Source organism: Onychostoma macrolepis, chromosome 03 (genome assembly GCF_012432095.1).
Source record: "Onychostoma macrolepis isolate SWU-2019 chromosome 03, ASM1243209v1, whole genome shotgun sequence".
Taxonomy (NCBI): Eukaryota; Metazoa; Chordata; class Actinopteri; order Cypriniformes; family Cyprinidae; genus Onychostoma; species Onychostoma macrolepis.
In genome coordinates this window covers 11,344,350-11,416,438 of record NC_081157.1, presented here as the reverse complement: position 1 = coordinate 11,416,438, position 72,089 = coordinate 11,344,350, and the positions used below count along the sequence as shown (strand labels likewise).

The following is a 72,089-nucleotide window of genomic DNA, read 5'->3' as shown; positions in this document are numbered from 1 at the left end:
CACCAATAGATTGATTCCTAAAGTTTTGGCCTGTGACTGCCATAAAAATTCCTTAGGACCTCTGGATGCAGCAGCAGTGGATGAAACAAAGAGAGATCACAGAGTTCCATCCAAATCCATTCATAACTATGTTCTCAAACCTTAAACTGATGCAAACTACAACACACACATCTCATACTTATTCAGAGAAATAAGTATTCTTAGTGACAGCGACGTGTAGTGCAACATCTTACATAAACTCAGCTGTTAATGGACAAATGAATGCATGCATGACAGTTCAATCTTCTTCCATCATGTTTGGACTTAATGTGTTCATAACATTGCCAAAGGTATTCTGGTTGTGGTTTGGTAAGTGAATGATGCATTGGTAAAACTTTTGTGACACTTTTCTAGCTTTGTGTTTGGACTATGCAAATAAGTTCCACAGGAGGAAAGAAGGGTGGGCCACACCGTGTCTCCTCACTCTGATGGAAACAGCCAATCACAGCATGGAAATGGAGAAGCGCCAGATTGCAATCTCCTCCTCATCGAAAAGAGATAAAGGTACCTTCCCAAAAGACACTCCTAGTTTCTGAGTCTTCGTTTTTCTGAGTCTTCAGCCTGTTACAACCAATTCTGAGTCTTCGTTTTCGTTTTCGTCTGAGTCCTGTTACCAGGAAGACAGTAACAGATCAACCAGTTCTGAGTCTTCGGCCTGTTACAGGGAAGACAGCAACAGATCAATCAGATCTGAGTCTCCGGCCTGCAAGGGTGAGACACTAACATCTGTACATCTGTAACAAGGTTAAGCTCCAGCGAGCCAACCTTCACTCCAAGGTACCTTGGCTTGCGTGTGCCAGATTCTAGGACCCTTTGGTGCTCCAGGAGATCAGCATCCTCCAGCGCTTCGTGTTCAAGGTTGACGAAACTGATTCCTGTTCCTTTCCCCTCTGCATTGTTACCAGCACAACCAGTGGATGAAGTCACCGCCACCGGACTGCTCACTCGACCACAGAGAACGTAACTATCACTTATCCAAACCTCTTCCAGAGACCTTGGCATTGTTGTATATTATCACTATATGACTTTTCTAATTTACATTAGATATTATATAGCCGATTGCAGTTTATAGCAAATCTTTCATGTATTTGTTTGATGCATAATAAGGTTCTTCACCTTATTTCTTTCAGAGTAGCAACAGTTTATCTTTCCAGATAACGTAGCTCTGACATTGCAACACCCAACATAATCACTTGCATTTTATGCATCTTATGCACTTTATTCCTATTTCATTTATGGTATTCGTTTAGTAGTTGTTGATTAATAAATTCTATTTTATTACACTTGTGTCTTCCTTATGTTGATGATACAGAAAGAGGTTCTACAAGTTAGAGATCCCACCAATCTTTCTTATGTGATGTACTCATAACCACACCTTAAGTGACACGTGATCCAAATATCATAACGTCATTGGTGACGCGAGTACCCATCACTACACCATTTTGCCTCCCTAGGTTGGCGAAAGCAAAAATCACTACACACACGTGGTCAGAATTGTTGGTACCCATGGAAAAAAAAATCACAAAAATCTAATGTCCAACATGTATTTGAGAAAAACATTTATTTCATAATAAGATTTTCCCACATTTTAAATTGTTTTAGTTCAATGAATGGTTAGACTTGTGTGAATTTATTTAAATAAAAGATCAAAAGGATTAATGCAGATTTATTGATCATATTTACCATGGGTACCAACAATTCTGACCACGTGTGAAGAGTTCAGATGCAAAAGCCTCCAAGAAAATTTACCTTGATCTGATGTTGATCTGCTACAGAAACCATGCAATGAAGCGAGATGTAGTTTAATCCAGTTCGTCAACAAGTTCAGATTTTTTGTCAAGGAGTAACATGATTCTACAGAAAAGAAGAAAAAAATATGACAGAATTTCTATAGGTTTGCTGAAAACATGATACAAAGCTAACATTGTACAATTATTGATACGGTGTTGTAATTAGGGCTGGGTATTAGAAACAATTTTTTGATTAGACTTCAATTCATTGGGTTCCATTTGATTCCAAACTAAATTAAAATTTAGTATAGATTCATTTCGATATATCAGGTACAGTATACATTTTTCAAGGGAAAAAAAATATCTTAATGCTGTAAAACTATTCTTTGAATCCTTTCAGCTGGAACATTATTTTAATTGTCAAGTAAACAATTAACTGGTTTGTAAACATTTACATGTAATGGATTTTTTTATAGTAAAAATAAGAGTTAAAATATAATTAATATGTAATATAGTTTAAATCCTCCTTTTTCATTAACTGTGAATGTTTTCCTCTATGCTGCTCCAAGAATGTTTTTTCAAAGTTTTTTCCAAATTAATTTTATTTTCATATGCATTACATACCATTATCATAAGAATGCTAGGTTACACTTTATATTAGGTGGCCTTAACTACTGTGTACTTACATCAAAAAATAAGTACAATGTACTTTTTGTGTTCATACTGTATTGCAAAACACTACTGCTGCTATTGAGGTGGAATACGGTTAAGGTTAGGGACAGGTTTGGTGGTATGGGTAGGTTTAAGGGTGGGTTAAGGTGTGAGGGATGGGTTGACAGTGTAATTATAAATGTAATTACAGAAATTAATTACAGATGTAAGTACGTATAGGTATTTTTAAAAATATAAGTACAATATAAAAACATGTATGTACACAATAAGTGCATTTTATCAAATGATTAATATGTAAGTACATAGGCCACCTAATATAAAGTGGGACCGAATGCTAAACTTTATATTCATAAGAATGCTAAAGTTTATATATAGATTACTGAACATAAATGTAGGAGCCTGATGTTAGGTGGCACTAAGAGGCTTTTGCATCTGCATCTGAAGTCTTTACACACACACAAAGCTGTGCGCACGTGCGTGCAACATACACTTATACATACACTATTTATTTATTTATTTTTTTTAACACTTGCTTATAACACAGTCTATACTTTTCTTCATTTCCAGCTCTGTGTTTGTACCACTTCGGTTCCAGCAGTTCAGCTGCATTTGTTCTTCACTTTTGACAATAGTAAGTACATCTTGCATTTTAAAAATCACACTAAATTCAAGTCAATTATGTACAGTAGTTAACCCCCATTCTGTAGAAAGGCTCACAATTCATTTACTGTATTGTGCCTATTCAGAAAACATATTTATTCAAAGAAATACCTGTAACACTAATCCTAGCCCTAAATGAATATCAGAAAATATCTAGTGAAATTAGGCAATGAATCTTGTTCTCTCTCTGATTTAAGCCATGGACAGGAAGAGTAAGAAGAGAGAGTATGACAGGGAGTGGGTTTCTTTGAAAAGACTAAGTAAACTACAGAGAAAAAGAGAGAATGCAGAAACTTTAATGGCAGCCAAACAAGTTGAAACTGCAGACACAAATATGGAAATCATGGAAAAACACGAGAAACATGGAATAATGGAGACTGATGAAAATGTAAAACTGAATTTGGAAACAGAAAACATCTCTGAATATTCAGATGTTTCTGAACAATTTTCAGATAAAGACTCTCTGGAGATGGGTGATTCAAATTCAAATATAGCAAGGGAATTGTCCATAATGCTATAGATGGTCTTCTGAAATTGTTAAAGAAACATGGAACAAAAGACCTTCCATCATGTTCAAGAACTTTGCTTGACACTCCAAAATCTGTAAATATTCAACAGAAGTCAGGAATGGAGTATTTCTACTTTGGAGTAGAAAAAAATGTTAAAAAAAATAAATAAATAAATAAAAAACATTCACATGCAGAAATACTCTGTCGAAACAACTGCGAGGATGGATATCTTGGAGTTGAGATTTAATATCGATGGCCTCCCACTGTTTAAAAGTTCAAAAACTTGTCTTTAGCCAATTCTTTGCAGCACCAACCTAAAACCAACAGATGTATTTCCTGTGGCCATCACATGCGGAAATTCAAAGCCCTGTGATTTGGAATGTTTATGCGACACAGTCGAGGAAATTCTGAAATTGGAGAAAGACGGTCTGTGGTACCAAGGAAAACACAATTTGAAAAAGAGAAGACAGTTGCAATTGTGTGTCGAACTTGGATTGTGGCAAATGGAAATGTACGCAAGTATTGCTAATGCTTATGGTTTGTTAAAAAAAAAAAAAAAAAAAGACTTTTCAGTTTCTGACTGGTTTGTGATTAGGTATTTGTCTAAATGAACAAACAGGTTTTGAGCTGCTACTGGCCTCCATCTGAGCCAACAAAGAAGGCAAAAATGGAGAACTGCCAGATAAGAAGACATGGAAACTTTTCAAGATAAGAATTATAGAAAAATCCTTTACGTGTAAAAGAAAATTATGAAATTGTAATTACAATGAACACCTGCTAAAAAACATATTTCTGAAATGAAATTATGACAGTACACTTAGGCTGATGATACACGAGGCAACATTTTGAGCATTTTGCGAGGCAATTTTTTTTTTGGAGCAATGTTGCTTGGGCACTTCCCCATTAAGAATGGGTAACAAATTTCTATCTGGATACTTTAGATTGGTTGTGAGAAACGTGTCTCACCTGGTTGCCCGTTGATGGTAACATTACTCGAAAGGTTGCCCAATGTATCCTCAGCCTAAAGCCCCGTTCACACTACAAGCGACATGCAGCGACAAAGCGACGCGATCCCATTCATTTCAATGGAGAGCTGGCGATTTCCGGCGACACGAGCGACAGCGACCGGATGGGGCATGTCCAGCGACGCGACAAAGTTCAGAATCCTTCAACTTTATGCAAATGAAGAGCGACTTTCGGGAGCGACAGCCAGTAGCAAAGAAGACGGTAGCGCTCATGTGATCATTCTCCTTTCAGCTCCAGCAGTGACGGAAAGATGGAGGAGAAGTTGATTCTTTCCGTTAGCAATTGTCCTGTTTTATACGACATGTCCCTGCCCACATACAGGGACATAAATGTAAAAAATCAGGCGTGGAAAGGGGTGTCTGAGATCATGGGGATTCCAAGTAGGTTTTTAATCAACAAAAACTAAATGTGTTAAATGTATGACAACAGACAAAATCATAAATGATCAGATAGCAAATAAACATACCATATTAAAAAAAGAAAAAGTGGTTCAGCTGCTGATCCAATAAAACCTTGGAGGTACAGTGCCATCATGGGCTTCCTCAACCCCTTTATGGAGTACAGAAGCATGAGTGGAAACATGTCCCAAAGGGTTGGGGAGCCCACTGTGGCAACTGAACTCCAAAGCCAGGCAGTGCCAGTCAGACAGCCAGCCGATCAGGAAGAACCAGCCAGCCAGCCACAGTCACCAGACAGCCAGATCCCACAAGCAGCCAGCCGAGTGAAACCAGCAGCCAGCTAGATCCAGGCAGACAGGGAAAGCAATTAAGACAGGAGGAAGAAAAGTCTCCCCAGGGCATCTCAAAAAGGCACCTTTAACTTTTTTTGAGAAGCGTCTTCTCTCTGCTCTAAATAGGGCAGAGGCATCACCATCTCATCCCCAATCTCATCTCCCATCAGCATCTGATGATCCAGATGGACATTTCCTCCGGAGCCTGTTGCCACAAATTTAAAAATCTTAATTCGAGAAGGAGGGAAAAGGTTAAATTTGAAATGCACAGAATCATCTTTGAGGCGCAGTGCAGCCAGGACCAGGAGCAGAGCATGGTACAGCTGACACAGCCATGAGGGATACCTTTGTAGTCCTGTACCCTGCAGCTAGAGTTATATTATGTGTTTAGTGTTCATATTCTTGGTGTTTTTTGCGGTTTATGAGAGCGAGGTACAGCTGACAAGGTCTAACTTTCTATGTTTACTATTACTGTTTACCCTCATGCAGTCTCATGCCGTTCTGAAAAAAAAATGATATATAAATTAACATGTTAACTTTAAGGCATTTTTTAAAATAAATTAGTTTCAGCCTTTTCAATGTTTCTTTTTGAGATTATAGTTAAGGGGTCTTTAGTGTCACATGATCCTTCAGAAATCATTCTTATGTGCTAATTTGCTGCTCAAGAAACATTTATGATTATTAGCAATGTTGAAAACAGTTGTATACCATTTTTAGGATTCTTTCATTAATCCAACGTTCAAAAGAACAACAATTATCTGAAATAGAAAGCTTTTGTAACATTAAAAAATGTCTTTCCTGTCAATTTAATGCATCCTTGCATCCTTTTTTAAAAATCTTACTGACGTCAAACTTTTGAACAGTAACGTAAAATGTTGCAAAAGCCTTCTATTATGTATATATTTGGGGAAGGTGAGGTATATCTAATAGCATAGCCAGGATATAATTATTTCAAGAAATGATGGAAACACATGGAAACATTGCAATCGGGAGGTTTAGTTTGGATTCAAGGATTAATGTTTCCTCGATCAGGCCGTTCCACCATCGGATCAGGAGACAGTGAGGAAAAGATGACACAATAAAAAAAAACAGGCAATGCACGAACATGTGGCACAATCCAGGAGCTCAGAACAGCCCCACATTACAGCCTGTGGACAGGAAGAACAAAAACAACTTATCAGAACATCAAGCATGTCGTAATGCTCACAAGGGGAGGGGAGATATGACAGAACCGAACTCATCCGCTCCGACCGTCTCTGCAGAGCCCTGCTGCGTTTCTGCATCACCTTTTGCTTTTTTTGTAATTGCTGGGATGTTCTTTTTATTTGTTTCCAAAAAAAATTATATTGCCTTTAGGCACGTTAAATATCCAGTAAATATGCTAAAAGCCTAGCCAACGTCCAGAAAGTATCACATATGACGTGATATTTACGTTTTTAGAAGGTGCCTAGTAACGTTAAAACAATGTAAAAAAAAAACAAAAAGTTTTCGCAACATTGTGAAATTACGTACTTAAAACGTAAAAAAATCCCGACATTTGTCGTATTAAATATGTCGGGGAAAAAAACGTTATCACAACCTTTTCACAACGTAAAAAAAACGTTGATTACTGAGATGGCGCATTCGGACGGGACTAAAATAACTCAGGAGCTCTGGTAATAATTACTTTACCCCACCTCTCCATGTAAAACTAATCCCGTCCGAATAGGGCTTTAAGGGCTAATGGCTACCACAAAAAATAACTGATAACAAATTATTCTTACACAATACTGCATCCATTTCTTCAAAATATGGGGACTTCCTCGGATCTCTGCCAGTCCGTTTGTTGTGCTTAATGCAGTATACTTTCTTTTCAGGTAGTCGATTCTCTCTTTCATTTTTCCCCAGCAGGGGCGGATCTACCGGGGTGGCAAATGCCACCCTAAGAAAAAGCTGTGCCACCCCAGAATTATCACAGAATAAAATATAAATGTAAGCAGTGCTTCATGTGCTACTCGTCAGCCGCGGTGATGACACACACACACGCAGCGCGTCCAGTGGAGTCGGCTTTAACAAATGACTCTTATGAACCGGTTCTTTTTGAGTCGAAAACACAAAGCGCAGCCCATTCACTATAACGAATTGTTTGTACATTTGTTCGTGAATCTGCTTCTCGGTTTATTCAGAAGTCCTCTGATAAATCTAATCCCGTCTATATATATATATATATATCTGAGATTCATCCCGTGATTGTTTGGTGATGGATTCTCCGACCGCTCGCGCCACTCTCATCAGATATAGAGTCCTTTCTGCCACATCGGACAAAACAATAACATGAAATCGATAAGAAGATGCTGATCACGAAAACTAACAGCAGAGTTAGGTAAGAATCTTGTATTGCAGTTTTCTGGATTGTTAACATGATATAACTGATTTTAGTTGGCCCATTTTCCCAAATCATTAATTCAGTTCTCAAAACACAGACTCGTTTCTCAAAAAGTTGAACAATGAGTAAGTTAAACATTAGGCTGCAAAACTGATGACATCGATCAGAATCTGCATCCTAACAACAGAGAGAGGAAGAGAGCATTCAGTATAATTACAGTACAGTACCAGTACATTAGATGATGGGAATTTCACTCTTCTATATGTACAGTAAACTGTAGCACATGTTGTACAACATGTGACTGTCAAATTTCATTTGTAACCATTTTTTATGTGTACTGCATGTTTGCAGATCTGAGAAATGACTTGAGATAGAGCTAGTCTTGTGTCAGGAGACCAGGAAACTGCTAAAGTACTGTATACTGTAATGAAATTTGACCAAATGTGCAGAGGATGCTGATTTAATTATTATTACTTATTTTGTACTGTACTATATTGTGGTGCATATCCAAGTTCATATACAATTATTTGGTATTTGAACTTTTCTAGTGTTTTTCATATACTGCGAGATTATACTGTTGCTAGACTATTGATATTAGTGCTCTGGGTGATTACAGACATCCCCACCTCTGGTAATAACAGAAAATCAAACATTGTTTTGAAAACTGATCCAGCTTCAATGCTTTGATATTATTGTATTTCTTTCTAATGTTAGGAAATTAAAAAGTGTTACTCTTAAACTTGCACTAAAACGTGATTTATACCATCTAAGTAGCCTATGTAATATTAATAGAGTCGCATGTCTTCTTCAGTGATACAAGCTCAGAAACATTTACAACCTCTTAAAGTTTTTTATATTGTGTATTGACTTGGTGCCATGATGGATATTGAAATGTTATTTATTTTTCATTTTAAACAGTATAGATGATTACTTAATGGTAATGCAATATTTGTGAACACAACTGTGCTCGTCAGACAATAAATCCCCCAAAAATATGCATGGGGGCTTGCTTTGGAGTTGCCACCCCTCATAGACCCCATGCCACCCCTTTGCCACCCTAAAAATTATTTTCTAGATCCGCCCCTGTTCCCCAGTCCCCAAAATCTTCCTCGACTTTTGGAGATTTACTTACAACAATTCGATAAATCTGTTCCCAAATGGTGTGGTTATGCAACGTGGTCTCAAATTGTTTTTGAAAGCGATGCTCTGCCCAAACCGAAATTAAACTCAGCGTTTCCTCCCTGGTCCAATTTCGCGTTTTCTTTGTTGGTGCCATGTTGCGCGTTTGAACGTGATGTTCAGGAAGTAACGTAAATCGAGTTACCCCTCCCACTTCTTATAGTTTTACTGAGATTTCTAATCCCGTGTCAAGTATATTAATATTACAGACGTCCTGTGGTAAAATTACATTACCCCATCTACCCCTGTAAAACTAATCCAGTCCGAATAGGGCTTTTGTTCCATGTCAGTAGTTCCTGTTTTCACCTCACGTATTATGCTGATGTTTTCAGATTTCCTGTAAATTGCCACTTAAAGCTCATTTAATGGGTATCAACAGACGGAGAGTATTTGTTACTAATCTGTACATTTCTGTTTTATGCTTTCAGCTGTTTTTCTTACCATTATTTATACTTGGTAGAATTCACATCACATTATTTTCTTTTCCAAATTTCTAGATATCTGCAATTAGTATAAAAACAAACCCAGTAACTGATACATTTTTTTTGGTTTTGGCAGATCAGCTCTTCCCACAACAATCATGTCATTAGTCAAGCTTCTACTCTGTATATTATTTTGCCAACATGCATGCGCATATTCGTTTAAATAACTTTTTAGTTGCAATGAATGAAACTGTTCTCTCTCTCTCTATAAAGTGTTACAAGAAATATGGTCAAGAAAAAAAGGTGGGACACTCTGCAGTAAAATTGGCCCATATAAATTATTTACATGGGATATTGAACGCCTTAGACCTGGGGAATTGCTCGAAAGTGAGGTAGGTGATGCAACTTATTCATATTTTTAAATTTGCAAATTGTGTTACTGCTTTTGTAAAAAAAAAAAAAAGTCTTCTAGGCATAAACCCATACTCCGTAAGGGTATGCTTTGTGTAAATTTTGTTTTATTTGTTTTAGGTTATCAATGCATAATTGTCCTACCTCATAAAATATTATGCTGGCAAGGCATATGTGCTTGATTCCTTTCAAGCAACAAGTATTTGGCAAGGCAATCCCAGTTTAATGAAAACGGTAAAAATATATATATTTTTGCTGTGAGAGAACTGGTGAACTGAACTGTTGTTACAATGTTCCATTGCATCTCTAGATGAATCCAGGGGCGTATGATGTTCTTATTGGGACAGTTAATGAGAACAATCACTGGACGCTCCTGGTCTGTTTCTTTCCATTCTTGTCCTTCACTGTAAATTAAAATTGTTTAAATTCAGAGCAAGATTCATGCATAATTATTTTTGCAGGTGATATATCCTAAAAAACTGAGAATACTGTACCTAAATTCGCTCGGTGAAAACCAAAGTAAACTGGAACACTGTAAAAAGGCTGTAAGGTCAGTACAAATATATGCCCTTCTTATACATTTTAATTGTTAGTCTGATTATTACTTTTTATTAACATTTTAAATATTTCTAATTCAAACAAAGCAAATTTATGGCCACAAAAGGAAATCTTGGGGAAAAGTGGGAATGTACCACACTGCTTACAGAAAGATGACCATTCATGTGGGGTATTTGTATGCAAAGTACGTATATATTTAATGAATATTTTTCATTATATCATTTTGTAGTTTGCAGAAGCTATTTTAAAAGGAGGTAATTTGGAGTTTGAAAGCACAGTGGCCAACATAAATGTCATTCGCCAAGACATAGGCCTTTGCTTTCTACAAGAAACAGGTATATATAATGTAAATATATATAATATAAAATGGACCATAAAGTACAACTGACACATTCTTTCACCAATATTATGTGCATCACTTTGCTTAATTTATTTCCACAGAGGACCTCTCTGAACTATGCTTGGCCTGTGGAGACAAATATCCATACACAGAAGACACTGAGGACTCTTGGGTCTGCAAATTAGCAAACTGTTCTTCGTTTCACCCTGCTTCAAAACAAGTTATAACGTCAGTGTCTCTTTCAGATTCAGTGTGACAGCTGCAATGGATGGTTTCACTGGGAATGTGTAAACCGACCCAATATAAAAGATTGTTTTGTTTGTCACGGATGCCAAGGCCCTGCTTAACAATGCATTTCACTCTGTTTGCTTCATCAGAATGCATATTATCTGAAGATGTGCATTCTGATGAAGCAAACAGAGTGAAATGCATTGTTTTGAGTAATTATCCAATAAATAAGAGGGAAAAAAGTTGACCCGTCTCCTCTTTTATGAAAGTGTAAATAGAAGCCTATTTAAAATCACAATCATAATGCTCAAAGTAGGCTAAGTGTATTGTGTCAATATGATCCAAGTGTAATTGTGGTTAAAAACGGGCAAGAAATAACACAAAACAACACCAGAGAACATTTAAAAATGTTTATTTAAACATGCTTGTTAGCTAGGCTACATTTGTGTTTTAGTCATTCTTGCTAAAGTTGCGTTTCTGCATCACCTTTGCTTTCTCTGTGCATAGTATAGTCTAAAGTTATTTTTATGTGATTGCTGGGATGTTCTTTTTATTCGTTTCCAAAAAAAATTTTCATTTTATCAAAGTGACTTGGCTCAATAGCTGCAGCTGTTAGATGGGGAGCTAATTTTAATGCCATTTCTTCCTGAAAGGCCATTAAATCCTTAATAGGGACCACTGAAACCTCATTGGACGGGAGATTCTCTCTCTTCACAACATCTTCAGGAATTTTAAACACCTGTCCACGGAGGAGGGCACTTTTAAGATTTTTCACCACATTTGAGACATCAGGCATGAAATAAAGACGCCTGTCTGGTGTTGCTGGATGTGGCACAGATGTTTTTGATGTGGTCAACCCCAAAGGATTTCCACATCAGAATCAGAATCAGAATCAGAATTAGCTTTATTCGCCAGGTGTGCGCAAACACACGAGGAATTTGTTGTGGTTTTAAGGTGCTCCTGGTACATACATACATACATACACATCTGACATGAGAACAGAAGAACATTTAAATAGTAAGACTTAACAATGGATAATAATCATAATAATAATAATAATAATAATAATAATAAGTATGAATCTGGAACAGTAGATTTATGTACAGATTTGTGCATTATTTACTCTATATACAGCTGTATAAATAAACAGATATGTATGTGTATTTACATAATACTTGAGAGGGAGGCAATAATTAAAGATGGAGAATGAATTACAGAATGAATTACAGAACACCGGTAATGATTCATGTGTTAGCTGTTTAAGCTGGAGATGGCATGGGGGAAAAAACTGTTTTTATGCCTAGATGTTCTAGTGCACAGAGATCTGTAGCGTCTGGCTGAAGGGAGAAGTGCAAACAAGTTGTGTCCGGGGTGAGAGGGGTCTTTGATGATGTTACCTGCCCGTTTCTTCACTCTGGAGTTGTACAAGTCTTGAAGGCTGGGCAGGTGCACACCAATGATCTTTTCTGCTGTCCTAACAGTCCGTTGAAGTCTTCTTAAATCTGATTTGTTGGCTGACCCAAACCAGACAGTTATGGAGGAGCACAGAATCGACTCAATAACAGCTGAATAAAACTGTTTCAGCAGCTCCTGTGGCAGGTTGAACTTTTTCAGCTGACGAAGGAAGTACAACCTCTGCTGGGCCTTTTTCACGATGGAGTCAATGTGATTGTCCCACTTCAGGTCCTGAGAGATGGTTGTGCCCAGGAACCTGAATGACTCCACTGCAGCCACAGTGCTGTTCATGATGGTGAGTGGGGGGAGTGCAGGGGGGTTTCTCCTGAAGTCCACTATCATCTCCACAGTTTTGAGCGTGTTCAGCTCCAGGTTGTTGTGACTGCACCAGACAGCCAGCTGCTCAACCTCTTGTCTGTAGGCAGACTCGTCGCCGTCCTGAATGAGGCCGATGACTGTAGTGTCATCTGCAAACTTCAGGAGTTTGACAGAGGGGTCTTTAGAGGTGCAGTCATTTGTGTAGAGGGAGAAGAGTAGTGGGAGAGAACGCAGCCCTGAGGAGCTCCAGTGCTGATGGTGCAGGTGCTGGATGTGTTTTCCCAGCCTCACTAGCTGCTGCCTGTCTGTCAGGAAGCTGGTAATCCACTGACAGATGGAGGTGGGTACAGAGAGCTGAGTCAGTTTGTTCTGAAGGGTGTCCGGGATGATGGTGTTGAAAGCAGAGCTGAAGTCCACAAACAAGATCCTTGCATAAGTCCCTGGTTTGTCCAGATGTTGCAGGATGTAGTGCAGTCCCATATTAACTGCATCATCCACAGATCTGTTTGCTCGGTAAGCAAACTGTAGGGGGTCCAGCAAGGGTCCAGTCATGTCCTTCAGGTGGGCCAACACCAGTCTCTCAAATGACTTCATGACCACAGACGTTAAAGCAACAGGTCTGTAGTCATTAAGTCCTGTGATTTTTGGTTTCTTGGGTACAGGGATGATGGTGGAACATTTGAAGCAGGAGGGACTTCACACAGCTCCAGTGATCTGTTGAAGATCAATGTGAAGATGGATGATAGCTGGACAGCACAGGCTTTGAGGCAGGCTGGAGAGACACCGTCTGGGCCTTTGGCTTTCCTTATCTTCTGCTTCCTGAAGACTTTGCATACATCATCTTCACAGATCTTGAGTACAGGCTGAGAAACAGTAGGGGGGAGGGAGGGTGAGGGTGTGAATGGCTGTGCTGTGAGACGGTCGGAGCGGGTGTGGGGTGTCAGACCAGTCTTTTCAAACCTGCAGTAAAACTCGTTCAGGTCTTCAGCCAGTTGTTGATTGGCCTCAGTGCTGGGGGATGGGGTCTTGTAGCTGGTGATGGCTTTCAGGCCTTTCCACACTGATGTAGAGTCATTGCTTGAAAGCTGGTTTTTTAGCTTTCCAGAGTAGTTTAATTTTGCCACTCTTATCTCCCTATTCAGTGTGTATTTGGCCTGTTTGTACAAGGCTTTGTCCCCACTCCTGTAGGCGTCCTCTTTGGCCTGGCGAAGCTGTTTGAGTTTTGCACTGAACCAAGGTTTGTCATTGTTAAATGTTAAATAAGTCCTGGTGGGTACACACATGTCCTCACAGAAACTGATGTAGGACGTCACGGTGTCAGTGAGCTCGTCCAGATCAGTAGCTGCAGCCTCAAAAACAGCTACTTGATTATGGCCTGATTAGGGCGACCCACACACATGGCCTGATTAGGGCGACCCATAGCAGTGGTAACATCAAGCGCATGTAGCCCTATGGATGCTGCCCTCTTTACAATTTCAGTAATTATTGGCCTGTACTCTTCTCCATTGGTAGAATTGCCACTACTTGTTTCCACCGTGTTGTGTTTCCAGCCAACATAAACACACAAGCATGTGTTGCTACCCCTGTGTGACCTGGTAAAGTCACATCACCATAGAGTTTGCCTGTCAGCATGTGCAGCGCCACACTTGGAGTGATGGCCATTTCATCCAAGGACAACACACACTCCCTTTCAAGGTTTGTCAATCCATCCACCTTCAGTTTTAGGAAATCAAAGACCTCCGTTAACACACCTGCCCCAAACGAACACATCCCATCCTCCTTTGCAGGGTTCTGATTGCTGGCAGGGGAATCTGCATTCCCTGCAGGGTCTTGCAACCTGTTGGACCAGCTGTAAAATGTATTTTTAATGCCTTCCTAATTGTTTCATTGCTCCATTTCATCCCTTTTGTGGTTATTCTGATTGGCTGGCAGGTGTTGATTAAATTCGTTGAACTGCAGGTAGTTCCAGGTCAGTTTAATCACGTTCTATATTAATGCGCTTCCTATAAACATTGGTAACCATAGTAACATACAGTGACAGTTGAATAGTAATACAGGTGCAAATAACCATCATTTTTATCGTTCCGGTCAAATATTGCAGCGCAAATATTATTAACATCTTTAATATGTGAATGCTGGCAAATGACCATGGCATAAACGGGATAATCAACGGCTAGCATCGTGACCGCATCACCACCTCAGGTGTGCATTATTTTTCTAATAATTCAACGGCCCGTCATCAATTATACATACATATTTTATGTTTACAGGCGTCTTTTGCTAAGTACTATGAATGAAGGCCAGTATCACCAATACCAATATTGCTACTGATGTCTCTTAATTTTTCTGTTTCTGGGAAATTAATTATAGCCATTCAACATTACAGTATCTTTGAAAGCCATTTTTAAAAAATATTTAATAGGCTTTAAATGAACTTAAAACAATCTGCACATACACATTATCATAAACATCAGATTTAGCTGTGCCTTTAATAGCAGCAGGGCTCAACACTAAGAGATACTAAAGAAACAAAATAATAAAATGTAAAATAACACTAAATAGTCTTCACTGTATAGCTACACTGAAATATAGCTACATATTAATTAGCAATAAAGCTACATTTTATTTATTTTATTTTTAGTTGTCTTCTGTGCAACATTGACAGACTGCAGCAGGTATATTAGTCTGCTGTCACATTTATGTTCATTTAATATATTTTATTTCAGTTAAGATTGTTCTTATGGGAATTCGCCGGATAAGACGCAAAACTAAGTCAGCAGTCAAATGGGTACTGGCGCATGTGAAGCGCATGGGGGCATACAAATTGCAAACGTGAAGAATTTTATTTTCATTTCATTTCACTTGTTTGGGATGGCTTTTCCTAAGATAATACAGCATCATCATGCTGCTGCTGTGCCGTGCGCTGACAATCACCTGTCACCTGTCGCTCTCCTGTCTTTTCTGAAAGACATAAAGATGAAATTAGTCACTAATATTTCACTTTGGCCCTCAGTTACCATTAAATTACTTAAACCGCAATAGACATGACTCAATTAACATACAAGTGTAAGAAAATAAAAGGTGGGTAACGGTAGTTATTAATTAATCTTAAAATATTAGCAGGTTTTTCTATTTAAAAAACGACAATGTTGTAACTACATACATATAATACACCCAACATGTGTATGTACTAGTATGTAAAAATTGTAAATCAAATCATGTATTGAGTACTAATTACCAAAAATCGCAGATCTGTCTCTAGTACTATTTGAATTGCCTGCAAGCACTTCCTGAAACTATTTAGAGTATATGTGAATCACGTGACGATCAAGCATTTTGGACTTCCGTTGTCGCAAGTCTGTCTCTCTATGGCTCTGGAGGTGACGTCAAAATAATTGTTGATACATTTTGGCGGAAGTGACGAACTGCAAGCTTTGAATGCTTATATCTTCTAAATGCAAATTTTGTCACTGTTTTGGAGCACACTGCCTTATAGATAACCTTAAGACTAACATATTGATTAACATAACACCTAAAAAAACTTTAATCTTGATTTTCATGGGGCCATTCACAAAAACAGTCATTTGCTTCATTCCTGAATGAATCCGGTATTTTGAATGAATCGGTTTGAAATATTCAGTGTCTCAGTCATTAACACTTGCTAAATGATGACAGAATTTTCATTTTTGCGTGAACTGTCCCTTTAAGTGCAGTGCACTTTAAAATTATTTTTCAAGCGATAGCGTTGCATTCTTTGGATAAATTCAGTTACACGTTATTAACGAAACTGTTATATCAAAGTATATGACGAATTTAGTCCTCCAACAACGCTTTAATTTACATTTGTTAAGAATGCCCTCATAATATAACAGCACCACCTATTGGCCAAAATTGATGAGACATTAAATCACATTACCAAAACTTGTATTTATGATTTTTCAGCCATTTTGCTTAAAATCATCCTAAAATGGTGTTAATTATTCATTGTTGCAGTTGGTCTGATGCTCCATGCCATCCTTAGCTCCTCATTTTGCCTTAAAGGAAAAGGAAAGGAAAGGATGTGATGTGTGGCCAAGTATGGTGAGCCATACTCTGAATTTCTGCTCTGCATTTAACCCATCCAAGTGCGCACACACACACACACACACACACACACTGTGGCGCCTGGGGAGCAGTTGGGGGTTCGGTGCCTTGCTCAAGGCTGGGGGCCCTTAAGCTAGACCTAAGGGGCCCGTAAAGGGCCACCGCAGGCTTGTTTGCAGGGACTGTAATGCCTTCCTCAACATGAAAAAGGGCTACAGAGCCTGTGCAACAATCTCTTAGCTTTGAAACAGCACCTGGAAAGGCTTTTTTAGCCAAAGCTTCTAAAGAGTTAACAGAGAGGTGGGGGAATATCAGCACTTTCTTCAAGAAGAAAGACAACACAGTTCTTCTGTCAGCAGCCCTAGATCCAAGATTTCAAAAAGAGTCCTGAAAACCTACAGAAGAAGAGCAGCATCAGGGTGTCATTGTTCCAAGGAGAGATGAAGAGTCAGTGCTAGAAAGTCGCATGAAGACCAAAAGATTCAGGTGGTGAGAAAGAAAGTACAAATGTGCTTCTCAGAATCGCAAATACCCATCTTTTTTTGCATTCCTGCCACATCCACTCAAGCAGAACGGATCTTCTCTGCTGCAGGTAACATTTGCTCACAAAAAAGAGCAAACTTGTCACATGAACATGTTAATATGCTGACCTTTATTCACTTTAATTTAGTACTTATTTGACAATACCAAAAAGGTCAGTAAATTGCAGTAAATTACTGGAACGACTTTACCAGTAAATACAAAAATGGGCTGCTTACACAGGAAATTACATTTCGTCTTTTACCGGTAAAACACCATTCAAGAATCAGTTTCAAAATACCGGTAAACTGTGACGTCATTAACCGGAAATGACCTCTAAATGGCACATCAATGACTGTCTGGACTGCTTGTAGCTACCAGTGTTGGGGAAGTTACTCAAAAAAGTAATCCGCTACAAATTACTAATTACTTCTTTAAAATTGTAATTTGATTACATTACTGATTACTGTATTTAAAAAGTAAAAAAATTACAAATTACTTTACTTTCAAGTTATTAAACCTAACTACAAAGTGAAACTCTTAATTAATTTAATAATGAAAGAAAAACTACATAAGTATTATTTGTATATGTGACAGCCAGTGTGTATATTCTACACTTTGTACAATACACACATCTTCAGAAAATTGTGTGAAACAAAGTGTGGTACAAAAGTGTGGTATATCTGTAACTTGGTGACTAACAATTGTTCATTTACAACAACAGAATCTGACCTTATAGAGTACTTTTCATATTAAACTATGTCTAGAACAATAGTCACCACTGAAAACAAATGTAATACTGCTAAAAGCAGCAATGTATAAGTGTATATTAAAACATAAAAAACTCCCTACAAAAGTGCAATATTTTTTTAGATGCATCTATATACCTGTTATAACTCAAGTTCAACCCACGATACACAGCCAGAAAATAAATATATATATATAACAAATTACACATCCTCAAAATCCAAATTGACATCATTAAAATGTCTTGTACCTCTGTGGTAAAATCATACCCTATATATAAAAGGTCTATTGTATATTGAAATATATAAAAGTCACCGTTAAACTAGGAGAAGAATAGAGTGAACTTTATAGTTTCCTACACAAAGTGTACCTATATGAATAAAACACGTCTTCAAATTTTAATTGAAAGAATTACTGTTGCTGCATTCCTTAGACACCAGTGTATTTAACAAAGTCACAAACAGTCAGAACATCATAAAATTATGTACATAATTACACAACAAAATATCTTTCTGTTTTTAACCCTAAACATGGTAATGTCAGGCTTGTGTTCTGTTTTCTGTCTCATGTGCTCTTCACGTCCTAGTTTTCCCTCGTGTATGCCCATATTTGGTCATGTTCCTGTTCCTGTCTTCATTGTATCATCATTAGTTAATTCAGTTCCACCTGTGTTTGTTTAATTATCTCATTTAATTTGAGAATTTAAGCCCTGTGTTTACCTGTCTAGCGTCCGGTATTGAACGTCGATGTTGTGTTTCCTGTGTGCCTGCCTTGTGTACCATTTTCAGCCCATGTCTCCTTGTTCTTTGTTTTGCCACAGAAGGCAACCGTGACCGGTATAATACAATATTGAAAGAACATGTATCCTTTTTTGTTCAGGCATAATTCATAACATCTTTCATCAAGTGCAATTTTAACTTTAAATGATAATTTTCAGAAGGACATTTTGAGTATGAAATATGTCTGCATGAAGTTATGTTACTAATGTTACAACTTATATATAGATATTTATTTATTTGTACTGTGCGATAGATATATCCACATTAAAGATACAATGCACTTTGTTGCTAATGTAAATTTGACCACTAAGGACTGACAGCTTATCTTGTTTGTTTAGATATCTGAAAGTAGTGTCATATTTTAAAACTCTTTTATCATCTTTGACAAAAATCCACTGAATGAAAATATGGTGTCCAAAGTGAAAATGGTGTCAAGACCCAGTGACATGACATGCATTAATTCCATTTGCAGCTCTTTCAGAAGTCTTGGAGAACCAAGAATAAAGTGTTCTGCAAGAAAAATTGTACGTTTTTCAGTCAGTTTTACATTTCCTCCTCTGCTTTCAGCCGCCTTCAACTTCATTACAGCATCTTGAATGTTCATCCTGAGTTGTTCTAAAACCATACACTTCACTTGAAACTGTGTGGTGAGCAAAGTTTTAACTTCTACTTTATGATCCTGGTTTGATAATTCTGCATATGTTATAATCTGTGCCAGATGAGACTTGTATGAGTCTATTGCCTTATCAGCCTTTTCCAGATCAGCCAATGCTTGAGTGATATAACCAGTGTCTTTCTTCTTAATGGTGGCCAGAGCACGATTATAGAGAGGAATAATCTCTCCAGATGCACCATCTTCCAAAGCTTTGGTGAACATCTCAATGCTCTTCGCAAGGTTTCCCTTCTCACGGAGATTGTTTCCAGACCTGATGTAATAGTAGACCATGGAGGATGGGGACTGTTTGCACAATAGCTTCTGCTTTGCACTCAACAAGGCCAGCTTCAGCTGTTTCTTCATCTCAATGGCCTTTTCCTCACTAAAGTGCACCAAGAGCCACAAACCCCAGCACTCATGAAGAGAGGACACGATTACATCACACTGGTTGGAAAGAAAGACATAGATGTCTTTGTAAATGTTGTCCAAAACATCAAGGAAGACAGAAAAAAGCTCTTCCTTTTTTGATTTGTTGAATGTCTTTAAGAAACCCAGAGAGTCCAATTTCAACCTCAGTGTTTCTGGCGACTTTTGCCTTTTCCAGATTACTTTCCTGAAAGGAATATGAATTCATGGTTAAGACAGCTGTTAAGGCAGAGATCATCGCCTCATGATTATGAGAGCTGTGATTTTTCAGGTAGTGATTAACTGATTCAGCAAATAGTTCTTTTGTGAAACAATGTGACATCTCCTTTATTAAACCACACAGAAGGTCAATTAAGTTAGTGGCCATCACCCTTTTCATAGAGTCAGAGAAATGTCTGGTGCACATGATGAGCTGAGCAGATCCTGGACTCCCTTGACGAGCTGTTCGTCCAAATGCTTGCTGTTCAACACGGTTATTTAGAGGCAAGAAGGTTTGTATCACAAATAGTCCTCCTGCTTCATTTACACTTTCACTGACCTTTAGGTCTGTACCTCGACCTGCTAGATTAGTTGCAATGATAACGTCCCCCGCTTGGACAGTTTATCTATTATTGTAGAGTTATTCATGTTGTTATTTACATATAGTTTTAGTTTTTCTTTTGAAATGGTATTTCCAAGGGTCTTGTGAAATATTTCTGCACGATTGATCGTCTCACAGATGATGAGAGCTGCTCGTGGACCTCGATAGACGGTGGAGGTCACTTGATGTTTAACAACATTACAGACGGTCCTGAACCACTCGTCTTCTTCAGCGATCACCAAACCCTCCAACTCATAAAGTTTCCTTCGTCTAAATAAAGGGATCTTACACGTCTCAATACCATTGTAGAGTTTCTTCAGCATGTCAAGCTCTGTTTGGTCTCCCAAAGTTCCCGTGATCCCATAGATCTGGTTTGTGTATTTCTTAAATAAGCCCAGATTAGACATGAAGTTTGTTATTAGAGTCATGTTGGACAGTTTAGTTTGGTGTTTCATCTCCAGGAACTGCTGAAGTCCTTCCCCCCATTGCATGTTGTTCTGCACGACACCAGTTGAACTGTAATCAACAGGAGCGACTCCATCTCCATGAAGGATGTATTCATCGCCGAGATTCGTTTTGTAGCTAGCAAAGCATTTTCAATCCAAGTTTGCACTTTGTCATTTATGAGATCTTGAAGGCCTGGGATACACGATCTATTTGGTTCCTTTATTGCCTCACACTGATAATGCTTTTTAATCATTTTACTCAGTGATTTAACTAGAGAGTCCTCATTGTACACTAAACTACATTTTCCATTCCCTAGAGAAGAACAGATATTTCTTGTCTTTTATTTGTACCTGTGCAACTGATCTCTTTCAGTTTCTTTAAAGTCCCATCAGGTGCTTCCTGGTACAGTTTAAAGAAATGCTCAGGAAATTTTCCCACAAACATGGTTAAAACTGCCACCATTTGCACATCACTTGTATTATCAAGCTGTTGTAGAACATTTGTCATATTTTCTTGCATTTTCTCAGAGGTTTTTATAGGCATAATTCCTGATTCCACAGCCATCTGCACAATATTGAGTTGATCAATGCTTTTATTCTCAGCTATGATTTCAGACAGAAGCTGAGAGATGAGCTGAATGGGACCTAAAATCTCTCCAGTTTTTAAACGCTTCAGCTGATTGACTTCAAACCAGATCTTTGCCAATATTCCATTGAGATATTCCATTAGCGGAACCTCAGTGCTCAAGTAGACCACTTCAAGACCTTTGTCCAGCATTAGCGAGTCCACCTCATCCACTATAACACACTGAAACTCTCTGTTAGCTCTCAAGTCTTGTATATGAACACGTTGTCTCAGCCAATCAGCTGCAAAACTGTCAGTCGTACCGTAGACCACCTGACATTTATAGCACTCCTTCAGCTTATCTTCTGATTTATTGGTGTTCACGTCAACAGTGATTTTAAGTCTCTTATAAAATGCAGACCATTGTTTAGCGTCTCTTTCAGCAAGTACAGGAGAACTGGAGATGATGTCAGGGTTTTTCCCATCATGACCTGATATGCTGCAAACATTGCAACAATACATGACTTTCCTTCTCCTGTTCCAACCTGAACCAGTCGACTTGATTTAGAAAGAACCAGAATGCACCAGCTCACCATCTGAGTCAGGCGAGGTTTATTTCTAATTGTCTTTTCTGCAGCTTTGCAGAGCTTAAACAGAATTTGCTTTATTCCTTGTAGATGTGGTGCTGAAGAAGCTGATAGACATTCATTTACAGAAGACACAATATCTTTTACCTCTGCCAGAGTTTGTTCATCAATAACTGCTTGTTCTTTAATTTCCTCCATAATCTCATCCAGTGTTTTGTCTTTAGTGTTTTTGACTGTTTCATTAATTTTGTCCTTAACATGATCCACAATCTTATCATCATTTTGCAAAGTCAAATCCGACACTTTGATTTTGTGAATCTCCACTTGATGAAGGATTCTCATCATCCATGAGTGAAAATCTTCATTCCTGCCATTAAATTCTTTCACGAGGGCTTTAAACAACTTAATAACATCATCTTTTCCCCATTGTCCGTTCTTATGCAAGGAAAGCAGTCGTGATGACAGAAGTATTCCTGATGCCTCCATTTTCAAAACTCTGGAAATTCAGTCTTGATATTTTTCTCACTGCAGCAGGTCTGTCTGTGGTTTACAAATATCACATGGAATTAAACTTCTGCTAAACTGACAAACGTAAGCAGACAAAATGATTGATAAACAAGATCATTAAGACAATTTCAACAATAGACTTTATTTTACATAAAGAAACAAATTATGTTTCTTTGTTTTATTTAGATGTTTTCTCTGAGAAAGCATTTTTTTTATAATACTTACACCATTCGAGGCCATATTATTGTGGAGTTGTTACAGCAAAGCTCTTCTAGAGTCATCTGTGAAGAGTCTCAAGGGAGTTTCATTATATCAGTATGAGAAGATGACGCTTCATGCTTTGGGTTTTCCAGTAGACATAATATCTGTTCAGTTTGTCATGTGATTTGATTTTACAGAGGTGGACAAAGTACACAACTCCATTACTTGAATGAAAGTACAGATACTTCTGGTCAAACATTACTCCATTCCAAGTAAAAGTTGTAAAGACAGATTTTTACTTAAGTAAAAGTACAGAAGTACTTGCTTTTAAAAGTACTTAAGTACCAAAAGTAAATTTCCTTTTTTTATATATATATCAATGCACTGTTTTATTATTGTTGTACGTAATACTTGCAATACCTCTAAAACAACTTCCAATACAATACACCTACTGAATACACTGAGCTTGTAGTATCTTTGGAATAAATAACTTTTAGAATGTTAAAAACCTATGGGGAAAAAAACAAACAAACAAAACATTATTTAACACCCTTACCCAAAAATTTAAAAATGTCTAATCACTCTCGCAGTACTTTGATGTCACACACAGAACGGTCTATGCAGTGCTGCTTCAAGTCCAACACCTATTGTGTTTTATTAGGAGATGCACAACAATATATACCACAATATTAACTACTTATTATTGAATTGTTGTGTTACACTTTATTTTGTGTCATAATACATAGTAATTACCTAATTAAGTACTTAGTAGTAGCCATTGTACTTGCATGAAACAAAATATACTTACCATGTAACGAAGTTATGGAACAGCCTGTAATTACAGTTTGTAATTATGCAGATGTAATAGGCAGCTACTGTTACACATATGTAACAGGCCGAGTCTGTTACACAGCTACTTGTACACTTAAGTACAATCTTGATACACTTTATTTTAAATAGCTTATGCCTGTGTAATATTCTGTAATTTTAATGTAATTAGAGAGGTATTACATGTATTTTAGCTGTGTGCTGGTGGGTTAAATCAAACTAAGGTGCAGCTGGATAAGGTGTACAGTATAGATATACATGAAGTACACTTAAGTACAATCTTGATACACTTTATTTTAAGTAGCTTGTTTGTGTAATATTATGTAATTGTAATGTAATTAGACAGGTATTTTAGCTGTGTACTGGTGGGTTAAGTCATAGATACACATGAAGTACACTTAAGTACAATCTTGATACACTTTATTTTAAGTAGCTTATGTCTGTGTACTTACAATTATAATTATGTTGTATAAAGTCTGCAACACATGTAACAATCTTTTGGTTTCATAAGTAGCTGTGTGACAGACTAGGTCTGTTACATATGTGTAACAGTAGCTGCCTATTACATCTACATAATTACAAACTGTAAGTATAGGCTGTTCCATAACTTAGTTACATGGTAAGTACATTTTGATTCATGTAAGTACAACAGCTACTACTAAGTACTTAACTATGTAATTACTCTGTATTATGGACACCTTAAAATAAAGTGATACCAATTGTTGTAAATAAATATCAGAATTGCGACTGGTCAGTGTTCAAAAAATACTGGGAAATCACTTCATGTAGCCCTACAAAAGTGATTACTGATAAACTGTCTGAAAAAAAAAGATGCTTTATGTCACGTTTTAGAGAGAAGAAAAAAAAAACACCCACTGATGTTTCAAAGCTGTAACGACTTTCTACTTTGAGGACCTTGATAGAAATGTAGTGGAGTGAAACAATATTTGTCTTTCAAATGTAGTGAAGTTAAAATAATAAGTTTCCAGAAAAAATTATACTCAAGTAAAGTACAAATGCTCAAAAAGTGTACTTAAGTACAATACTCAAGTAAATGTATTTAGTTACTGTCCACCTCTGGATTTGAAAGATCAGGAAGTGCATGCCACTATTTATTTACATAATTACAGTACCAAAATGGTGTGATACAGTCGATTAGTTGTGTATACAGTTTTCTTTGCAGTTCAGGTGTGGTGTGATGGTGTGTTTGTTCACCGACAGGTTATTTATGGAGAGCAATGACAGCTACTGCTATGCTGGTTTCTTTTCCTTCTGATTTATTTTTCTTCAATTATCAGTCTGCATTTAAAAAAAAATAAAACATACAGGAGTACAGTACTGTTAACCTTTTGTTGATATACAGGAAGACTAGTATTGTGCACTTGCTGTGTGGGTTTGTAGGACACACCATGTTGGACTCCTGCTTGACAATATTGTATTTCAATGAATAATCTCTAGCAAGGTTTTTGTTTTGGCCTTTTATGATTTTGATGTGCAACAATTAGTAATTACTATTATCTCCAGAAAGAGCAGAGAGACTGTGCCATATAATTATTTTAGGCTTATCTATGCTGTAACGGTAGTTATGATCATTTTCTGTCTTTATCACAAATATTGTTTTATTAGAAACTTCAGCCAAACTGGGTTTGATTACAACAATTACTCCCTTTGAGGATGAATAAAGACAGACTTTTAATTTTGTTGTGAATTATTTATTTAATAGGGTTGTTTATTTATTTGGAATAATTTAAAAGCCTGCTGAATAATAAAGTAGAAATCTTGTTAGAGTGCATTTAAAATGCCAATCTACTGAAACAGAGTTGAGTAAACTGGTTTATTATACTGATTAACTGAGTAAACTGATTCAGTCTTCTCCTCTGATCAGCTTTACTTTATCAAACATTAATCTGTGATCGTGCAGCATGTGTTCAGTATTTCTTTGGTTGGGCATTTTATACTGTGTTTAGTTTCACTTTCACTTTGTCACGAGATCTGCAAGAATCTGATCATAGATTTGTATTTCTAGATTATTTTTATAAAGCTGTCTTCAGATAAAATTAAAACTTCTTGAGTCACATAAGAAAAAAGATGTATTGTAATCACATTAAATAAATAAATAACATTTTTACTTGTATATTGTCTAGATGGTAAAAAAACCTTTAAGAGTCAAGAGACATTTATTTATCATTTGCATAATTATCACTGGGGAAAACTGGCATTGAAATGCTTGTGACAAGGCTCAGACATACAGTGACAAATACAGGACCATACATAAACCACACATAAATAATCAACTGGTAAACTTGAACATACACAAATATAGACATAAGTGGAGGGCACTAAGATATTAAAGTACCATGTGCTATTCCACAGACAGAACAATAAACACAGACAGAGCAATAAATACAAATAAGTGGCAGTTACAATTACAATAAGAGTAGACAGTGTTAAGATTATTAAGTAGTCCTGAGGAACTGAGATAAAAATACTGAGGTTTTACTTTCGCGATCTGCATAGAATTCCAGCGCGTTTGCCTTTCCTCCTTTTCCGACGGGATCTTAGTATGCAGGCCGGCAGCGATGGGAGCCCGTAAATGCCGCCCGGAGTTCAGAGGCTGCGTTGTTCCGAACCGAAGTTTAAGTTAGATTGAATGTCCAGAAGTGTTTGTCAGTCATACTGCATGAGTGACTGTTCTGTCTGAGCAAAAGCATTTATAAGAAATAACGTGAATAATACAAAATAACATGAAAAACAGCGAAGATTGCACAGAGCGCTCGATAGCGCATGCCAGAAGTATGTAGAAATGAATGTACAAATGAAAAGTATGTATAAATAAATACAGAAATAAATACAGAAATGTGAAAATAAATAAATGTATAAATAAATAAAAGAAAAAATATAATGTGGAAAAAATACAAATGAATAGGGAAATAAAATTATAAATAATTATTTATTCTTGTTTTTTTTTTTTTCTTTGTAGATTTATTTATATATTTATTTATAATTTTGTCAGGTTTGACATTCCATATTCTGATATACAGCATTGAAGTTCAGTGGCGTACCGTGGGGTTTCAGTCAGGGCCTTCAGTAAGCAACTGTAAACTACATGCACACATCTTACACATCTGTTACAGCTAAAGGCTAGTTCACACTACACGATTTTAAGCCCGATTTAAGCCCGATTTGCAAGTTACGAGCTCGCCGACAGGTCGGGCTGTAATCGGGGGGAAATCGGGGGGTGATCGGCGCTCTTCAGTCTTTATGTGTGAACTACTCAACGACGCATCAAAGACGCTCGCTGACTCGTCGCCGACACCTCGCCGACGACAAACAAATATCTAGCATGCCAAATATCTGGACCGGTCGGCCGACTCGACGTCATGATGTCAGGTGTCTCGAGGAGCTACAGCCAATGAGAGAGCGCTGCAAGGTCACCGGAAGCAAACCAACAAAAACAGCAGCTGTAGTAGCAACATGGCGTCAAAAAAAGTGTGGACAGAAGAAATGGAAGAACATTTAATTGAACTGTGGCAGGAGCACGAATGCCTGTATGATATTTCAACCGAGATGTACCACAACCGAGCTGAGAAGGAGAAGAGGTGGACAGAAATCGCGAATGCGCTTCAACAGCCAGGTGAGCCAACCTTAAATACAGTGTTTAAATTGGGCGGGGACGTCCTGAGGTAAAAATTCAAAATGGAAAGTTTTTATATTTAAAATACAGTTAGTTAGGTAACATCTCATAACGTTTTCACCATTTCGACTGTTTAATAGTTCTATAAACAGTTCAATAAGCAAATACAATAATATTAGGTCACTTACATTTTAGGCGGAACCACAGTTTATCTCACAGCAAACAGTCGATTCTGATTGATCCGGTGTTTTGAACGAATCGGTTGAGTCAAAGTTTCATTAGTCCATACATAAACATCTGATGAATCTGCCGTTTAAATTAATGACTGACTTATTAAACGCTCACTACTGGCACCTACTGGCGTTTTAATTTCGTTGAAAAGTATCATTTCCACCATTTCTTCTTTGTATATTCAGAAAAACAAAAAACAAATCCCGCACACTATTTTTTCAGTTTGGAAAAATTCCTGATGAAGGTCATGCGACCGATACGTCGTTAATAAATATTTTGATATAGATTTTTTGCATAAATAGTGTGCGGGATTTGTTTTTTGTTTTTCAGTTTTTGACCTGGCTGGTCTTTGTTTCCTTAATTGAATTCTTTGTATATTCAAAAATATTTAAAAGAATCTCATAATATTATTTAATGTAGTTGTATTTTTCAGTTTAAATGATTTAATTTGATAATGTATAGATAATCACATTATTATAATTAAATTTATAGATCAAATGTAAGAATTTGAAATGAAAGTATTAATGAGATTAGTGGGAACATGCTCTCTATAAAGGTAAAAATAATAATAAAAAAAAGCCCTTGGATAAAATATTTCAAATTAAATGCAGATTTATGTCACAGCTGATAGAAAACTGATGACAATATTCCTTCAGAATAAATCATATTTGCACACACACACACACACACACACACACACACACAAATATATATATCCTGACTACCAGGGGGAAAAAAAACAGTTTTGTGAATTTAGTATTTTGTCATGTCATTACCTTGTTTAAAACATAATTTACAGTTACAGTTGTAGTCAAGGTGTAGTAGAAGATAGTGTTGCTATATAATGGTATATTCCTTCCTTGTTCATATTCCTTAGCTTCTGATGGAGACGAGAAATATGCATCTAGGTTGAATAGTTATACCTGATTCATTTTGCATTCATTAATTATTTGTGTTTCCTGGAAATAGGGGCAGATAGCTGGTAGTTCCAAACAGGTTAAAAACTATTCTTGCTGGATTTTTGTGGCAACATGGTCTTCATTGTAGGGCTGCAGAACGATTTGCAATTAATCGATTCGAAATAAAAGTTTATGTTTACATTGTATATGTGTGTGTACTGTGTAGTGTGTATATTTATTAAGTATATATATAAATACACACACATACATGTATATATTAAGGAAAATACAGACATATAAAATACTGGAGTGCATAACAACTGACAACAAAGCATCTTCTTTCTTGTTTTTCTTCTTCAGTTGAGGATGTTAAGACCAGGGCAGTATCCCTGCGAACGCAGTATTGTAGGTTGCTGAAACCGAAACCAAGTGGTAGTGGCAACAAACCCATGACACCAAGGCAAAAGTGGCTCCTCAGAGTAATGGATTTTATCAAAACCTACATTGTTCACCGTCAATGTGAAACCACCGTAAGTTAGACAGTCTACACAACAGACCACAAATATGTAGTGCAGGGATAGGCAATGTTGGTCCTGGAGGGCCACTGTCCTGCAGAGTTTAGCTCTAACCCTAATCAAACACACACAAGCTAAACAAGGTCTTCAGAATTACTGGGGCTACAGGGAGGTGAGTTGTTTTTTTTCCCCACTCCAGAACAGACGTTTCCTATCCCTGATGTATTAATAACATGCACTGAATATTACAGTGCTGAAATGAGTTACACAAAATGTAAATGCAGATTAAAGTAACTCTTCCATAATCGTAACAATATCATCTTTTTTTCAGCTTGGTGCATCATTCAGCGAGCAGGGTGATACAGAGGACCAGGATCTGTCAGAATCAACACCTGACACACCATCAGCACCTGGCACATCATGTACCGGCTCCTCCCTTGAATCGTCAAATGAAGGAGAACCAACAGCTGTCGAAGAAACTGCTTCGACTGCCTCAACTGCTAGCAGTAAGGCAAAAAGGTTTTGTGCACCAGGAGGAGAAACGCAAGAGGATGTCAGAAACTGATATAGAGCTGCAGAAGCTTGAGGTTTTAAAGAAGTTGGCTGCAAAAGTGGATGCTGAACAAACTCCAGATGCATTAACCGCATTTGGGAACCAGGTGGCACTGGAAATGAGGTTGATTCAAGACCCTGGATACTTAGCCAGATTGAAAAGGAGCATAATGATTATGATTTACGACACTCAGGATGCTGAAAGGAACAGATCCTTGTCTTCAACTGCACAACCTACACCGTGTACGTTTCAACGCATCATTTCAGCTCCACCACCGGCACAGTCTCATCCTCATTACTCTTCAGCTCGGAGTCCCCATCAAACCTTTTTGCAGACATTGCAAAATCATGACAACTATGAAATCCTTTGAATAACTTGCAGTGTTACAGGATTTAGGGTTACTTATTTTTATGTAAATTAGTTTTTTTTATTTTCCTATTTCTGCACTGTTGCACGTAAACATTTGAAAATACAGTGCCAGTCAAAAGTTTGGACACATTTTCCTATTATCTTGGATGTCCAAACTTTTGACTGGTACTGTATGTAACTGTTATTAAAGACTATATTGAGGATACAGTATTAGAAACACTGGTTGGGTTTTGCACAGTATGTGCAGGGTTTTTTATTGTTAAAATACTAGTGCTGTCAAACGGTTAATCGCATTCAAAACAAAAGTTTGTTTACATAATGTGTGTGTGTGTGTGTATATATATATATATATATATAAACATACATATATATACACATACACATACAGTATATATTTTGAAAATATTGACATTTACTTCCATGTATATATTTATATTCATATGAATATAAATATATACATGGAAGTAAATGTCAATATTTTCAAAATATATACTGTATGTGTGTATATATATATATATATATATATATATATATATATATATATATATATATATATATATACACACACACACACACACATTATGTAAACAAACTTTTGTTTTGAATGCTAATAATCCTTGACAGCAATATAATATACTGTTTTTGATTATAAGTTGTTACTGTATTTGCTTAGTTTGGTATAACATTCATCTTGTTTGTTGTAATTATTTCCATTTTCCGTTGCCTTTGTCAGAACATTTCAATACATGGAACAGTTATTAAAGGTTATGTTTCAGTGTTAAGTAGAAGCACTGGTTGAACAATAAACAGTTGAAATCCAAATTACAAAAACAGTCTGTCTGTAAATTTTTGAAAGCTTGTCAATACATTCAATAGTTAGATTAGATTAGATTCAACTTTATTGTCATTACACAAGTACAGGTACAGGGCAACGAAATGCAGTTTAGGTCTAACCAGAAGTGCAATAGTAGCAAGTGCAGTATATACAATGGTTGAATAAGTGCAGGACAAGGATATGTACTGAGTATATGTATAAATATATATAGAAAGATGGTTATTAATATAAACAGAATTTACAGGTGAATATGTATAGTGAATAAATATACAGAAATTACAAGTGAATATGTATAGTGAATAAATGTACAGAATTTACAGGTGAATATGTATAGTGAATAAATATACAGAATTTACAGGTGAATGTGTATAGTGAATAAATATACAGATGGCTATTACTATAGGCAGAATTTACAGGTGATATGTACTATCAATATAATATATATACAGATGACTGTTACTATAAACAAGGTGTAAAAGTGCAGTGGAAGTGATTAACTGTACAAAATATTAATGTAAGCATTGATAATGTAACAACAGTCGGCAGTGCAAATGAGCATAGTCCAATTTAGGTATGGTAGTGCAAGATACAAAAGTAAACAGTTGTTACTGTAATAAATATTTACATTCAGTAGTGCAAATAAGGCAGATGTGAGGTAGGAGAGAAGAGTTAATAATATATGAGGAAGTGGATCAACGGGGTAGAGTTCAGTAAAGAGACAGCTCTGGGGAAGAAACTGTTCTTTAGTCTGCTGGTCCTGGTCCGGAGGCACCTGAAACGCCTGCCGGAGGGCAGGAGAGAAAACAGTCTGTGGGCTGGGTGAGAGGAGTCCTTAAGGATGCTGCGAGCTCGATGCAGACAGCGTTTCCTCTGGATGTGTTCGATGGCAGGTAGTGGAGTCCCTGTGATGCGCTGGGCAGTTTTCACCACCCGTTGCAGTGCCTTGCGCTCCGCAACAGAGCAGCTCCCATACCATACTGTGACACAGTTGGTCAGGATGCTTTCTATTGCGCAGCGATAGAAGTTCACCAGGATAGCTGAGGAGAGCTGATTCTTCCTCAGTGTCCTCAGAAAGAAGAGGCGCTGGTGAGCCTTCTTGACCAGGCTGGAGGTGTTGGTTTTCCACAACATGTCCGCCGAGATGTGGATCCCCAGGAACTTGAAACTGGAGACACGCTCAACAGCCATTCCATTGATGTGGATGGTGTCGTGTGTGCCTCTTGACTCCTTCCTGAAGTCCACGATGAGCTCCTTCGTTTTGGTGGTGTTGAGGAGCAGGTTATTTTCAGTGCACCATGTGGCCAGGTGCTGGATCTCCTCCCTATAGGCAGTCTCATCGTTGTTACTGATGAGGCCAATCACCGTGGTGTCGTCTGCAAACTTGACGATGGAATTAGATCCATACACAGGCTTGCAGTCAGAGGTGAAGAGGAGTAGAGAAACGGGCTTAGCACACAGCCCTGTGGTACACCAGTGTTAAGTGTGATGGATGTGGAGCAGGTGAATCCTGATCGAACATTCTGGGGTCTGTTGGTCAGGAAGTCCAAAATCCAGTTACACATTGAGGTATTGATGCCCAGGTCTCCAAGTTTGGCTATTAACTTGGTTGGGATGACAGTGTTGAATGCTGAGCTGAAGTCAACAAACAGCATACGTGCATAAGTGTTCTTATTGTCCAGGTGAGTGAGCACAGAGTGCAGTGCCATGGAAACTGCGTCCTCTGTGCTCCTATTGCTACGGTAGGCAAACTGGTGTGAGTCCAATGTGGATGGTAGAGAGTCTTTTAGGTGTTCCAGGACCAGCCGCTCAAAGCACTTCATGACGATGGGTGTGAGTGCTACAGGGCGGTAGTCATTAGGGCACCTCGGACTAGAGTGTTTTGGCACTGGCACAATGGAAGTGCATTTAAAGCATGTTGGTACGGCTGCTTGGGCAAGAGACAGGTTGAAAATGTCTGTAAAACCCCAGCGAGCTGCTCCGCACATGCCCTGAGAACACGACCAGGGATGTTGTCTGGTCCAGCAGCCTTGTGCGCGCTGATCCGGTTCAGTTCCTTGCAGACATCTGTGGAGGAGAGTATGATTGGTGGGTGGTCATCTGAGGGATTGAGCTTGGTGGCAGTTTCTCTGTTGTCTCTTTCAAAGCGAGCATAAAAGTAATTTAGCTCGTTCAGGAAGTTGACATCAGTGGCTGCGGGGGTGGAGTGGGTGGGTTTGTAGTCACTGATGGCCTGAATGCCCTGCCACATGCGTCAAGGGTCAGAGTTGGAAAAGTGTCCCTCTATCTTTAGCTTGTAGCAGTGCTTGGCCTTTTTGATGCCCCTCTTCAGGTTTGCTCTGGATGTGCTGTAGGCTTGTGCATCTCCTGATCTGAAGGCAGTGTTGCGTGACTTCAACAGGAGTCGCACTTCCTTGTTCATCCAAGGCTTCTGATTTGGATATGTGGTGATCTGTTTCTGGGTTGTAACACTGTCAATGGTGATATTGATATGATCCAATACAGAGGAGGTGTAAGAGTCAATGTCTGTGTGAGCGCCACTGGTGGCTTGAGAAGCAAACATACTCCAGTCTGTGTGTAGAAACCTTTCCTGGAGTGTGGAATCTGCCCCGCAGGCCACACCTTGATGGTCTTCACTGATGGCTTCACACGGTTGATGAGGGGTGCATATTTGGGGTGAGGAACAAAGAAAGGTGATCTGACTGTCCCAGGTGGGGAGGGGTGTCGCAACGTAAGCTCCATCCATGTTTGTGTAAACATGGTCTAAGGTTTTGTTTCCTCTGGTGTGACAGGAAACATGCTGGTGAAACTTGGGTAGCACTGACTTTAAGTTTGAGTGATTAAAGTCACCTGCAACAATAAAAGCCGCTTCGGGTGATCAGTCTGTTGTTTACTGATGGCTGCGTGAAGTTCTTTCATAGCAAGCTTGGCATCAGCATCCGGGGAATATAGGCTGCAGTTATAATGGTGGAAGTGAACTCCGCGGTAGATAAAACGGTCTACATTTAACCATGAGAAACTCAAGGTTAGCTGAACAATGACTCCCAACAATAGCAGAGTTTGTGCACCAAGCTTTGTTAATGTAAATGCACAATCCACCACCTCTGGTCTTACCGGAGCCATCTAATGTTCTATCCGCCCGGTGTGTGGCGTCCGCTAGCTCAATAGCGGTGTCCGGTATTCCGCTGTTTAACCAGGTTTCCGTGAAGATTAGGACGTTACAGTTCAAAAGTTTCTTGCTGTGTGTGATGCTGAGTCGAATCTCCTCCATTTTGTTCACTAGTGACCGTACATTGGCAAGGAAAATGCTGGGTAAAGAGAGCCGGTGTGGTGTTAGCCTTAGCTTAGCTCTTAGTCCTCCGCGCTTCCCCGCCTTTGTTTACGATCTCGATGCCGCCTGCGAGCACTTCCGCCCGGCCGGGTAGGGTGCATAGCCTCGGGTGTCCTAGCGATCTCAGGAAGGAGTCGAAGATTGTCCATAAAAGTGTCGGAAATTCGCAAACCGATATCCAAAAGCTCACAACGGGTGTACGATGTAAAGGCACAACTGTTCTGCACGAACAGGCCCGAGATGAGTAAGAAAAATACCGCAAAATTGCAAAATCTGGAGAGACCCAGAGCCTCACGATGTACTCGCGCCGCCATCTTGGAAATAGTTACAGTATTTCTTTACATTTTTGTGCAACAGGTAAATTATTTTTCATTCTTTCCATTCCTGCACTTTTGGCCTTGTAAACACATAAAAAAAAAAACAGGTAATGTCCAGAATATATACTTTTATTATACTTATTCAAGTGTGAAGGTGTAAAATCAATAACAGGTCAATAACGGAACCACAATAATAATGCTCTTTATTGAAATAGAACTTTTAACAAACACGCACAACAAATAGGATGTATTTACAGACAAAAACTTGGAATACATTGACATCTGTACTTTTCTAAATGTGTTGCTCCTGCCAAGAAACACTACCTGCTGGTGAGATGAAATAGTCCCATAAAAGATTTCGTTGCATTTTGCTGTTACTGCAGCATTGCGCTCTCTTCTGTGCTCCACCGGCTGAAAAGCCCCCATCCCATGATTCCTCCAGGCTCCATCAACCACGCCGTGGTCAGTGTTCTCCCAGTCTACAAAAGCTGGAGGTGTATACGCCTCAGACCTGCGCTCACAGAGGAAGTTGTGGATGCACAGGGAGGCCATTGTTATTTTTATGACCTTGTCTGGCTCCAAGCATATGGTTGACCTGAAAACTCTCAACCTGTTGGCAAGAATGCCAAAAGCATTCTCCACCACTCGTCGTGCCCTCGAGAGACGGTAGTTCAGGATTCTTTGCCCATGCTCCATCTGCCTGAATGGATATGGCTTCATGAGGTCGTTTCTTAACGGATATGCCTCATCACCAACAAACATGTAAGGCATCAGGATGTCAGAGTTTGGCAAAGGCTCAGGTGGAGGGAAGTTCAGTAGGCCCTGGTCCATTGCTTTGCGCAGGTCAGAGTGTGCAAACAGTCCAGCATCTGAAACCCTGCCTTGGGTACCCACACTTGCATAGATGAACTTGTTGTTTGCATCTACTACAGCCATCATTAGCACAGAGAACCTGCCTTTGTAATTGTGGTATAGACTGCCACTCTTTTTTGGAGGTTGTATGTGAATATGCTTTCCATCAATTGCCCCAAGGCAATGTGGAAACTGCCATTTCCTTTCGAAGTCCTGGGCTATTGCCTGCCATTCTGCCTCCGTTGATGGTGTCTACAATAATAGAAAAAGAAAAAAAAAACAGTGGCTGGGAGTTAACCTATATTTAAGATTCAGAATGCCTTTATTGTCGTAATCACATGTACAACAAAATTAGAAAGCCATCCTTTTTCAGTGCAAAGAGCATATCACTAAGAACATAAAAATAGGTATAAAGATAAAATAGCATCGCATAGAAAGATAAGTATAAGCACACAGGTAAAAAAAAAAGGATCAAGTAATATATATAAGTATGTATATACATAAGAATATAAATAAATTGGCAGAATTTAAAAACGTAATTGTTCGTAGTAAAATAATATTTCCAAGGTAATTTTACTGTTATACAGAGTGTATATGTTCTGGATGTTCATGACAAAATGCTGTTGTATAGTCGATATCTGAAATTTCATTTTTCACGGCTTTCCATAACTGCCTACAGTACCTTTAGGAAGTCTTCCTTCAAAACCTGGTACAGAGCGGCACAGGTCTCCACAACTATCTGTGAGATGGTGCTGGTCCCAACTCTGTACTGGAACCTCAGGGACTTGAATGATTCACCTGTATAAGACAAAAAGAAAAATTACAAAACATACACAGACAAACATTAAAATGAACAATAATCAAAAATACATAGATCTCATTTAACTTTGATATGCAGTCACACCAACCTGTTGCCAGGAAGCGCAAGGTCAAAGACATACGCTCTCCAGGTGGTATTGCCAGTCTCATCTTGGTGTCCTGTTTTGTTATGAGGTGTTTGACTTTACCCAGCAAAAAATCAAAATCCTCTGCAGTCATTCGCAACAGCTCCCTGAATCCAGTCTTATCATTCATCTATTTGAATGAAAAATAAAGAAACGCAGCTTTTATCACAATACACAACCCTTTTGTTTTTCAATTACAAATTATAATGATTACAATATTAATATTTTAACTACAAGAAAAATATCCTCCGTATGTAGCTTAACAAAAACACTGGCTATAAAATAACCAAGAGTTTATGAATGACACAGGATACTCACACCAGGCTAGCTTATAGTTATACATTTTATTAGGCAACAGATATATTTGTAGAGGTTTGTTGCAAGCATTGTTGTGAACACACTGCAGTAATATAGTCACCAGTAACTAGGTAGCCTAATTAAAAACTATATTAGCCTAGTTTAGCATAGGTTATTTGGTTATTGTTTTGCTATGTGCCTGTAATCAATCAGGCAAAACACAGACGATTTATCATATTTCACAAACTGCACTGTTTTGACACTGTTGCAGTTAATGCTTTAATGCTTAACATTGAAACTTCATTACCTTTTCGAAATAATCTATTAAACAAGTAGGGATTTGAGGGGCGTGCACTAATATTTTCTCAAAGACACGCCCACAATAGAGGAACTAATATTCAGGTAAATTCCACCCACTGGAACAGCGTTTCACAGGAACCCAATATTACACAACACCGGCATCTGCATGGTGTTTCTAGTCAAGTTAACATAATTTCCGAGTCGATAATAACAGATGGTGCCGCTCAACGGTTACTCAGGAAAAAAATGTGGATAAACATGTTTTACTCACCTCCAACTCTCTCTGTAGCACAGACAATCCCTGCTGCCCACGTGTACTGATCCAGTCTTTCACCCATTTTCTTTCCTTTTTGGGGGTTTTTCGGAACAGATCATCGCGCAAATAACTTTCAGCGCTAAATTCTTGCCGCCGTCCATTTTCACTTCCTGTTTCGCGCGTTGTTTCGTGTAATTTCCCGTTCCACTTCTCGCGTGTGTTTTCGTGACAAAACGTGGTTTGGGGACCTGAGAGAGTCGCTGGGCGACAGAGTTGTTGTCAGCTCGTGTAGTGTGTGACCCCCTGTTGCCGATCATTTATGTTGTGTCACGTAGTGTGAACAGTACAACGACTTAAAGACAAACAGCAAGTCATGTAGTCTGAACAGCACAGCGATCTGCCAACGTTTTAAATCGTGTAGTGTGAACTAGGCTTAACGCAGCCATAATATGCATAATACACATATTATGCCGCACACAGGCTCTCAACAACAATGACGGCTGATCAACCATTTCAACAGTAGGCTAGATTAGTGTGGGTTAAATGCAGAGTAAATTTCTCTACATGGATCAGTAAAAGTAATCCGCCAATACACGGGTCACTATGCACATTCACGTCACTCTAAAATGACGGCGCGCCCGATGCAGCAAAACTGTACAAATGCTGGACATCCACACACCGCACCACAGTATTATCAACGCACCACGTACACCTCCATAACAATGTGCATGATACAATACTCATAAAAAAAAATAAAGCACTCACCTGTCTGTCATTCCATCCCTTTACTCGTATTAAAAAGTAAACACGGCCAACAAAACAACTTGTGCTCGGTGCTAGCTGTTAGCCACTCATAGCACTCATAGTTGCAGTCTTTGAAATGGTGCATAAAAACTTTGCTGGCCTTTGTTAGCGAATTCAGTTTAGGTTTTCCTTTCTCAGTTCTCTTTTGTCTGCCAAAGAGCGCCTTGAAAAAGGCTTTTTAGCAGATCGGCAACAAGATCTGTTGTTGGAATTCCCAGGAATTATAATAATCTTTGTTTTGTCACGTGATTTGAAGGACCATGAGCTGCTGTAGTTTTATTTATTTACATTTTAGAAGACATGTTTTATGCAACTGTGCACAGATTATTTGAAATTATGACAAAAAAAAAGAAAAAAAAGAATTATACCCTAATTCAACATTAAAATTCCAGTCAAAAAGCTACTTGAATATTGTTTCACTCTTATGTTTGTTCACATACAGACACTGTATTCTTTCACTTTCATTAGTGTTGGTAAGTACAGAGAATAAAAGGTTTATTTGTTTCGGGTGTGGTGGTGTGTTCTGTCACCAGCTGGTTATTTTTGGTGTTGAATGTTTGGCATGGCTGCTATTGCTGGTTTCTTTTTCCTCATATTTTGTTTTGTTTTTCAGACATTCTTCTCTTATTGCTGTCTTATCGATGTTTTTATAAAACAATAGCAATGGAGAGACTGCTCACTGACTGGTGATCATCCAATCAGGACAGTGTGTAATGCACACTTACTGTAGGCTATATTAAAACATGATCATGAAGCTGTTTAGATGTTTCCTATCTCAAATTCACATCTGAAGTACCAGAATTTGGCGTTGTATTTAAGCCAACATTTATGTATAGAACCAGCCTAGAACCATGGAAATTTACTTCGTAATCAACAGTCAGAAACAGGGAAAAACAAGAACAAATGAAGAACAACTAGCAAATTGGCCATGTTAATAAATACTTCTTGGTATGATATATCAACCAAGAAACTTATCTTGATCGTTTTTAAAGGGATAGTGCACTCAAAAATGAAAATTCTGTCATTGTTTATTCTTTAGTTTTCTATAGAAGAAGAAAAAAACATACAGGTTTTGATTTCCTTCATTTCAACATAATTAATTACACTTAGATTAAGTATGTTCACTTAAAATGTGTATTTATTTGTCATAAATGTTATATACATACAAAAACTTTGTTTTTAATGGAATAAATCAATCTTTCTATAAATAGCTTTCTTTTTTAGCCCTAAACAAAGTACAATATGATGTTGGTGTGTGTTGTTTATGGGGAATCTCCACAGGTGTAATGGTTTTATTCTGTACAAACTGTATCCCCCCTATACCAACCCTAAACCTACTCCTCACACAAAACTTTCTGCATTTTAGATTTTCAAAATAACACCATTTAATATTATATTTTTTTTTAAAGCTATTTGTATTACAGGATCCCTCATAAACCACCTCTACGTCATACCCATGTCATTATACAAGTTTGTTGTCCTCATAAACTACATAAACCAGCTCAGACACACACACACACACACACACTGGATATGTGATGCAGTTGCGATGCTGTGATTCTAATCTTGTTTAAGATATCTGAGTAGTGTCATATTGCAAAACTATTTTAAGATCTTTGACAAAAAGCCACTAAAAGAAAATATGTTGTCCAAAGTGAAAATTGTGTCAAGACCCAATGACTTAATATGCATTAATTCCATTGACAGCTCTTTCATAAGTCTTAGAGGAGTGATGATAAAGCCTGCTGCAAGAAAAATTGTAAGTTCTTCAGTCAGGCTTACATTTCTTCCTCTGCTTTCGGCTCTCTTCAGCTTCTTCACAGCATCTTGAATGTTCATCTTCAGTAGGTCTACCGTCAAACACTTCACTTGGAACTGAGTGGTGAGTAAATCACTACCTTCTGCTGTTGGATCCTGCCTTGATAATTTAATATAAGTCAGAATCTGTGCCAGATGTGACTTGTACAAATCTATTTCCTTTTCAGCCTTTTCCAGATCAGCCAGTGCTTGAGCAATATAACCGGTGTCTTTCCTTCTGATAGTGGCCAGTGCACGGTTATAGAGAGGAATAATCTCTCCAGATGTACCATCCTCCAAAGCTTTGGTGAACATCTCAATGCTCTCAGTAAGGCATCCCTTCTTACGGAGATTGTTTCCAGATCTGATGTAATAGTAGACCATGGAAGATGGACACTGTTTAGTTAAAAGCTTCTGCTTTGCTCTCAACAAGTCATCCTTCAGCTGTTTCTCCATCATCGCAATGGGCTTTTTCTCACTGGAGTGCATCAGGAGCCACAAACCCCAGCACTCATGAAGAGAGGACACTATTACATCACGCTGGTCTGAAAAAATATCATCTTCATAAACGCCATCCAAAACATCAAGGTAGACAGAAAAAAGCTCTTCCTCATTTGTGATTTTTGGAATGTCTTTTTTAAGAAACCCAGAGAGTCTGATGTTCACCAGAATATTTCTGGCATCTTTTGCCTCTTCAAGATTGCTTTCCATAATTGGAAATGAATTCATTAGTAGATCTGTGAGAGCAGAGATCATTGCATCATGAGTTTGAGAGCTAATATTTTTCAGGTAGTGATTAACTGCATCCTCAAATAAACCCTCTGTGGATTCTCGTGGCATCAACATTCTTGTAAGACGTGACATCAGTGTAGTTGTAATACAGTTTAGTTCGCTGAGTAACCTGGGGAGAGATGTTTTTAGGCTCATCACTAGTTTAACATTGTCAGAGAAATGTCTGGTGCACATGATGAGCTGAGCGGATCCTGGACTCCCTTGACGAGCCGTCCGTCCAAATGCTTGCTGTTCAACACGGACGTTCAGAGGCAAGAAGGTTTGCATCACAAATAGTCCTCCTGCTTCATTTACACTTTCACTGACCTTTAGGTCTGTACCTCGACCTGCTAGATTAGTTGCAATGATGACGTCCCCCGCTTGGACAGTTTTATCTATTATTGTAGAGTTATTCATGTTGTTATTCACATATAGTTTTAGTTTTTCTTTTGAAATGGTATTTCCAAGGGTCTTGTGAAATATTTCTGCACGATTGATCGTCTCACAGATGATGAGAACTGCTCGTGGACCTCGATAGACGGTGGAGGTCACTTGATGTTTAACAACATTACAGACGGTCCTGATCCACTCGTCGTCTTCAGCTATCACCAAACCCTCCAACTCATAAAGTTTCCTTCGTCTAAATACAGGGATCTTACACGTCTCAATACCATCGTAGAGTTTCTTCAGCATGTCAAGCTCTGTTTGGTCTCCCAAAGTTCCCGTGATCCCATAGATCTGGTTTGTGTATTTCTTAAATAAACCCACATTAGACATGAAGTTTGTTATTAGACTCATGTTGGACAGTTTAGTTTGGTGTTTCATTTCCAGGAACTGCTGAAGTCCTTCCCCCCATTTCATGTTGTTTTGCACAACACCAGTGCATTTGTAATCGACAGGAGCGACTCCATCTCCATGAAGGATATATTCATGCCCCAGAGTCATTTTGGTGGCTTGCAGAGCATTTTCAATCCAAGTTTGTAATTTGCCGTTAATGAGATCTTGAAGGCCTGGGATATGAGAATCAGTTTGTTCCCCCATTAATTCAGACTGAAAACACTTTTTAATCATTTTACCCAATGAATTAACTAGAGAGTCCTCCTCACAGTACACTAAACGACATTTTACATTCCCTTGGAGAAGAACAGATATTTCTTGTTTCTTATTTGTACTCGTGCGACTGATCTCATTTAGTTTCTCTAAATTCATATCAGGCCCTTCCTGGTAAAGTTTAAAGAAATACTCAGGAAATTTTCCCACAAACATGTTCAGGAATGCCTCTGTTTTGGCAACACTTGCATCATCAAGTTCTTTTGCTGCTTCCGCAGCATTCTGCACAATACTGAGTTGATCAATGTCTTTATTTTCATGCATGATTTCAGACAGAATCTGAGAGAAGAGCCGAATGGGTCCTAGAATCTCTCCAGTGTCAAAACGCTTCAGCTGATTGACAATTAACCAAATATTAGCCAATATTCCATTGAGAGATTCCATGAGAGGCATATTACTATTCAAATAAACCACTTCAAGACCTTTGTCCAGCATTAGCGAGTCCACCTCATCCACTATAACACACTGAAACTCTCTGTTAGGTCTCACATCTCTTCTGTGGAAGCGCTGTCTCAGAAAATCACCTGCAAAACTGTCAGTCGTACCGCAGACCACCTGACATTCATAGCACTTCTTCAGATCTTTATCTTCTGATTTATTGGTGTTGACGTCAACAGTGATTTTAAGTCTCTTATAAAATGCAGACCATTGTTTAGCGTCTCTTTCAGCAAGTACAGGAGAACTGGAGATGATGTCAGGGTTTTTTCCCATCATGACCTGATATGCGGCAAACATTGCAACGATACACGACTTTCCTTCTCCTGTTCCAACCTGAACCAGTCGACTTGATTTAGAAAGAACCAGAATGCACCAGCTCACCATCTGAGTCAGGCGAGGTTTATTTCTAATTGTCTTTTCTGCAGCTTTGCAGAGCTTAAACAGAATTTCCTTTATTCCTTGTAGATGTGGTGCTGAAGAAGCTGATAGACATTCTATAGACACAATATCTTTTACAGAAGACACAATATCTTTTACCTCTGCCAAAGTTTGTTCATCAATAACTGCTTGTACTTCAATTTCCTCCACAATCTCATCCAGTGTTTTCTCTTTAGTGTTTTTGACTGTTTCATTAATTTTGTCCTTAACATGATCCACAATCTTATCATCATTTTGCAAAGTTAAATCCGACACTTTGATTTTGTGAATCTCCACTTGATGAAGGATTCTCATCATCCATGAGTGAAAATCTTCATTCCTGCCATTAAATTCTTTCACGAGGGCTTTAAACAACTTAATAACATCATCTTTTCCCCATTGTCCGTTCTTATGCAAGGAAAGCAGTCGTGATGACAGAAGTATTCCTGATGCCTCCATTTTCAAAACTCTGGAAATTCAGTCTTGATATTTTTCTCACTGCAGCAGGTCTGTCTGTGGTTTAAAAAAATATCACATGAAATTAACCTTCTGCTTAACTGACAAACGTAAGCAGACAAAATGATTGATAAACACGACCATTAAGACAATTTCAGCAATAGACTATTTTAAATAAAGAAAATTTTTTGCTTGTTTTAAAAGTGTATTCTCAAATTAGGTTTTGTTTTATTTAGAAGTTTTCTCTGAGAAAGCATTTATTTCTAATACTCACACCATTCGAGGCCATATTATTGTGGAGCTGTTACAGCAAAGCTCTTCTAGAGTCATCTGTGAAGAGTCTCAAGGGAGTTTCATTATATCAGTATGAGAAGATGACGCTTCATGCTTTGGGATTTCCAGTAGGCATAATATCAGTTCAGTTTGTCATGTGATTTGAAAGATCAGGAAGTGCGTGCCAGAATTTATTTACATATTTACAGTACCAAAATGGTGTGATACAGTCGATTAGTTGTGTATACAGGTTTCTTTGCAGTTCAGGTGTGGTGTGATGGTGTGTTTGTTCACCGACAGGTTATTTATGGAGAGCAATGACAGCTACTGATATGCTGGTTTCTTTTCCTTCTGTTTTGTTTTGCTTTTCAGACATTCTTCATTTATCAGTCTGCATTTTAAAAAAAATACAAAAAACATACAGGAGTACTGTTAACCTTTTGTTGATGTACATGAAGACTAGTATTGTGCACTTGCTGTGTGGGTTTGTAGGACACACCATGTTGGACTCCTGCTTGACAATATTGTATTTTTGTCCTTTTATTATTTTGATGATAACCAATTAGTAATTACTATTATCTCCAGAAAGAGCAGAAAGACTGTGCCATATAATTATTTTAGGCTCGTCTATGCTGTAACGGTAGTAATTATAATTTTCTGTCTTAATCACAAATTATTAGCAACTTAAGCCAAACTGGGTTTGATTACAACAATTACTCCCTTTGAGGATAAATAAAGACAGACTTTTGATTGCAGCATGTGTTCAGTATTTCTTTGGTTGGGCATTTTATACTGTGTTTAGTTTCACTTTCAATTTGTCACGAGATCTGCAAGAATCTGATCATATATTTGTATTTCTAGATTATTTTTATAAAGCTGTCTTCAGATAAAATTAAAACTTCTTGAGTGACATAAGAAAAAAGATGTATTGTAATCACATTAAATAAATAAAAATTTTACTTGTATATTGTCTAGATGGTAAAAACCATTCAAGAGTCAAGAGGCATTCATTTTTCATTTGCATAGGTAACACTGGGGAAAACTGGCACTGAAATGCTTGAGACAGGGCTCAGACATACAGTGACAAATACAGGACCATACATAAACCACACATAAATAATCAATTGGTAAACATGAAAATACACAAATATAGACATAAGTGGAGGGCACTAAGATATTAAAGTACCATGTGCTATTCCACAGACAGAACAATAAACACAGACAGAGCAATAAATACAAATAAGTGGCAGTAACAGATACAATAAGAGTAGACAGTGTTAAGACTATTAAGTAGTCCTGAGGAACTGAGATAAAAATACTGAGGTTTAAAACTTCTCTTCCGCGATCCGCACAGAATTCCAGTGCATTTGCCTTTCCTCCTTTTCCGACGGGATCTTAGTATGCCGCCCGGAGTTCAGAGGCTGCGTTGTTCTGAACCAAAGTTTAAGTTAGATTTAATGTCCAGAAGTGTTTGTCGATCATACAATCATACATATAGTAAGTAAACATAGAAATAAATACGTAAATAAATACATAAATGTGGAAAGAATATAAATGAATAGGGAAATACAATTATACATAATTATTTATTCTTGTTTTTTTTTTTACTTTTCTTTGTAGATTTATTTATTTATAATTTTGTCAGGTTTGACATTCCATATTCTGATATACAGCATTGAATGAAGTTACATTAAATATTACGCGATGAGAATTTACTCTCAGCCCAAACTATTTGCTCTGGAACAAATAATACATTTATAGATTAATGAGACCAAAGACTGCCCGTGAGATTTACCCAAAATGAATTATAAGTTTAACGACTATAGAGACGTCAGAGCCAGCTGTGAATTCCAGAAGATCTGTCCGAGGTGAGGATGCTCTCAGCGGGTTCATGAACACCGAACGGCCGCTGACGCCCTGGAGCTCACATCTCCGAAAACATCGAAGCAAATTTTCAAATAGATGTTATCTTTATTAACAAACTGCATATTTCAAATCTAAACAAGTAAATTATCGCCTAAAAACCTCTTAAAACTACATTCTGTGACACAAAAACAGTATTAATTGTAAAATTACAGTGGATTTGGGCGTCCGCTGTGAGAAATACGGCAAGCGGAGTGATACAAACGGTGAAACTGTTGGCGTTCTGTTATCACTCTAATATCACACTCTTATCAGCCAATCAGATTCGAGGACCAGAAAGAACTGTTCTATAAAGAGAAATATTTCAGATGAATATTCCAAAGAAACCCACGCATTTTATGAAGAAATAAATGCCATTACACTTATTGAATAGATGTTCTCGATAATTTGTTAGTTATATTAGCTGTCAAATTCCTACATCACAAAATACAATGCTTATACTGTAATCGCATCAGATGTAAGATGTTTTCTCTCTCTCGCACAAGCTGACGTCATTGTTCGTTGCCACGGCAACCGCTTGGTGCTCAGCGCCCCACACCGCTTCTTGCATTACGTGGATGAGAAGAGGATGTCGCTCACGCTCTGGCATTCCCAGGAATTATAATAATCTTTGTTTTGTCACGTGATTTGAAGGACCAGGAGCTGCTGTAGTTTTATTTATTTACATTTTAGAAGACACGTTTTATGCAACTGTGCACAGATTATTTGAAATTATGACAAAAAAAAACAGAATTATACCCTAATTCAGCATTAAAATTCCAGTCAAAAAGCTACTTGAATATTGTTTCACTCTTATGTTTGTTCACATACAGACACTGTATTCTTTCACTTTCATTAGTGTTGGTAAGTACAGAGAATAAAAGGTTTCTTTGTTTCGGGTGTGGTGGCGTGTTCTGTCACCAGCTGGTTATTTTTGGTGTTGAATGTTTGGCATGGCTGCTATTGCTGGTTTCTTTTTCCTCATGTTTTATTTTGTTTTTCAGACATTCTTCTCTTATTGCTGTCTTATCGATGTTTTTATAAAACAATAGCAATGGAGAGACTGCTCACTGACTGGTGATCATCCAATCAGGACAGTGTGTAATGCACACTTACTGTAGGCTATATTAAAACATGATCATGAAGCTGTTTATATGTTTCCTATCTCAAATTCACATCTGAAGTACCAGAATTTGGCGTTGTATTTAAGCCAACATTTATGTACAGAACCAGCCTAGAACCATGGAAATTTACTTAAAACGCATCAGAGTTTCGCCTCTTGGTCTTCTATACTCTTTGGCACAGATCCACCTACAGCACAGACGCACGTACAACAACTCCTTTTCAGTCCATTACATCACAACATTTATTTGCATTTTTCAAGTAACAGATTAGTTTTGCATATTTTTATCCAAAACCATTCTACATTTATACAGATATAATAACATACATGCAATTTTTAACCACATATTCAATCAAACAATACCAGGCACCATTATCTTTATCATGCTATATTTTCTCTTGATTAGCTGACAATTAAATGTGCAAATGACGTAAACTTTTTTTGGTGTTAACACACACACACACACATATTAACAAATTCACTATTTTACTGTGAGTTTATATTTTCCTCCCTGCATCATATATCTGACCCTGGCTTTCACGACATACAATAAAAGTCTTATAGTTATTCTTTTTATTAGCTATTCTGGTGACACCTAAACTCTTCTCAGACGACGGAAGTCTACACAGTTTCTGCAGAGTTCTACACTGGAAAGCTCACCAATTTCATTGATGAATTACCCATGAAGATTCTTGTGGAACATATCAACAACCGTTAACGTCATGCCACTAGCTTAAGCTTCTCCTCCTAACCTGAACTCTTTTCGTTTTCACCCCATTTCATGTACATTCATTTTATAATACTTGTCTATTTTTAAAATGTAGTTGTTGCTATTTAGATGCATTTCTTGCATTTTTTTAACCTCCGGACATATCTATACTTCTATATTGTATTAAAACTACTTTTTGTATTATTTCGCTGCATTACTCCAAGCCTCCTGAAGGAGTTTATATTTTCCTCCCTGCATCATATATCTGACCCTGGCTTTCACGACATACAATAAAAGTCTTATAGTTATTCTTTTTCTTTTCTATGTTGAAAATGCTTTCAATATTTCACAGTACAACCCACTGTAATTCTTAAACCTATACGCTTAAACAACTATAACATTAAACACTTACATTTGCTTAAAATAATCACTCTATGATTGACTGTAACAACGACGCCGCTTTTGTTCCCTCCGTACTTGGAGATGGGAATGCTCTTCACGACCAGAAGGAGCAGAAGCGGTCAATTGTGGCATAATAAAAGCTCTGCTGCTTTCGAACCGTGTGCTACACTCGTTCACCAGCCTCGTTTTGCTTTGACGGCCTAAGTTATAGCTTTACCCTGCTTCATACTACGACATTAATAAATCTTTATGCATTAGCTCATTCATGAACATGATGCATCAGCTGTGGGGATAAAGACGACAACTCCCATGATTCCACACGGCGTCATCAAACTACGCCTTTGTTTGATTTGAATACATGCCCTCTAGTAGCAAAAATGTACATATTGTATCTTTAAATTCTTCTATTTATGCCTTATAAACATACATACAGTACACTGTTTATATTACAGCTACTTGTATCACTCGATATTATAGCGATTGTTTTCCACCCTCGACTTTTGAACTCAGCACATAACTGTTCAACTGCCATGTCAAACTAAAAGTCCCATTGTTTGATGTCTACTCCCGCATTATACGTAAACTAAATTTTTGTAGTATAACGGATATTTTATAAAGATATTCATGTTCATCTTGCATGCATGCCCACGTATAACATTTGACTCATTCATATATTGCATCAGATATTTCACATTTATATTTAATATATTACCTAATTGCTATTACATCTCTAATCATTTCTTTTTATTCACAAAAACACTTTATTACATGCATTTCATTTATGCACCTCAACTCATTTGTAACAAACGTGCAACCAACAAAATAAACACATTATTGAAGATATTTTGCCTTATTTTACAATATCAGTTATACTCTAGATAATTTGTTTGCATTGTTATTAACTGTTTTTTCGACTTTCTTTTTGCCCTCAGAATGGCTACTCCATATACTCGTGCTGCCAGACTTACATGCAAATGTATTCAGACCCATTTGATCAATAAAGCAAAAACATTCATATACACAAAATCTAAAATTGAACCTGCAACATACAGGACAACATCAGTCTGTGCCCTCACTGATAATGACAATACCTACCTTCACAAAAAATCTGGCCCAGACCCCGAATTTGAAGAAAGAGCTAGCTACATTTTAAAAAATGTGACCATCTCTACCAAAGATGGGCTTGCCCACTTGCTAGTCGGGCCAGCAACACAGAAATTTCACACGGCTCCACTCGTGGTCACAGAGGATGCAGTAAAAGCTACACAAAATGCACTATGTCCAACCTCAACACCCATGTCTGGCAATGAAGACTCAACATAAACTCAACTCATGGATATATAACTCTCCAAGGCCAAGGGAAAAGAGTGAGTATCTTAATCTATGTCTCACTTATTCAACATATATTACTTCTGAAAAATGAATGTCACTTACTTAGACATTTTATACAACATATCTCCTATACTTACACCTGCACAAAACAAACTTATATGGTGCTTAACCTGTAACATTTTTCCACCTAGTCTATACTTTCACAGCTAGAGAAAGTGAGGATGATACAATCATCAATGCCAATTTTAAATCTAAAGCTGCTGTGTGGTCCTGATCAGCTTAATATCTCCCTATGGAGAGATGAAGCTCTCTGTGACTTATACATTGGAGACGACGTAGAGATCATCATATAGTGACATGGTGCCTCGAAGAAGAGGACATTTTCATTCCTCTCAGTACACAAATGTTAAGGTAATCATAATACAATCATTACAAAAATATGTAAGACACACTGTACCTGTATCTATCTATCACACACAAGCAAAGTATACAAATTCATATTCCATTTAAATTATACACTCCTATCATACGCATCTTTGATGAAATCACACACTTACTAGCAACAGACAACATTTCACATACCTATATGTTTGGTAAAAAAATACAGATTTTTTTCTTTTTCTTTTACAGATTAAGGAGACTGCACGTACAAAACAAGAAATTGAAATTCTAGGAGTATCTCAGTCTGGTGACACCTACACTCTTCTCAGCAGTGACGACGAAGTCTACACAGTTTCTGCAGAGTTCTACACTGGAAACCTCACCAATTTCATTGATGAATTACCCATCAACAACCGAATCGTTAACGTCATACCACTAGCTTAAGCTTCTCCTCCTAACCTGAACTCTTATTGTTTTCACCCCCTTTCATGTCCATTCATTTTATAATACTTTTCTATTTTTAAAATTTAATTGTTGCTATTTAGATGCATTTCCTGCATTTTTGTAACCTCCGGACATATCTGTACTTCTATATTGTATTAAAACTACTTTTTGTATTATTTCGCTGCATTACTCCAAGCCTCCTGAAGGATTACCCAAATATGATTCACACTGGTTGGACACTTCTTACAGACATCACGGTCCAGTTCCTCCCAAAGTAGCTCAATTGGCATAATATTGCCATTATTATGTAATCAAAATGAAAATTATTATTGCTGGTCTTCAATGATAATGTCAAGTTACTTTACTGTATTTGCACCAAAAAATTATAAGGATTTATGCTGATATCATCCAAAACCTTTGCCAGGGGTGTTTCCAAACTTTTGAAACGTTTTTTCAGTGATCAAACTGTCATGATAAACATGAGATAATACTATTGATAACAGAATCATTAATATTTTATTGGCCTTTGTGAAGTACGCAATAAGCTTCAATAGACGCTGTGATTAATGTTCTCTGCTGCTTCATTTCAGTACGTTACATGACTGCCCCCGGTCCCACTTTATATTAGGTGGCCTTAACTACAATGTACTTACATTTAAATTAATCATTTGATACAATGCACTTATTGTGTACATACATGTTTTTACATTGTACTTATATTTTTAAAAAAAGCTGTATGTAGTTACATCTGTAATTAATTTCTGTAATTACATTTATAATTACTCTGTTGACCCATCCCTTACACCTTAACCCACCCTTAAACCTACCCATATCACCAAACCTGTCCCTAACCTTACCTGTATCCCACCTCAATAGCATTAAAAGTGTTTTGCAATACAATAAGTACATTGTACTTATTTTTTGATGCAAGTACATAGTAGTTAAGGCCACCTAATATAAAGTGTAACCCTGCCCCCTACTGATCATGTCTTTCCTGTGTTAGAGCATTCCCTGTGGTCCTGCGTAACACACCGTGGTCACACGTGATCCCTTTCCTCTGCACACGCATTCTCGGTGGCCAGATCTGTAGGCAACATTATTTTACGAACATTTGACATATTATTGTCAATATGCAATATGACAATAATTTAAGAAAAAATGTGTTTTACAGAGAGAGAGAGAGAAAAAAAAACAAGATTTGGTTTTCAAAAAGCCTTTTTCCAAAAGGTACATCTGGAAAAAGGGGGGTCGTCTTATAATCAGGGTCGTCTTATATTCGGGTCAATACGGTAATATGCTTTGATACAGCACTCTGTAAACAGTCACACCTTTCAGTAATGACCTTCTGTGACTTACCCTCTTTGTGGAGGGCATCAATGTTCGTCTTCTGGATCATCGCCAAGTCAGCAGTCTTCCCCATTATCGTGGTTTCAAAGAACAAGAGATGCCCGAAATTTATACTGTAGGGATGGTCATTTATTGAAACTCAAATGTAAATATTCTAATATTTTGAGATACTGATTTTTGACTTTCATGAGCTGTAAGCTCTAATCATCAAAATTAAAAAAAAAAAAAAAAACTTTTGAAATGTTTTACTTTACATGTAATGAATCTAAAATATATGAAAGTTTCACTTTTTGAAATGTTACAAGAAAAAATTTACTTTTTTTCGCGACATTCTAATTTATTGAGATGCACCTGTATAATTTTTCATATATAGAAAATGCATCTTGACTTAAGAATTTTTAGATATTTGTACTTAAAATAAAACAAAAATACCCGTAAGAAAAGTATTTTTGCAGTGTGAATGAATGAATGAATAAATGAGGTATTTAAACATTGCTTATGCTTTAAAAAGGGGGAGGAGGCCGAAAGAAACTGGTTTTAGCGAAGAAAACCTGCTCCCAACCAGGTTAGGTTCAAAGAGTAATTTGCCATGGTAACTAACTCTGAGTATAAGTTACCTCTCTTTCTGAAAGGGGTTAACATACTCAGTGCCCAAAGTTCAGTCAACACGACAAATATGCATTCATACTCGGATATTCTAATTACTAAAGTTCTATCATCATATAATGCTAAATTATCATAATATAATGCTTGACTGACTGATGCTAAGTGTCAGTTGATAAATAGTATAGATTAATGTACAATGTTTTATAATAATAATAATTCATTCTATTTAGTGTCCATTTCATTAATTTAACATATTTAATATTGGGGGCCTCCAAGTTATTTGACATTTGAATAATAAAAAAAAAAAAGTAACGCAATAGTTACTTTACCTGGTAATTAGTTACTTTTAGAATGATGTAACTCAGTTACTATTTGTGAGAAGTAACTAGTAACTATAACATTACTTTTTTAAAGTAACGTGCCCAACACTAGAGCACCATTGGTTTGTGCAGCTACACAAACGTAAACAAATCAGGCTTCAGTATCAGAGTAAAACAGGAGTTTTCCCCATAGTCGTCAAGACGACACAACGAGAGCTACCATTTGATAGGATGTGATGATCTATGTTTCTCTGCACTGGAGAAAGTTTATTAAGTTCACTAGTTACTGAAGCACCACAACATAATCCACCAGTGTCATCTGGCTGTCTGTTCTGAGAATTAAACTCAGGTTTGGGGTTATAGTGGTTTTTCAAAAGTTCCACTAATTCTCTGAAGCGTTTATCTCGTGGTTTATCAGGGCTGAGCAAATGTCTCAAAATGCTATATATGTCTGATTCCCAACTGAAAGCAGAATAGCCTGTTTCTTTGCAGCCTCGGCTATCTCATTTGCTTTTCTAGAAATGCTCAACTTTAAAGGTGCACTAAGCAATTTAAACACTTAAAGAACTACAAATAGCAGAAATCTGCACTACATTTATGGATACAGTAAAACATTTTTATAGAGTAAAATTTTAGTTCTACTTCATATACTTTTCTTAATACTTTGAAACATTATGGTTTAAGTAAAGATTATTCATGCCTCTTACTGAACACCAGTCAGAACTCAGATATCAGAGCTGAGATCAAATCATCAGAAAAACCAACAACCAGAAACCAGCAGTAGAAAAAAAGAGAGAAAGAGCAAAACACACAGACAGAACGTGAGAACAAATCAACCAAAGATTGGAAACGTTTTTATGTCATGAGCACAGTGCTGTGAAAATCTCCTGAATATATTCAGGTAAGACATAGTTTTGGTATTTTCCGACTTAATTCATTAAATATGAACCGACATGTAATGCAGACTAAAATGCATGAATGTTTTCAGCCTGCTGATTCTGAGTTGTTGTACGTTTAGCTGAAATTATAAGCTGTACATCTTCTGAAAGTCACTTAGCATACAGCACAAATACATTTTTTTTAATTTATTCGATTACATATTTTCAGCTGAATAACAGAAAGAGATCAAAGAGAGATTAGAATATGGAAAATTATCCATTTAAATGGAAGCTGGAAGCTGACCGGCTGGAGGTAAAGGTCAGATTGTCCATCTTCATCATCATTGGTGCGTGTGCAGGTCTACCAGCTCTTGTTTGGTCTATCAGCGATCTCATTCATCACAGAAAGAATGGACACCGTATTTCAATCTTCATCCTCCTCCTCCTCCTCACTGACTTTGTTGAGCTTTTCTTGAGTCCCTACATACTTTTAAAATATCTCTTCGATGAGATCCCCTCTAAGGATTGGACATGTTGGGTTTTGTCATCTTTATGGTGGTCATCAAGAGCCTGTGGTATCATCTTAAACCAGCTGGTGGCACTAGAGGGAATTCTCTCAGTGAAATATCCACGCTATACTGCTTGTGCTTTCTCTTCACCATGTTTTATTATTTTATACATACTTGTGTTTCTCTGTGTCTTTATTTGTGCTATTATTTTGGATCCTATTCTTATTGTTCCTCTTGTGTTAATTGTGTCAGTGATCACATGGATAATACCTTGTGGAGCTTCATGTTCTGCTGATCGTCACTGTCACACATCCAGGAAACCAGATTATCATATTTTGGTTGTTTTCATATACACTCTGCTGGTGCTGCTGCTTTATCAGACATTAATGATACTTGATTTTTTTTATTTCATTTTTTCGAAATGTTCCACACTAGGGCGGGCAACACCATGGCCACCTCGGACACAAGTGACCAATCATATTCCTGGAATTGAGAGGTGACAGATTCCAATCTTCTCCTCATCAGAAAGGGATAAAAGTATCCCTCCAACAGGAACACTCCCCGGTTCTGACACTAACAGAAACACCAAAGTTCTGAGTCTCTGATACATCCAGAGAGACAGTAGCAGAAACAGCGTTCTGAGTTTCTGGCCTGACGAGGAAAGATACTTCAAGACAGCTAAGGTTCAACTCAGCTCCTGAATAAACCTTCCTTATCGCAGTTGGCTGCCCTTCAGTTGCAAAGGACCCAGCAGTGACGGACCCCGTCTGACTCTTGCCGCTCCGAAAGCAGCGCAGCCTAGTCTGCAAAGGCACTGCCTGAAACAAACGGCTTCTCAACGACGCAGCCAGATGGCAAAGGACCCCGTGAAGACCCATCTGCCCGGTCCCTGCTCTAAGGACCCCCTGTGGCACAAAAGAACTTCAGCATCCTCCAGGTCAGCGCATTGACGGCTACCGGAACGCAACTCTGTGCCCTCCCCACTGCACGCAGTCTGCATCACTCGCCTGTGGAACGTAATTATAAACTTACCAAACCTCTTTCCTAAAGATCTTGGCTTAGTTTATACCTGCACCCTATGTTTCTCTAACCTGTTTAGATAGCTATTATTTGTAATGCTGACCCCAAGTAAATGTTATATTGTTTGTTCAGAGATAAATAAGCAGTTATTTATCATTAATTCCACCAGAGCCATTATGTGGTTTTCGCAAAGCAACCTTACCATAGAAATCTCTTCATTCCTACATTCAGCTCAACAGCACTGCATTTTGCCATTCTGTGTTCACTCCATTATTTGTCTCTGCAATTTATTTGGTTTCTTCCTTCATATGTAGTTGTCTATTATTCTCTATTAACAGTGCATATTCATTTATTGGTATCATCACTAGTTGTTGTATTTACTCTTGCATATCTATTGTTAATATATTTCATTAATCTTATTACAATATTGTCTTCTTTGTGTTGATGATCCAAGGCTGTACTATCTAAACCACCAATCCTTCAGATAAATCAGTTGACCAGCTGTGTGAAATTCAAATTGTTGAACAGCTTGTGGGAAGCACGCCCACACTGCCAAATTAACAGTCTTTGACTGGTGCACTAAACTAATGCCGAGTTCACACTGAAGGATTTTAGCCCGATTTTTCACTCGCCGACAGGTTTTGATAAATCGCCAACAAATGCCCAAAATCAGAAACAAATTGGTGCTTGTTCACGCAAGTGACAATCACGCAGTGTGAATTATCAAAGACGCAATCTGAGGGAATCGCTGACATTTCGCCGACGCCTGTTAAATATTTGGCATGCTAAATATCTGGAGCTGTCGGCGATTCACAATCACGCTGTGTGCAATGATTTCTGACTGAAAACTACATCGGCGATGACCTTCAGCCAATGAGAGACCAAGATACAGGGCAGATGGAAGTTTGGGGAGGAGTTATATACCGGAATATCAGTATTTTAATACAATTATATCATACAGAAACAAGATGGAATAAAGTCTGATTTGTTGACTGCTGACTGACAATTCCAGAGACCCAGAGAAAATGAGACCCTGGTAGCAAAGACTTCTGGGCCTGATTAGGGCTGTGCAATTAATCGAATGCGATTGTCATGCACATCTCCTCAGTAAAGCCAGTTCTGTGATTAGTAGTAAATCTCTATCACGTGCTTTCAGATGGAGTGGCATTTACTACACAGAGCCATAGTTCATTGACAAGCTACGCAATATTGCGTTCATAATCGCAGACGAATGACATGCGCATGACAGTCACATTCGATTAATTGCACAGCCCTAGCCCTGATTTGGCATGAAGCCAGCACAGCTTGCATTCAGTTGGCATAAGGCATGTGAACCCAACATGGCCCGGTTATGGTGGAGATTGGAAAGACTGTCTTTAAAGGGGTCTTATTATACTTTTTCACTTTTTTAATTTTAGTCAGTGTGTAGTGTGTATGTTTGTGCATAAAAAAGATCTACAAAGTTACAAATCTCAAAGTCCACTCCAAAGAGAGATATTTCGTTTTGAAAAAAAAAAAACAATTTTCAAGAACTACAACGAAGGGCTTGTTTGGACTACAAACTTTTTTTCCGGGTGTTGTGATATCACAAAGCGGCCCATTAGAATATCATTCAAATAAATCCCGCCTTCAGAAATTCGAATGGTTGGGGGGGTGGGTAGGGGTGAGGTCGTGGTTAGAATGCTTAGTTGAGTGCATTAGACAAGACGACGATGAAGAAGAAGTGCTGCTGCAGCGTCAAGTTTTCGCCATGTCGAAGAAACGCTGTTTTTTTTCACCCCGTGCCCAAACGTCTTTTTCCTTCCTAAAACGGACGACGTCAGGAAACAGTGGTTGCAATTTATTTTTAACTCAGTACCAAATTAGGGTTATAACGCTCAGGAACAGTGTGCTGCGCATTTTACTGAGGACAGCTTCCACAACAAACAATGGGAGTACAGTGCTGGTTTCGCCAAAAAGCTTTTGCTGAAAGACGGAGCAGTTCCCACTTATAAATTGCTGACAGTACAATACTGGACAATGACGCAATCTGCAGAATTTACACTTCAATTATGAGACTATGATATAAATAATTCAACTGTATAACAGTTTCACTGCAATTCATGTTATAATGTTAGAATTAAAGAATAATAAACATAATACATATTACCATTGCTGTAACGGGGCTGACGAGACGCGAGACATGCGGATCCAAGTGCAAGCTTTTATTTATAGGCATGGTCATAAATACAGGTAGGGTTGAGCAATGGCAAACAGGTATGGCAGGGACAAGACAAAGAGTAATCCTAGGGCAAGCGAAGGTCGACGATCGGCAAACAGTATCCAGTGGGCAAGGCAGAGAGATAATCCATGAGCTATAATCCAGGCAAGGGAAATAATCAGAGTCCGAACAGGGAGACAGGGGTAAACAGTGGGAACACAGACTAGAAAACAACAAAAGTTCCGTATCACAGCTAATACTAGGGGAGTGAAAAACGCAGGACAATACAGGAACTGAACAGAAACACGGAATGGCACAGAAAGGGTTAATCCAGGAAACACGGGTAGAAATAAACACAGGAGAACAGGTAATGCACGACTAGGATTACTAACAAGGGCTCTGTAGAGTAGCTACGGCTAGGGGAGCGGTAAACGCATACAATACTCAGCCATGAGGGAAACAAAGTCCAGGGTTTAAATAGTGTGTGTGATTAGTGAGTGCGTGGGATCAGGTGTGCGTGTGATTAGTGCAATCAGCGCAATGAATGATGGGAATTGGAGTCCAGTGTTATGTATGGTGTGAGAGCCCATGTGGTGAGCGAGTGACCTCTGGTGGTGAATGAACGGAAGTGCAGACCAGATTCGTGACAGTTGCACTTATCTGTACATAGTAAATGCAGTTATTTTAAGCGGTTGTTGACATTGTATCTAAAACATGATTTAGCCCAAAAAAAAAAACAATAACGTTACCACTCTAATATGTCTTGCAATATCTGTGCGTGCAAAGGTTCTGTGCAATCCCAGGTTCTTGTTCAATGTTCTTGGGGTCTGAATCCGGCTCAAATTGATATGGCAATATTGACGCCAGACAGAACTTGCTGCTTTGGCAAGGGGCGTGGCAGTACTGAAACACCGTCTAAGCTGTTCGCCAATCACAACGCACTGGGACAGCTAACCAATCACAACACATTTTGTTTTTTGGAAGGCGGGCCTTCATCAAACCCGGAACTAATCGAGCCGTTTGTGCCAGGCTGGGCAGAAAGATATTGTAATAATGTAAATTATGTGAAAAATAATGCGTTTTTCGAACCACCAAGCACGAGAGCATGTTCTAGTACACCCCCAAAACAAAATCAAGACTTTGTAAAAGAGCATAATAGGACCCCTTTAAGGTGGCAAACAAAATATGGGCCAGTTGTTAAATGTATTATTTTGCCCAGATGTAAAATATATAACTGTGGGCCACATATGTGTGGCCAGTCTTATCCCACAGTTAAAATGTAATTTCAGATATTTCAGATAGTAAGGTGATAATATTTTCATACACACAGCTGTTTTCCCCTATTCCTGTGTGCAATGTGGGTTTATTGCTCTCTATCAACAAGGTTTAACAAACAAATAATTTTAATTATTAAACACCATTAACTTTAAATGTATTGTAAAGTAATTTACAATAGAGGACAACAGAAGTACACTGTAACACTCTTGAGGCTGCACCTCATGGACTTCTCAACTCTGGAGCAAAAGCGAGCTAAGTTTGGTAAGTGATAATTGGAAACATTTTAATATATTTAGTTTGACGTTGCTTTTACTCACCAAGTACATTTAAAAGAAGAAGAATGTAGGAGGAAGAATGTATTTTATTGTTTTTTTGATTAATTGGTGGTGCACAACATTTACTAATAATAATTAATATGTTTAATATGATTGATATGTTCTTCGACCTAAAAATAATCTTTTCCCTGAGGAAGATGATGATGAGAAGCACCATCAAAGAAAAAAAAATCAAAAAGGGTAAGAAGCTTCTGCCATTTTAAATTATAGTGTATTTTATCATACTTGATAAAGTGCTAAGATCTTTTGTACTGAGTAGAAAGTATTCATTGCCCAGTGCTCCAAAAGATCATCAGGCAGCACAAAACTCCTGCATTAGACCCAGTAAAGCAAAACAGCCCCAACAAGACCACAGCACTGCTGACTTCCACCGAAAAGATCCATCGAAGAGGCCACAGCAGTCCTGAGCTTTACCCAAGTGATGACAGCACTCCTAAGCTCTACTTAAATGGCCACAACACTCCTGAGCTCTACCCAAGAGGCCATAGCAGTCCTGAGCTCAACCCAAGTGGCCACAGTAGTCCTGACCTCCACCCAAGAGGCCACAACAGTCATAAGCTCCACCCAAGTCACTAATAATATATCAAGCAGGCACATCATCACTGAGAGCTGTACATCGAGGCACGCCAGCCCTGAGATCCGTCCATTAAGGTATGCCAGCAGTGAGATTCAGAGAAAATTCATATCTCAAAAATGTTTTGTAGAGATGTTGTAATTTGCGATGATCCAGAATAGTCCTGATGGTGGTTAATCCACAATTTTAGTCGATTGGCATTGGAATAAAATTTTAGTAGGAAATGGTCAGTGTTTACTTAATTAAAGTGACTGAAAACTAATATTTGTCTTTCTTGTTTTCTTCCTAGCCCTCCTGCGTAATATATTAACGAAACAGGAAATGATGATGGACCAACTGCGAATCATCTTCAAGACCCTTCAGAGTATGAAATTGACTGAAGAGTCACATACAAAGCTGGATCGAATTTTGTCACCACTTAAAGATGTCAGTTCTCTTCAGGACATGGAGGAACAACTGCATAGTAATCCTGACCTCCAGAAACAGTTGGTATGTTGGCATATCATCACATTTCCTAAAACAGAGTGCAAGTCTGTGGAAAACACTGAAGCTAGTCACCTCAATTTGTGGCGGCACTTCCCCTGTTAAATGTGTGAAGCTTTCAGTGCACACACATCCGAAGCACTCACACACAGACAGCCACATCTCAAACGCACTCAAAAACTGAATTGAGTTCTCTTCTGCTTCTTTTTGTGCTTGGATGAACAAATACAGACAAAATTACGTCAAAATGTGCGTCTTCTCTAACAGACGTATGTTTTTTGGAATGCATTTTTTGTGAGAGAAACAAAATACTACCAGTGTCACCAATAGTATTCATAGTATTTCATGATTGATTAAACCATTGCTTAAAAAAATAATTCATTATGATTTCAGGTAAACACACTGGCTCTCAAAGGTGGGGCGCACGTTCACGAGTGCATTTGGAGGATTATGCATGGACTGGTTACAAACTCTTTGGCCAAAAAAAATCAACATGAGAGGAATTAACGGAAAGATTGGTTTCCAGCGCTTCCATTTAGGGGATGTTGTGATTGGTAAGTTGTCCTTTATGCCATAAGAGTGGTTTAAATGTTTAAGAATCATCAAAATTTATTTACATTGATAATTCAGGTTGCAAGGGGAGTGAGTTTGATTATTTTCAGATAATTTTGAAGCAAATATTCTAGGCTACAAGATCCAGTTCTCAAAAGTCTGTATGTGTTTTATGGCCTTATTTCAGGCCGATTTTGCTAGGAACTATACTCTCATTCCGGCGTAATCATCAAGGAACTTTGCTGCCGTAACATGGCCGCAGCAGGCGCAGTGATATTACGCAGCGCCTGAAAATAGTCCCCAGCTAGGTAACTGGTTATAATATAGCTGGGGACTACTTTCAGGCGCTGCGTAATATCACTGCCTAAAATCGGCCTAGAAAATCGCAACTTTCATTTTCTCCGGTCTTAGTACACGATATAACTACAGAAGAGTCAAGTTTTAAATAGGAAAACTATCGAAACTCTTTGGTCATTTTTGAATGCGATGCTACTGGTCTAATCGGATTCAATGATCTATGCTAAGCTATGCTAAAAGTGCTCTCGCCAGACCCGGAGATCGGCTGAATGGATTCAAAAACGGTAAAACTCAACTTATTAACTCTGGGGGAGTTGGAGAATGAGCCTATTTCCAAAAAAAGTGGAGTGTTCCTTTAAGCAATTTTATTCTGAACGTGCCAATAAGAGATTCAAAGTCAATAGCTTTCAAGCTTCCATGTTCATACTCTTTAACCAAATGGAATTTACGTACATAATGCGTGTTGTTTTTCCATATAAACTTAAATAATACTGAATTCACAGATTTAACTACTTTTGGAGCAGTATACAGAACATAAGATAAATAAGTTTGGATATTCCCTGTCACAATCTCGTAGTAGAAAGCGATAAGGATAATGGACAGGGTGAGGGTTGGCAAGGTTGCACAAGCTGTCCAGGCTGTAAAAAACTACAGCATCAAATAATAGAAAAAAATTGAATCTTTAAATAGGCAAATGAAGAACTTAAAAGAACAGGATGCCAGCCGGAAAGACCAGCGGCTGGTTCAAACAGAAAGTCCACCCTTGTATGTTGATACAGAAACTAATTTCAATGTTTACATGTGTGTTTCAGCAGCTGTGAGACGTAACCGCCTGACGTCTGTGGCCACAGAAAAAGAAATCGACTCCACCATCAAAAGATGGCTATATCTGGCCCCGGATAGGGATGGTGGCAGGAGAGAGAGGATGAAGAGAAAATAGCGTCAGGAGAGAACAACAGGTTAACAGATTCGCGACTTGTTTAGATGTTGAAGAATGCAGAGTGCAGCTTGTTCATGAACTGAAAAATAGATGTTCAAGAACTGTGTGACACATGGCATTGACATTCAAACATTGTTTTTTTGTTTGTTAAAATGTAAAATGTTTTGTTTAAATGTGAAACAATAAATATTTGTTCAGAATACTGTTGTCGTTAAGGCATTTTTCATCATTTCAAATTTTGTTGCTGATTAGAAATCGTAGGAACGGAGCGAGGCCAGTGGAGTTAATGATAATGAGCGACACCTGTGCCACTCACCGGTCTCGAGTCCCACGGAGGAGCTCTGGAAGGATAAAAGGAGGAGCGACGACAGTGCAAGACGAGAGAGGACCAGGCCTGGGGCCTCATGTACAGATGCATCTCAATAAATTAGAATGTCGTGGAAAAGTTCATTTATTTCAGTAATTCAACTCAAATTGTGAAACTCGTGTATTAAATAAATTCAGTGCACACAGATAAGTGTTTGGTTCTTTTAATTGTGATGATTTTGGCTCACATTTAACAAAAACCTCAAACAATCTCAACAAATTAGAATACTTCATAAGACCAAAAACAAAAAACATTTTTAGTGAATTGTTGGCCTTCTGGAAAGTATGTTCATTTACTGTATATGTACTCAATACTTGGTAGGGGCTCCTTTTGCTTTAATTACTGCCTCAATTCGGCGTGGCATGGAGGTGATCAGTTTGTGGCACTGCTGAGGTGGTATGGAAGCCCAAGTTTCTTTGACAGTGGCCTTCAGCTCATCTGCATTTTTTGGTCTCTTGTTTCTCATTTTCCTCTTGTTCAGGTCTGGTGAGTTTGCGGCCAGTCAAGCACACCAACACCATGGGCATTTAACCAACTTTTGGTGCTTTTGGCAGTGTGGGCAGGTGCCAAATCCTGCTGGAAAATGAAATCAGCATCTTTAAAAAGCTGGTCAGCAGAAGGAAGCATGAAGTGCTCCAAAATTTCTTGGTAAACGGGTGCAGTGACTTTGGTTTTCAAAAAACACAATGGACCAACAACCAGCAGATGACATTGACCCCAAATCATCACAGACTGTGGAAACTTAACACTGGACTTCAAGCAACTTGGGCTATGAGCTTCTCCACCCTTCCTGCAGACTCTAGGACCTTGGTTTCCAAATTAAATACAAAACTTGCTCTCATCTGAAAAGAGGACTTTGGACCACTGGGCAACAGTCCAGTTCTTCCCTCTCCCCAGACAAGGGGAGTACCTTGGGCTCGGGAGTAAGTACTGAGCTCGGAGCCCTCTCCCTGGACAGCACGCCAAATACACATAACATTTACTCAGTTTATTATATGTAAGTGTGCACTCGTGAATCACCATATATGGAGCTTACAACACCTAGTTTTACGATGCATAACCTCATCTGCATATCATTTCCATGCATATTCCCATCCATGTGACACCATGTTTAACACCATCAAAGGTACAAGACGTTAGTTAAATACGACATGCGGATTAAAAATGCTATTTGTATGGTACATTACATTGCTAAAAATCATTCAATGTCCTTGTCTTTTATATATATATATATATATATATATATATATATTAAAATAAAATTGTATAAAAACAAAATTGTATAAAATACTTCTCAGAGAATCTTTTTAGAATAGAATGGATCTCTTTCTTTTCCACTGGCCAAAGCAGTATATAATTGTTTTAAACAAATCAGATGTTTTAGGATATTTAAATAGGCTATAGTAGAATCAGAAATAGGCTACGGTGTGTGTAAATAAGTGTACATAATTGTCTGACACGGCTTCACTGACAAAATATTATAAAAAAGAAACGTGCAAATCTTACCGTTTGCCTTCACGTGAAATAAACCCCTCTGTGCAGCCTGGTTGTGCAGTAGGCTAATATAATCGGACCTATTTAAACTTGCCAATCGATCGTTTGACCACCGAATCCAGCAGTGTCTGCCACAATATCGAAGTAAGTGCGCATATCATTGAAGCTCTTGCTATGAATATTTTCTCTTAACATGAGATCTGCAGTTTAAAGAAACATTACTGTGCTGTCATTAATGACACACTCCTTGCTGTCATTAAAACAGCATGCAACAAGAAAAGTGATCAAAAAACAGCGCATTCACTACAAATACGTCTAAATGTCTAAATTCATGTTTTGTTTAACTTTTGAATAATGGCTTTATGTAATGTCAATGCTTAGCTCCATTAATCAGCATAATGTTTAATATAAATGTGTATATTGAAAGGAAAAGAGTCGCGGTCTAGGGTTCCCGTACGGTGTGCACATATTTACGCCGTTTATTTTTTATAAATCCCAATATGTATGTGGGAAATTGCGTACGCACATTTCTATGCCTGTTTTGTGCATACGTTTATACATGAGGCCCCTGGACTTTGTTTTGTGTGCGGCAGTCGCAAGGGGCTGTTGTTTATTTTATTTATTAAAGTCTTTGAATGTTCGCCGGTTCCCGCCTCCTTCTTCCCGTATCTACGCACTGTGTTACAGTGTTCAAGGAGATTATGTACTTAACCAGAGGCTAGAGTATTTTCATACTATCACTGGTTTCCCACCTGATGTCCTTCATGATCTTTTTGAGGGCAATGTGCCTGTAGAGCTGGCTCTGTGTTGACAAACCCCACCCTATCCCAAAGACTTTGCTGGAAAAAACACAATTGGTGGCAATGGTCATGAAAATGCTACTTTGCTTAGACTGCTCCTTTTGTTTATTGGTGACAGAATTCCTGAAGGAGATGGGGCATGGACCGTACTTATGGACTTGAAAGAGGTAGTTGAGTTGATGCTGTCCCCAAAATGTACAGAGGAAGCTATCCAGTATTTACAGACAAAGATTCAAGACCACAGACAAATTTTGAGGGAAGTTTTTCCTCATTACACGCTCTGCCCCAAACACCACTACGTTGAACACTATCCTGATCTGATACGCTGCTTTGGGCCACTTGTCCGCCTGTGGACGATTCGATTTGAGGGAAAACATAGTTTTTTCAAGCATGTAGTTGAGCAGCAACATGATTTACAGCACATCAAGGGTCAACATTGATGGGACTGTTTTTAGATGTAGGAATGTTTGTTTCTGTGGGACACGAGGGAGAACTGCCTCAGTTTTGCAGAATTGAACAGATTCTCCTTGTTAACAATCAAATTGTTTTTCTTTGCCGAGAACATAAGTTACATTGAACACCTGCGATCCTATGAACTTACATCAGGGAATTTGGCAGTTCACACCACGTCAGAGCTCAATGACACACAAGGAAAGCTGCTCATAACACCAAAACGAGATATATTGCTTCACTGAAAGTTCATTACAACATTGTTAGCTTATATTATTAACAGATAGTGCTTCTTTGAAGACAACTACTATAGCGCATTTTATTTGTGTAGGTGTGTACTCATATTTCATTGACCTTTCTTAGTGTGTTTAAAACAGGAAAAGGACATGGCTGCACCTCAGAAATTTCTGCTACGTGTTTATGTGGACACTGATGTTGCCATGAAGCTCTCTCTAAATGGGCGACCAAAATCAGTAGAAGAGTTGAAGATGATAATGCAAGAGAAATTCAAGCCAAGACTGGACTGCGACTTCAACCTACAGTACGAGGACCCTGACTTTGATGGCCAGCTTAGTGTACTTGTGAAATTGCCAGAGAAGGGTACATTGAAAGTAATGATTATTCAATTGCAAGTTCTGATACAGACATACTCCCACATGTACCTTTAACTCAGCATCAGAAGAACTGGCATGATTGTTTCCCTGTGCCAGCTTTGTCATACGAAGTGGAATATGTACTTGAAGAAGGAAACTGTGTCTTTGAGAGTTCTGGAAAGACATTAAGATTGACAAGATCTCAGAAGCACAACATCCTAGAAAATATGGCTCAAACCATGCACAGCTTCAAGCCATACCCAAATGACAGGGAATTTGGTCAGGCAGCTGAAGCCCTGGTTACTCTACACCCTTGCCTCAAAGAGCTGGGAAGTGATAGTGGATGGTATGGATGGAAGGTTAGCTTAAAGTTTAAAATGGGGAATTATACGACAAAGGTGTGTACAGAGGTGTCCATCAATGCAGGAACAAGCAGCAAGAACAACCCGGAGAGTGAGCACCCTCATTCCAACATAAAACGTGCCCGACGTTCTGAAGTTAACTTCCTTCCTAACTTTCCCAACGGAGAGAACCAGTCTTCTCTTGAACAGATGAAACTACAGGTCATACAGGAAGTTGAAAAGACAGGGATAAATCAGTTATTAATTGAAAAACTCATGCAGACAACCTTTGCTCTACGCCGGCAAGATATTGTCGAGGGTGATCTACTCGTCAGTGACTTCCTGGATAGCTGGCCAGCCTTATGGATGGAGTCTCGGGTAACAACTGCTCTTATTAGTCTGTCTAGCACCCACATACACATTTGAATGTATGTGTGTGTGTGTGTGTGTGTGTGTGTGTTTTAATGAGTGATTGCAGTGTAGAACAGGCGCTGTGCAGCGGTCACAGATGCTGAAAATAACATTCTACTGCTTGTTAAAAATGTCTGTAAACATTTTGTTGAATTTAAAATTATTTGGTAATGTGTTGTCAAGGGATGAGCAAAGTTATTATAATTTTCAGAAAAATCCTCTGCTTCATCACAAAATGCCTTATTATTGAATGGATGACTGAGTTACTTGATTGTCAGGACTTTTCAGTTTGATTTTGTGCCATCCAGCATGTTTAGTTTGATGATTGTGAGCACCATTGAGAAGGTTTTTTCAGAATGGTATAACTGTAAACTGTTAAGGCAGAAACTCATTGAGGGTGAAGTGCCCATGTTTTTATTCTGAGTTGTTCTGCTAATTGTTAATGCCTGTGAAGAGGCACGGTGTCTTAAAAGTTAATAAATAACTTGCATTTTATCAGTGCGGTCTGTACTTTTTTTTTTTGAGAATTTATTCTAAATCTGTCAATTATATAGAATTACTACCTGTTAATGTTTGATCTTTTGAGTAGATTTAAGTTGTGTAAAATTAAATGTATTACTTAGAGTAAGTTAGTCAAACTTAGCATCACTAAGTAGTATTGAATTAAATTAATTTAGTAAGTAAAGCTTAAAAGATATGAGTATAAATATAACATGAGTCAAGATAACTTTAAACTTACTGGGGAAAAAACACAAAATAAATGAGTCCAGTTGGCATACAGTTTTAAATTAAAGTGTAATTAAAAAATATATTACATGTACCTAAATTGTCTTAGGTAATCGGCTTCCACAAAAGTTTTGAGTACTCTGAACTGATTTACAGTGTATCCATGGAAGCACAACGGGCAGTCGTCTAAACTCATGATTATCAGTTAGCCTCGCAAGAAAAGCACGCAACAAGGACTGAATTCAAGTGATGAACACTGTGTGTTGGGGGGTCATTTGTACCCTTTCTGAGTCCACTTTCCAGTCTAATAGACCTGCAACAATTTCACATTGCAATTACTCAAATAAAAAATAAGCTATTTTATACATTAAAATGGTTTAAAATGTAAATGGTCAAAATGCAATCATTTTAGTTTTAGCACTGACGTACCATGATGTCTTTAGGTGTGTCTCCACATATTTACACACCTTCTGGCAGAAAAACTGCTCACTCATTCTTTATGAATTGTGTGTGACTGCTCATTTTGTCATGTTTATTGTATTATTTGATAGCAAAGAGAACAAAAAAACATGCTTCTCATGTTTATGTACTTTTTCATTGTGTTTAAAAATAAAAGACAATAAAAATACTACCACCTGTCACGTTTTTGTTTATATTATATAAATATAACAGTATGTAAATATAATCTGAAATATAAATTCATAAAATATAAGAAATAACTGTCAACAAGAACCAAAAATTATGAATGTTATTTTTGCAAGTTTCCAGTCAGTATCCTCAAGCTGAGGTAAACCTGGCGTAAAATATACTCTGTCTTGTTAGTTTTCATTCTAATGAAACTTCTTTTCCTGAGAAGAAAACTGCATTTGTTTTTAAAAAAGAGCAACAGCTTAAAGGTGTGCTTTGTTTGCTCAAAGATGCCACCTATTGGTAAGATGATGTTAGACATCACACATTCAGCTATTAACTAAACAACTGAAGATGATGTACTTCCAACGCCTGTACGAAGCAAACTCTTACCAATTCAGTTAACATTGTTTCTTATAAAAAATTGGGGAAACTACTATTATTTTATGTAATTTGCAGCTAGATGTTGCTATTTTGTCAATATATAACATCTTTAATGTTCATAAAACACTTTATATAACACTTCTTTAACATTATCTTATGTTTACAAATATAATTATTTATTAGAGTAATTGTAATTAGAGTAAAGTACTGTATCCAGACACAATATTTTAAACTAACCATTCAGAGACTCATCCTGTGCTTCTTCATCCGGATCAGATTCTGGGTCAAACTGAAAAGCTTGAAGGACTGTGTGTCTACAAGCCATTGCGATACATCCACTGTCAACATTAGCGCATGGTAGCGCAAGCTGGTTAAGGCCACACACCCACCCTCCACCTTGCCCCGCCTCTCTCCTCCTCATTAGCATTTAAAGCTACAGACACAGAAATGGCACGTCCCAAGGAAAGCTGATTTGGGGACTGGCTCGTAGTGGCTGAAATTCTGCACCAAGGCTGAATTTTGGGAAAGAGACTTCAGATACAGTACTAGGGACCACTTAGGCCTATATAAAAGCATCCAAAAAGCAGCATGTCATGGGACCTTTAAGCACCCAATTTCTCTTATCACTCCATATAGAGAGCCACTACAAAATGCAAGTCAGTGTCATTTCAACTTCCTCCATGCAAAAGCTTGGTCCATCATTAACTGATCCTTTGGCAGTTTGAAAATGCGATAGCGGTCACTTTTCTTCAAGGCTCTTGAAGCCAAGCCAAAATTTAAAAACATTTTTATATATCACAAGCTTGCACAGACCTGACCATATATAGTGGTCGACCGATATATCATCACGCCCTGCTATGATGCTGCTATATGCTGATATCCAAGCGTCTAATTATACGCTTTCAGGCTTGTATTATTTTTTACAATGAAACAGACAAGCAAAACAAAACAGATCAGAGACATAAATCTTTATTATTCACAAACTATCCCATACTATAATTAAAACAACCTGTTGCTTTGTAAACTATATGTATTGTACATAAAATACATGGAATCACACATACTATTTTTGACATTAATTTGTGAATGTTATCTTTAACCTTCAGAAAGCAGCAGAAATTAATTAAGTGACTGAAATATCAAATTAAACAACAGTTTCACCCTAAATGCTTTTTGTTTTTCATTCTAATAGATGGCTGGGCAGAAAACAAATCCCCTGTGGCAGTATTTTATGGAACCATCACCAGGGAATGCAAAATGAAACATTTGCAATGACGCAGTGAAAATGGGAGCTGCAACAGGAAAGAAAGAAAAACATGTGGAGTCACCTTAAATATCACCATGCATCTGTGAATGAGGAAGCACAGAAGAAAAGAGATGCTGCTTCTAGCTCTGCTTCAGTGAGCAAAGACAACACTCACACATTTTTGATACTCAAAGAAAATGGCAAAACACTGATCCCAGGTCAAAAGGTATTGACACATTAATAACAGAGATGATTGCCACAGACACTCAGCCTTTTACTGTTGATTCACATGTTGGCTTTCAACGGTTGTTGGCTGTGGCTGAGCCAAGATATACCCTGAAAAATGAAAAGTACTACCGCACAGACATGCTTGACAGTGTGCGCAAAAAAGTAACAGATAAGATCAAAACTTTGATTGCACCGGAGAATTCTGGGAAAGAAAACAAGTAATCTTGAATGTTAAGGCCATGTTCGGCTCTCATACTGGGAAATACATTAGCCAGATGTTTCTTGACATACAGTTCCAAGTGAGGGAGCATTTAGTGAGGTTGGGACCATTTATGAGAAGAAGAGGAGCAGGCTCACTGGAGAAAATGCAAAGAAACTTTGTTTCCTGCATTACAACTTACCACTGTTAAACTGGGACTACTAACTAAAGGGACTGGTAATGCTGTGAGCACTTTAGTCTACATTTTTTGGTAAAAATAGTTGAGTTTGTGTTAACCAAAAAAGTGCAATGTGAAACAGGGCTGCTTTCAACTTCACCAAAGCATTTATTTATTAAAATACCTCATTGCATTTGTTGACATTTTGTTTGTTAAGTTGTTTCACCATTTATTTATGTAAATGTTGCAGCAGACAGAAGAAGCTGCACACAAATGATATTGATTGGAGTTTTGGTATTGTTTGAATTATGTTAATTTAAGTGTTACCTCGTTTGTTTACATTTTGTTTAGGTTTTCTAAATATTTTTGTAGATGTTTCAGCAACAAGAAGGAAAGGCTGCACCAAACCTTGTTCATTTAAGTGTTACCTCTGTTGTTTACATTTGAATTGTTTAAGTTTAAACATTTGTTTAAGTTTACGCAATATTTTTACGCAATATTCTTTATTTTTGTAGATGTTTCAGCAAAAGAGAACGAAAGCTGCACTAAATGCTACATCAATTGTTTGATTTTTTATTTTATTTAGGTTTTAATAAATATTTATGCATATTAAATGTTCATTTAGTTTCACCAATTTTCTGCATGTCTCTCATTTACTGTAATTGCATATATCGGCCTCATATCGGCCAATCAGCCTGGGGTGCGTTTCCCAAAAGCAACCATGATTGCAAGTTCCGTCGTTACCAATAGAGTTCAATGGAAATTACGACCATAAGTTAGCTAACGATGCTTTTGGGAAATGCACCCCTGATTGATTTCTCAATATCCGCATCGGCATCGCCCATTAAACATCCCATATCGGTCGACCACTAACCATATATACTATTGCATATTTAATCCATAACCCATCTCCATATGGTGGAGCTCTCCATATTTTGGCACTATGAACAGAGATGGATTGTCGATTAAAAATATATAAATGTCCATGAATGTTACATTTCATCAGGTCTATGCTAGCCTGAGAGCTGTAAAAATGCTTTCCGATACCTGATAAGGATCAATTCCAGGGACAAACAGTTTTTGTCATCTCTTTTCTTGTTTTCATACTGACTGCCATTACTTTGCCCCACTGATGGTTGCGAACATGGTGGTACATACATAGTGATGTCAGTTTAAACAGATGGATTAAGTTTACATACTTGTGAAATCACAGAACTGCAAAACATAAAAAAGTCAATTCAAAATTATAGCTACTACAAATAATAATAATAATAATAATATTGAGCATTAAAGACGGTTGCTTTTTTGATAGTTGTGTATGAGTCCCTCAACTGTCCTGGGTGGCTGAGCTTGACCTCAATCTCAACATCAGCCATTGTACCCAAGAACTCAAATGCACAAAGCATGATAGAAACCAAGGAGCTTAAAGGACCTGTTGGATTTTGGGCAAAAATAGTGGCCAAATTATCCATATAAGAGAAACCAGATACTCATGCACAACCATCAGAAAAAGTTTAAAATGATCAATAGCTATATGTTCCCATCCAAATCTGTGAATTTAACTGATGCAGAAAACTGTAATATTCCATAAAACGTTTACGAATAAAGCACACTTTCCATTCAGTAAGTTGAAAAGAACAAATGATTCCCTTCCTAATGAACTGGCGCCAAATATCAAAAAGAAAATGGAAGTTGCCATATATAAGTCATATACAGTGTTGGGAAGTGACTAGTTACATGTAACGGAATTACGGTGGCTGAGCTTCAAAGGGGACATTGGATGCCCATCTTCCACAAGTTGGTATGATTCTTTAGGGTCTTCATGAAAGGTCTGCAACATACTTTGGTTAAAATTTCTCAGTGGTCGTGTAAAACAACACCCTTTTTACCTTGCTCTGTTCACAGCGGCTCGTTTCGGGGCATGTCCCTTTAAATGCTAATGAGCTCTGCTCACCCCGCCCCTCTCTTCCGTGGAAGAGCAAAGGCAATTTTCAAGTAGTCATAAAAAAATATATATAAAGTGTGAGACTTACTTCTGGAGGTGCAGCTGGATCAGGAACAATGGATACTGATCTAGCCTTGAGTTTTAACTTTTTAACAAAACATGCCTTGAATTGTCCCTCATTCAGAAAGCAGTCTGGAGTAAAATTATTTGCGCAGACATAAGTGAATTTAGGTGTATTCAGTGGTGCATTACCATCAAAAACAAAACTAATGCACTGCGTCCTCAGTGGCTCTGATGTCAGGAGAAAATTAACACTCTTAATTAGTTCACACCAACAATGATAACTATAAAGATAACGATATTAGAGTCCACACCAGCAAACGATTTCGTCTGTCGCTTTAAATTCTCGAGCTCGTTATAGGAGGATGGATTCTGATTAGGTGTCAATGATTTTATCGTTCATCAGCTAGAAAAAAAATCATTCTGAAAGTGATTCCAACGATATCGTTTCTCTGTGCCTTTATCGTTATAGTTGTGGTGTGGACTCTGCTATTCTTTAATACTGAGAACGATTTTTAGAACTATATCTTTATTGTTATCTTTATAGTTATCGTCTTTGGTGTGAACGGGCCTTTATGTTCTTCTACATCACAAAACACCTGCATTGCTTACAAGACATTGTCGCTACAGCTGCTCGAGCACAAAGAGAATGATGGACCTCGTACAACTGGCTGTGGGCGAAAATATGTTAATACTGGACAGTACTTAAGCGGTTGTGGGCGGGGCCTGAGCAAATATGACATCAGACTCCTCAGAAGATCAAAATGGCTTGATAATTGAGACTGTTTAGGTTTTTCAGGGATTAAAAAAAGGGAGTGAATGGATTTTTTATCATTGTAGGGTGGTTGTATCCACACACACTGCTAAGATACATTTATATGCAAACACCATGTAAAAGTGAAATTTGCATCCAATGTCTCCTTTAAAACTAACATATTATAATCTTAATTCAAATGATGAAGGATTTTGGAAGTCTGACAGGAATCAGTGTTGACTGTGTACTACTGTAAGGTTTACCCTGCCTGGTTTATGTTTGAAAATGATTAACGGTTGAAAACATTAGAAATTTTGAAAAGTAATCAAATATAATCAGTTACATTACTTTAATAAAGTAATTGAAAAGTTACACTACTTATTACATTTTAAGTAGGATAACTTGTAATCTGTAGCCTATTACATTTCCAAAGTAACCTTCCCAACACTAGTCATATATAATTAATTAATTGCATCTCAGAGCACGTAGACGAAACGTAATGAATGCGGTCATGTCATGACACGACACAGCAGTGCTCGTCACATCTGAATTGTACAGGTAAGATTTTCTTACATACACACACAGACACAGGAATATAAAACGAACTGACTAGTGTAGATAGAGAATTTGCACTGTACAAAAAAAAGTTTTTCTTTGTTTAACTTTGTCATGTAAACATCATGTTTTGCCTTA

The 72,089-nt window shown here is 37.8% G+C and overlaps 1 protein-coding gene and 2 long non-coding RNA genes across 4 annotated transcripts; 2 read left to right on the top strand and 1 right to left on the bottom strand.

Annotated features, from left to right (window-relative positions):
* Positions 1-9,912: 9,912 nt before the first annotated feature.
* Positions 9,913-10,988, top strand: LOC131536717 (uncharacterized). Its single transcript, XR_009270053.1, has 3 exons — positions 9,913-10,293; positions 10,531-10,636; positions 10,743-10,988. It is a non-coding gene; the product is annotated as an uncharacterized LOC131536717 (long non-coding RNA).
* Positions 10,989-29,654: 18,666 nt separating this feature from the next.
* LOC131534485 (uncharacterized) lies at positions 29,655-36,136 on the bottom strand. Its single transcript, XM_058767382.1, has 4 exons — positions 36,007-36,136; positions 35,781-35,896; positions 34,521-35,350; positions 29,655-29,721 (listed from the first exon to the last, which is right to left on the bottom strand). Exons 1-4 carry the CDS (start codon positions 36,134-36,136, stop codon positions 29,655-29,657), a joined length of 1,143 nt encoding a protein of 380 aa, XP_058623365.1.
* A 19,521-nt stretch (positions 36,137-55,657) lies between these two features.
* On the top strand, positions 55,658-61,097 carry LOC131536718 (uncharacterized). 2 transcript variants are annotated; one of them, XR_009270055.1, is made up of 6 exons: positions 55,658-57,927; positions 58,025-58,398; positions 58,611-58,810; positions 59,198-59,358; positions 60,469-60,612; positions 60,846-61,097. It is a non-coding gene; the product is annotated as an uncharacterized LOC131536718 (long non-coding RNA). The 2 variants fall into 2 exon arrangements; XR_009270054.1 differs by having other exon boundaries at positions 60,466-60,612.
* The last annotated feature ends 10,992 nt before the right edge of the window (positions 61,098-72,089 follow it).

Excerpts from the sequence above, each read along its gene's own strand:
- LOC131534485 (XM_058767382.1), bottom strand. The coding sequence starts at position 36,136 with ATGACTGCAGAGGATTTTGATTTTTTGCTGGGTAAAGTCAAACACCTC. Across the intron at positions 35,897-36,006 it reads CTTGCGCTTCCTGGCAACAG|GTGAATCATTCAAGTCCCTG; the intron begins GTTGGTGTGACT and ends TGTCTTATACAG. Across the intron at positions 29,722-34,520 it reads AGAAAAGTACAGATGTCAAT|GTTTGATGGGGACTCCGAGC; the intron begins GTATTCCAAGTT and ends GTCTGCAAAAAG.